General features: G+C 41.2%; 3 protein-coding genes across 3 annotated transcripts; 2 read left to right on the top strand and 1 right to left on the bottom strand.

Annotated features, from left to right (window-relative positions):
* The first annotated feature begins 38,294 nt into the window (after positions 1 to 38,294).
* Positions 38,295 to 42,932, top strand: LOC121971172 (rho GTPase-activating protein 5-like). The gene is made up of 5 exons (XM_042522317.1): positions 38,295 to 38,779; positions 41,126 to 41,246; positions 41,320 to 41,439; positions 41,840 to 42,070; positions 42,151 to 42,932. The coding sequence occupies exons 1-5, from the start codon at positions 38,358 to 38,360 to the stop codon at positions 42,709 to 42,711; spliced, it is 1,455 nt and encodes a 484-aa protein (XP_042378251.1). The 5' UTR covers positions 38,295 to 38,357; the 3' UTR covers positions 42,712 to 42,932.
* A 206-nt stretch (positions 42,933 to 43,138) lies between these two features.
* On the top strand, positions 43,139 to 49,031 carry LOC121971171 (probable protein S-acyltransferase 12). The gene is made up of 7 exons (XM_042522316.1): positions 43,139 to 43,536; positions 46,975 to 47,227; positions 47,385 to 47,476; positions 48,180 to 48,306; positions 48,406 to 48,491; positions 48,611 to 48,676; positions 48,743 to 49,031. Exons 1-7 carry the CDS (start codon positions 43,333 to 43,335, stop codon positions 48,857 to 48,859), a joined length of 945 nt encoding a protein of 314 aa, XP_042378250.1. The 5' UTR covers positions 43,139 to 43,332; the 3' UTR covers positions 48,860 to 49,031.
* Positions 49,032 to 67,307: 18,276 nt separating this feature from the next.
* Positions 67,308 to 68,836, bottom strand: LOC121973674 (probable polygalacturonase). Its single transcript, XM_042525062.1, has 5 exons — positions 68,638 to 68,836; positions 68,426 to 68,546; positions 68,165 to 68,339; positions 68,014 to 68,084; positions 67,308 to 67,922 (listed from the first exon to the last, which is right to left on the bottom strand). The coding sequence occupies exons 1-5, from the start codon at positions 68,737 to 68,739 to the stop codon at positions 67,315 to 67,317; spliced, it is 1,077 nt and encodes a 358-aa protein (XP_042380996.1). The 5' UTR covers positions 68,740 to 68,836; the 3' UTR covers positions 67,308 to 67,314.
* Positions 68,837 to 72,089: the final 3,253 nt, after the last annotated feature.

Raw genomic sequence — 72,089 nt, 5'->3', positions numbered from 1 at the left:
TAATTTCAAAATCATTTGAAAAACCTTTTAAAAATTATTTTAAAATCTTTTAAAAAAAACTTAATTTCAAAATCATTTGAAAAACCTTTGAAAAATTATTTTTAAATCTTAAAAAAAAACTTAATTTCAAAATCATTTGAAAAACCTTTCAAAAATTATTTTAAAATCTTTTAGAAACTTAATTTCAAAATCATTTTAAAATCTTTTCAAAACTTATTTTCAAAATCATTTCAAAACTTAATTTCAAAATCATTTTAAAACTAAATTTCAAAAATCATGTTAAAATCTTTTAAAAGTTCATTTCAAAATTATTTGAAATTCAAAACTTATGTTTGATATCAACTGTAAAGACAACTCCATCTCACGTTCACTCAAATGCTAAACATGCTTGTTAATCTAGATTGAGTGAGATGAAAAATTAGGAAAATAATTTTTTAACCTCTCATGCTTGAACTCCTGAACTCAAAAATTTATTAAGGCATTAATTAAGGAGGAGTGATTTTGAGTCGGTTTTAAAATTAGTTTTTCTTTAAAAATTTTGACTTGACCTCAAAATTAAAAACTATTTTTGGCATATCTTCAAAAATTCAAGCTATTTTTAACTTAGCTTTAAAATTAAAATCATGTATGACCTGACTTTTAAATTATAACTCCTCTATAAGCTAAATGTTTTCAAAGCTAAGTACTTAATTAAGTTTTCTCTAACTAAACTTAGTTAAATTATTTTCTAAACTTAGCTACTTGGCAAGATATTTTCTCAACGCAATCATTTTTAAGCTGAAAAAATAGCTAAGTATTTTCAAATTTAGCTAAATATTTTTTTAAAAAACATTTAGCTAAGTACTTTTTAAAGTGTTTAAAAAAAAATAGCTAAGTGTCTCTCAAAGAAATTGTTTTCAAATGCTAAGTGCTGCTGAAAATACTAAATATTTTCCAAAGCATTCTCAAAATTTTATCAAAACAGTTTTTTTTGAAAAACTAAATCTTTTTGAAATCACAAAAATTTGCTAAGTTACTGTTTAAAAATAAAATAACTTTATCTCAGCTAAAAGTATCTCTCAAACTAAAGGAAGAATTTTGCTTTCAAAATTATGATTTCACCTAGCTAAAAGTCTTACAAGAAAAACTAAGTGTTTATCAAAAGTATGCTTAACCCTCTATTTTTCTCTTTAAAAGATATGATTGAAAATTTTCTTTGAAAGTTAAGCTAAGGTCTAGATTTTCTTCACTCTCTTGGGTATTTTTGATATATGGCAAAGGGGGAGAGTAGGAAGAAATTCAAAGAAAATTAAAACGAAAGAAAATTAAAACGAAAATTTTGTTGTGAATGTGTCTATGCTTTATTTATGCCTGTGCTTATTTATGCGTATCTTTATTGCATTTTTACTTAACTTTGAATTTCGGTTGCCATAATCAAAAAGGGGGAGATTGTTGGTGCAGTAAGCATCCGACGATCGAATCTCAGTTTTGATAATGACAAAGGGATTCAAAGTTAAGATTCCTTGTTATCTAACGTGGTTAAATAAGGTTACAGGAAAGTCCTAACTGCGGTTAGGCAGGGGAAAATCCTAAGGGGGGATAACCTTAGGTCCTAGGGGGTGGTAACCCTAGGTGAAGGAAAATCCTAAGGGGGAGTAACCTTAGGTCCTAGGGGGCGGTAACCCTAGGTGGAGGAAAACCCTAAGGGGCGGCAACCTTAGGTCCTAGGGGGCGGTAAACCTAGGTGGAGGAAAACCCTAAGGGGCGGCAACCTTAGGTCCTAGGGGGTGGTAACCCTAGGTGGAGAAAAACCCTAGGGGGCGGTAACCCTAGGTCCTAGGGGGTGATAACCCTAGGCGAAAAGTCCAGTCGGTCTGGAGGACCGGACTGGCATCAGGTAAATCTCCTGAGTGGAGTAGGTGAGGACGCGTTCCCCGTAGAGGGAACAGTAGGCGTCGGGTCGACCTAGGGTTTCCGGTTGGAAATCCGAAGTCAGACCCGGACAGTCCGGAGACTGTCATTACTTCATATTCATACTATTATTTTGTATTAACTTTGTGGTGCAGGTATTTTTGGATTAACATACTTGCAGGTACCAAAAATACAAAGAAGAACTCGGATGAACAGTGTCCGAGGCGCCTCCATGGGGCTTGGAGGCGCCTCGGGTGCAAAACCTAAGCTGGCGCGAGAAGCAGGCTTAAGGCGCCTTGGTAAACAATAGAAGGCGCCTTGGACGCTTGGATGAAGGTGCCTTGGACAGCTTGGAGGCGCCTTGAAGGGTTTGAAGGCGCCTTCAGGTCGCGGCAATCAAAGGGTTATCGCAGCGAGCAGATCGGGATAGAATTCAAGCTTCAAGGCGCCTTGGAGCTTGTTTAAGGCGCCTTGAACACTGTTTAAAAGCAGTGGTCGACCAGCAGCTCAAGATAACACCTTCTCAAGCAATCTTCTGCAACGTGCTGTGAATTCGACCATCCCTAAGTGCTGCAAGAACACCCCGACGACCCGAAGCTTCAGATTTAGTCTTTTGTTGTCGGTATATTCTTATTACTGCTTTAAATTATACTTAGTTTGTAATAGTCTTTACGAACTATAGTTGTTGCCCACCGAAAGCGGTCAGCGACCGCGGGCCTTCGAGTAGGAGCCAAGATAGACTCCGAACGAAGTAAATAGCTTGTCTTTCTGTGTGTTTGTTTACTTTCCGCTGCGTTACTTCTCCAATAGTTTTTACGATTCCGATAATCGAACGAAATAGCCGCGAGTGCTATTCACCCCCCCTCTAGCGCATCTCGATCCAACAGGTGTTTCCTGTAGAGTTTGAAATAGAATTCGATCGGGTATGACTCTAGGATGAAGGAAATAGCGGCGAAGGCTAATGAAGCTCGACTTGGTGGATGAAGTGCAGGATAAAGCGGTCATTCGGCTAATGGCATACCGGCAGTGGATGAGGCAGAACTACATTAGGAAGGTGATCCCGAGGTTCTTCCAACTTGGTGATCTGGTCTGGAAGAAAATCAAGCCAGTACGTGATGTCACCAAACTCGAGACACCATGGGTGGGACCTTACAAGGTCGTACAGAAACTCTCCTCAGGGGCCTATTAATTGGAAGATGAAAATGAGAAACGACTCGAGCGGTCGTGGAGCGCGAATCATCTTCGAACCTACAGTCCTGAGTAAGAGGTGCGTGAGCAAATATAAATATACTCGTGTATCTGCCTTCTGAATGCAGGGCCAACATGAATAAAAACCAAAGTTCTCCAAACTCTTGGGCCGATCAAGCCAAGTTAAAATTCAAGCTGCGATTATAAACCCCTGTCTACGTCAGCGGTCGAGCGACGACCTTAATCCCTAGTCTTCACCGACGGTCGAGTGGCAACCTTAATCCCCTATCTACATCAACGGTCGAGCTGCGACCTTAAACCCTAGTCTTTACCGACAGTCGAGCAGCGACCTTAAATCCCTGTCTACGTTAGCGGTCGAGCGGCAACCTTAAATCTTAGTCTTCACTGACGGTCGAGCGACGACCTTAAACCCCTGTCTATGTTAGCGATCGAGCGATGACCTTAAAACCTAGTCTTCACCGATGGTTGAATGACAACCTTAAGCCCTAGTCTTCACAGACGGTCGAGTGGTGACTTTAAACCCCTGTCTACATCAGCAGTCGAGCGGCAACCTTAAACCCTAGCCTTCATAGACGGTCGAGTGACGACCTTAAACCCTTGTCTACGTTAGCGGTCGAGCAACGATCTTAAACCCTAGTCTTCATCGACGGTCGAGCGGCGACCTTAAACCCTTGTCTTCGTCAATGGTCGAGCAGTGACCTTAAACCCCTATCTACGTCAGTGGTCGAGTGGCGACCTTAAATCCTATTCTTCACCGATGGTCGAGTGGCGACCTTAAACCCTTATCTACGTCAGCGGTCGAGCGACGACATTAAACCCTAGTCTTCACCGACTGTCAAGCGGCGACCTTAAACCCTTGCCTCCATCAACGGTCGAGCGGTGACCTTAAACCTTTGTCTACATCAACGGTCGAGCGGCGACCTTAAACACATGTCTACGCTACAATGTTCAACCAATGACCTTGCAAACAAAAAGGATTAATCGGCTAAGTAGATAAGCCATTGCTAATCGAAAGAAACACGAGGCCACAATTTACGCAGCGCTTGAAAAACGAGTTGAAAAAAGATACTAGAAAGAATATAAAAGGACTACTGGGCGGACAAACATTTATTGAAACTTAAAAATTTTATAGAGGCCGAACGCTCAGTAAGCACACTCCAAATAATCTAAGACATCATCAGGCAACGACTCCGTTAGCTTATCCCGACTGATGACCTTGCTTGACAGAGCAGCGGGGAGATAACCGCCTTCCCTAAGTTGGTCGAACGCCCCTTCGATCGCCAAGTTAAATAGACAAAGTGCCCGATCAGTGACCTTATCATTAAAAACATCCGAGCGGATATAGGTTTGCTTCATGATATTAAACCTACTTGACTCGGCTTCTTGATAAGTCTTTAGGGCCGCTCGGGAGGCCTTAGTTCTTCCTTCAACCGGGCCAACTCTTCATCCTTGGCGTCAAGCTGGGTCTTCATTGTAGCCTGCTCGACCAGCCATCCATCCTTCTCGGCATTCTGCACGGCTTTCGCCTCCTTCAAGTTTTGGGCCAACACCCGAAACTCTTTATTCTTGATCTCCAGATCTTCAATGACTCAGAGTTTCCTGGTGTTGGCCGAATAGATTTTGAATTTAAAAGTGTTGGCCTGCTTATTAAGCCGAGTTATTTGTATGGTCTGCTCAGCATTTTTTCCTTGCTCCACCTCCAGCTGCTCGGTGCTCGTAGCCAGATCGACTCTTAGTTGAGCTAGCTCGGCGTTCATCTGCTCCAGTTAGGCTTGTGAAGCAGATGACTGGCTGCTTGAGGCGTGAAGCTGTTGGACTTCGCGCTCTAGGTAAGTGAGCCTATGACACATGGCCAGGCTTTCCACCCAATACTACAAAATTTTTAGCGTTAGCAGTATACGAACCGAGCGGACGAAGGAGAAGGAGACAAATTTACATACCTTAGTAGACATCTGGGTGTGGCTATTCACCAATTCCCCCGGAGATATGACTGTTGCATGGGCTCATGCGTCAGCCCATATCTGTGCGACCAATCCTTGTATTCTTATTTGATGTTCGAGGGTGAGGGACGCTGGGTCGTCCGCACAACGATACTCGTCAGTCGACAAATGGAGAATTCCCATTATAGATCTCTGGCTGCTCGGGCCAGAAGGTACAGAAGATGTCCGACCGGCGGGTTGGGAGGAGGCTGGTCGGATGCGAGACACCTACGCCACCAGTGGACGCATGTGTTAGGATGTATACTAAAAGCCTAGCTTTTGGTATAAACATTTATCTAGAAATAAGAATCACATTGGTCAAATGTCTACATTTATGATAAATGTAGTTGCTTAATTAATTTATATTGTAGATAACATGGTGTGTGGTGTCACACACAGAAGATCACGTTATCGGTTCCTTATAAATTATAAACAGTAGCTCACGACCAAGATGGAAAGGAATAAATCATTGGAAGGTCGTAGTGTAATTAGGTATTAGTTTATCTTAACTATATAATTACACTAGTACACTTAGAGTGTATTGAGTAGGACCATTTGAGGTCGTTCTTTTTATACTGACTTTATGAAGGAACAAATACCTCAGTTATTATGGAAGTGTGTGCTCTTAATCCTAATATAATAACAAGCACATATATTTGATATTTATTTCTTTAATTTATCAATGGGTGAGATTTAGTTCGATGAATCAATAAGCCTGATAAATTGGGAAATGATATCACTTATAGTGTGTGTTGTTGATTATAGAAGGAAACTGTGTCCTAGTGATCTAGGTTGAGAATGTCCCCAAGAGGAGCTCATAAGGATTGTCATGTTAAACCCTGTAGGTGGACTTAGTCCGACATGACGATGAAGTTGAGTGGTACTACTCTTGGAGCTGGATATTAATTAAGTGATTTGTCAGTAACTTACTTAATTAGTGGACATTCGACATCTTAAACACAGGGAGACTAACACACTTATAATAAGAAGGAGCCCAAAATGTAATTTGGGATTGGTGTGGTAGTTCAATAATAGTTCTCTAGTGGAATGAATTATTATTGATAAAATTAAGTTGTGTGTTCGGGACGAACACGGGATGCTTAATTTTATCGGGAGACCAAAATCAATTCCTCCTCTCGGTCCCTATCGTAGCCTCTTAATTATAGAGTACTATACCCACCTATACCCATCTTCTTACCCATCCCATAGGAGCCGGCCAAGCTAGCTTGGAGACCAAGCTAGGGCCGGCCAAAGTATGGTTTATGGGTGCTTCAAGGTGGCCGACCCTAGCTTGGGTTCACGCTTGGTGTGGCCGACCCAAATTAAAATTAAAGGATTTTTATTTTTTAAAAATTTTCTTATGTGGATAACATGTTTTAAAAGAGAGTTTAAAAATTTAAATCTTTCCTTTTATAAGATTCTACAAAAGATTAAGAGAAGAGCTAAATCTCTTTCCTTATTTGTAGATTAAAAGGTTGATTTTCATTTTGGTAAAAACTTTCCTTTTTAACCATGTTCATGATTTAAAAGAAAGTTTAAAAAATTAATAATTCTCTTTTATTAGTTTCTACAAAAGATTAAGAAAAGATTTGATATCTTTCCTTATTTGTAGATTAAAAGAGATTTTAATTTTTAGAGATAATTTTCTTTTTATCCACATGTTTAAAAGAAAGATTTTAATTTATTAAATTTCCTTTTTATAAACCAATCATGAAGGGATTAAATTATTGGAGAAATTTTTATAAATTTCCAGAAACAAATTAGGAAGGTTTTAATTCTTGATTGAATTAAATTTCCTTTGATTGGAGATTTGTTGTGTGGCCGACCATGTTGATTAAGAAGAGGAATTTGATTTTAATTAATTAAAATTTTCTTTTTCATGACAAAGGAATTAAGGAAGTTTTTTATTAAAGTTTCCTTATTTGCCAAAACCAAGAATTATAAAAGAGGAGGTAGAGGAGTCTTCATGTGAACAACCTCTATTCTTTTCCTTCCTCTCCTCTTTGGTTTTGGTGGCCGACCCTATTTCTCTCCTCTCCTCTTGTTGGCCGAAACTCATCTCTTGGTGGAGCTTTTGTTTGTGGCCGGATCAAGGAAGGAGAAGAAGGAGAGAAAGCAAGCTTCGTCTCTAGCATCCCTTGGAGCATTGATGGTGGCCGAAATTCTTCATCCTTGGAGGAGTTTATTGTGGCCGAAATCTAGAAGAAAGAAGGAAGGTGGAAAGGTGGCTCTCATCTCGGAAGATCGTTGCCCACACAACGTCCAAGGTTAGAAGAGGAATACGGTAGAAGATCAAGAGATCTTTCTAAAAGGTATAACTAGTAATTTTTCTTTCCGCATCATACTAGTTATTTTTGGAAATAATACTAAATACAAGAGGCATACGATTCTAGTGTTTCAAATTTGTTTTCGATATAGTGTTCTTTTGTTTTTCTTTTCCTTGTGATTTGATTGTTCTTTTCGGTTGACCTAAAGTTATTTTAGGAAATTAAATATTAGCTTTCCTTAAAAGGTTTTGTCTAGTCGGTGGTGGTTGCTCCCATATCCAAGAAGGCCATGTGTCTCACCACGTCAGTACTGGGAACCAATTTTGAAAATTAATATTTAATAGAATTAATAACTTAGGTGATTTGGATCAAACGTGTTAAGTTCCGCAGGAGATCCAAGTCAAAACCTAAAAGAACAAATAGATTAAGTTTTGGATCAAACGTGTTAAGTTCCGCAGGCGATCCAAAATTTAATTTAAAAGAACACATGGTAGCTAGGAAAAGGTTCAGAGCTTTGTACAAAATTTTTGTACAGTGGAACCTCTAGGTCTTCCGAGTAGCAACCAACAGCATGAAGGCGACAGGCAGTGCGCAATTCATCCCTTGAGATAGCCCAGACAACGATGGCATTCGATCGAAAGATATCGACGCCGGGAGTTCCCCCAGGCCCTGCTCAAGAGACGGAAGAGAGGTCTCAACCCACGTGGATAGGAGTGGCAAAGTTTCACCCCGACTCAAATGGAGGATGCAAGCTGATCGCAAGGGAGGTTTGTAGGGCCGAAGTAGCAGTGTGAGAAGACCCCTCCGCTCGATGCCTTTTTTGATGTTGAAGGGACTGGTCGGAGGTAGCCGGTTCTGAAGTAACTGCTATCGGAACCATAGACGGTCGTTCGGGCAGAAGATCTGCTGTGGCAGCCGCCGTATCACTTGCAGCCGCCCTGCTTTCCCTAGCGCTGCTTCCTATCACTTGAGTTCCTTCCTCCTCACTGAGCGGATCCTTATGGGAACCGACCAACTGCAGCCCATGACTCTCCAATTCGGTCATAGCCGCGACATTAATCTCAACGTCTGCAAGTTTGGCTTTTTCGGCCAGACGTGCACGCAACATGACTTCGGTTGCAAAAAAGGAAGAAATCAGTTAGATTCGAAAGTTAGAACAAGAAAGAGGGTACCTAGGCTGGATGGAAGTCTTGTGTGGATGAGGCTCAGGCCAAACACATATAGGACACCTTCCAACAGTAACTTATGTATATGATATTTCTGACCGGCCAAGCAGGAAGCTACATGAAGATAGTCTGAGCGGCTCTTATACTTCTTGAGCTCTGGAGGGTTCGGCGCCTCCACCTGCCATCTGGTCAGGAAGTTCGGTCGCTCGAGAAATTGAACAAAAAAGTAATATTCTTTCCAATGTTTATTGGAGGAAGGCCTCTTATCAAAGAACACAAGGCCCTCTCGGGCTTGAAAAAGAAAAGTCTCCGGCTCGGACAATTTAGGATAATAGAAATAATGGAAGAGCTGAGGAGTAAGAGGTATGTCGTGTAGACGGAATAGAATGACGACCCCACACAGAAGTCGAAAGGAGTTCAACAGTAGTTGGTGTAAAGAGATGCAAAAATATTTACAAATGACTGAAAAGAATGGGTGGATTAGGAACCGCAGACCGGCGGTAAATTGGTCCCTAAAGAAGCAAACGAAACCTGGAGGTGGCTCGTTCGGGCGGTCAAACGCCGAGGGAAGGCCAATTTGGTAATTAGAAGGAATTTCAAAAGCATCTCTCAAACTTTTAGCATCGCCTCCGTCGAACCGGAACTCAATGGATGTGTATCAGAGCCCAGGGGCGGAGGTAGGAGGCTATGAAAAATGGCCATCGAAACTAAAACTCAAAAAACAATGAAGAAATGTGACTCAGAAAAGGGGACACTACGAATAATGACCAACTTCGATTGAAGGAAGATGATGGCTTACTAGTGAGATCGCAGAGATCGCTGGAGAAAGATTGGCGAAGAAGCAAAGCGCGGTGTCATCGAGATGCTCGCAGACGAAGACGACGACGCAAAGTGAAGAAGATGAAGCAGGTGATGTTTATAAACTTCACATCTGATCGACTTCAGCCGTCCAATTTAAGGCCACGAAAACCTAGACGTGGATCCTACCGTTGATTTTGAAAAGGCACACATCTCGTCACACACGAATGTCTGCCTGTCATCGAGCATGCGACGACAGTGGGGGACATGTGTCTTGCGGTCACCGGGTATCATTTAATGATTTTAATTAAAAGCGTATGGACGCGTGCTTGCCCATAATCAGTGAGGATTTACACAATCTTCAAGAAATTTGGCTGACGTTAGTCTTGGCCGGACTCGGACTCGCCCTAGGAAACGTATAACGGAAGCCAATTTGTGAAGTGTTGTTGCTCATCTTCCCGATTGGCACAAGTAACGAGGTCGATCATCACAAGGGGTGCGTCACTGGACTAAACCAGACAACGGCAAAATGTGGCTGAGCGGCGTCGGCTTGTGGGTCACCTGGCATAGTCCGATCAGATATTATAACATTTGGGCAGATCATGCTTCAGAGATAGAGGCACCTAAGACAGCTTGTCGAGTCAGTCGGACTTGCAGCCTCCTTCAACTAGACTTGAGAGGAAGACTTGTGATGAGACGATAAAGGGAGGGCCCACCTGTCACAGGTCAGTTAACACAGTGTCGGTCAAAGTCAAGGCTGTCAAACACCGGAATCATTGGTTGTCTGGTTATCCCGGTTGGTGAAGGATTAGGCCAAGCGGATCACCTATCCGGTCAGACGAATGAACAAAACTTGTAGCTGGTCATTACGGTCGGCGGAAAAGTGAGCTGCTCGGAACGCCCGGCGCAAGGAATGTCGTCACAGGAAGGGATGGGAAAACAAAAGAGAACTTCATCTATCATTAAATATGAAGAAGCCAAGACAAAGAAGAACACTTCATGAATCATTAATGCACAAAAGTCAAGACAAAGAAGCCTTCCTTTGACAATGAATGCCATTAAATAAGGGCAGATGAACAATTACTAGGAAAGGTATAGAAGGGGACGCCAGGTATGAGGAAAGGTAAGATTTTCTATTTTCTTGATTACTTCATTCTCTCTTTCTGATTTTGACTTAAGCATCGGAGGGCTAACACCAGAGACCCCTTCCCTGATTTTGATTTTGTTTGCAGGATCGAAATCTTCAATCCGTTAGCAGTCATCCCATTCTTAACTTTTCAACTTCCTTCATTCGAGTCAGTATGATCATCATAGAAACAAAAGCTTCTAACGCTCAAGATGATTGTGTCACCTCAATCGATTCCTCAAGGCCTCAGTTGTGCCACCTCAATCTCCTCAAAGTACCACAGTTAGTAAACACTTCCATAGTGATCCTATAAATGTTTCTTCTAGTAACTATCAAATTGATTCGCATTGCTCAACTAGGAAATGTAACTTCTTGCCGTTCCTAAATTCCAAGAAAACCAATTTGGAGTCTGTTGATGTGGTTCCAGTTTGGCCTATTTCAAGTTTGACCAGCTCTTTAGAAACTAGTAAAGAGACTGCTGATGTTATTGTTGATGGCCTCTTGTCTGAAAAAAAGGGTCTATTTTTTCATTGTGCGAAGTTATCATCCTGGGAAGCTGACCAAAGCAAACCAGAAAAGAGAAAAATATTGTTAAGTTAGTCTTTGAATTCACTCTGACCACAATATTGCTACATCTCATCTTAATTCAGAGGACAATTGAAGTGCAATATTATTTTGCTTTTTATTAATCATAAATTTCTAATGGAATGAATATTAAATTCATAAATTTATCATTAACTGGTAATCAAATTATAACAAAAATTATCAACTCAAATCCAAAATATTTCACAAGCGAGCATAAATTAGAAGTTCATTGTTTCAAATTGCAAACACAAGCAAACACAATAATAGCGAACATGAATTCATGAAGATTTCACAAATTCCCAGATAACAATTTTACCTAAATTCCAAATCTCTCAATGACCGAAAAGGTTTCGAAAGAACAGAACTAGTTCACTTTACATAATAAAATAAGTTACATCATTTAGAGTTTCATCAAAATGTCAAGTTATATCACAAAATAAGTTACATCAACTGCATTCCCATCATCACAATCTAGGTACATACAACTAGAACGATAGCAACTCTAAATTTTCTATTCAATGAACATATTGGATCACTAAGCTACATAGTTACATGATTGTTATTCTCATCATCCAAAACATCATTGTATTCAATTGTACCCTCGTACCTAGTACAATTCTTCAATTAATTAATATGCAATTTTAATTTTTTGTTATTACTCTTCAACTCATTAATAATTATCTTACTTCTCTCTAATGGTTCTGTGTCATGTCATAAAAAGAAGTCACATCCCCTTTCCTGAATTTCAAATCATTTTCCTAGATTGGATTCCGTCCATGATGTCTGGAGAATAGCTTGTAACTGACAATAACATAATATGTGGGGAGCTTTACATTGCTCGTCGCTCATACATCATCGAGTGAAAGATGATGCTGATGAAGAACCGACTATCATATTTTTTCTTTCTTTTTACCGGAATAATACCAATTTATGCCTCGACCAACAATCTTGTGAGAGAGGGGTATCTTAAATAAAGATGAAAGGAATAAAACAATAAATTAAGGTCTTTTCTATATTTTTTTTAAACGATACTTTGACAAACAGAAAACTGTGGTAAAAATAATAAAAACAGAAATATTAAAATTATGTTTATGTACCAAGTAGATATATAATAAACTAAATTTAGACTGGGAGCCTTTTGACTAATTAAATTACTTTCATTTGAATCATCCTCTACTAAGAAAAATAATTGGATAAGTTTGAAATGAAATCATCTTCAAAAGTCAAAATATTTGTTTGATTGTCAATGAAGAAATAGAGCAATGAATAGAGGTTTTTCAAAAGGTTTGGCAAATTAGAGGATCCTGTGAAAAAGCATTAGACAAAGACTTCAATGTCACATTTAATAGCAAATCTAAATTATACAAATTTTTTAACTCAGTTAGCAACTTACAAATGAAACAAATTTGACAAAAACATAATTTTCAAAAGATATTAGGAATATACCCACTGGAAATGAGCAAGTCTGTTGTTGTATATTCCTACATGGAAAAGTTCCCACAATTGCCACTAATTTATTAAAATACCCTTCTTAACATCAGATTTCTAAATTAAAATATTAAATTAAATTAGCAAAAAATTATTATTTTTATCTATACGGTAAAAACTAAACAGTACGCTCTTTTTTAACCCATTAAATTTTATATCCAATTTTTTTTTTCTCCACGGTAGACTTCTCTATGACTTTATACAAGTAACACTATAACACTACAACAGTGTGACTCACCTTTGAACTTTTATAAATATTAAATAAAAAAAAATGATTTAGTTTGGATGGGTGTGGGTAGGTTCGAGTTGATGGGTGACCTGATTTTTAATTCAGGTCAACCCAGGTTGACCTAAACCCAACCTAACAAAAAAAAAAAAAAATCGGGTCAAATTTCGGGTCCAACCCGATCTGACCCTAATCCTTAAATTCCCAACCCTAACTCAATATTTTTCGTGTCGACTCGGGTCGAATTATCAGGTCGAGTTCATTTTTGACACCCTAGGAAAACCATAAAGACTCCATGAATAGGAAATTTTTATATAAAATTTTGAACCTGATAGCTACTTGACATTCTACTGTGAACCTTTAACTAGTTTGTTAAAAAATTTATCATAGGAAAATGTTGTTGAACAAGGAAGTGGAGAAGAAGAGGAGGCTTAATTGGATGGGGAATTCGTTAAGGTAGATAAAAAATCATTAGATGAAAAAGAATGCTCAAACTTGCTCACATTAACAGATGAATTAACAAAGAGTTAGAACTTCAATATGAAACTATAGACTCACAAATCAAAGGATGAGATTAGGGTAAAATAGAATCTGAAAATCAGCCCTAATAATGACAGAGCTTGGGTCGTCGAGGGTCAAGGGTAGGGCGGTGCCTCGAAGGAGTTGGAGAACTGGGTCGTCACCGGAGGATCACGATAGTGGATTTTGCTTAGGGAGGTCGCAGGAAGAGCACGAGAGGTTAGGGAGTCCTAGTTTTTCGTCGCCGATAGGTCGTGGCGGTGGGTTTTGCTTAGGGAGGTCGTAGGAGGATCGTGAGAGGCTAGGGAGTCCGCAGAGAGTTGGTTTTCCATCGTCGGCGGAACACAGTGGGTTTTGCTCAGGGAGTCCGCAGATCGAGAGAGGCTAGGGTTCGGCACCTTCTTTGTGTTTCTAATCTGAAGTGGTGTGATCCACCTTTTATACGGGTTTGTAATCCATGGGGGAGCAAGAAAAATGGGTCCAAAGGATCCATTCACTAATGTGAAAAAAACCGATATCATAAATTCACTAATGACATATTTATATTTCCTTTCAATTTTTTATCAGTAGTTAGCAAATAATAAAACAATATTTTACTATAATATTTTATAGGTAATAAGTAACACATCGTAGCACTAGGTCAAATTTAATACAGTAATGCTAAAATTTAAAAATGATATAAAAACAAATAATTATTGTTTTTTACATTTTGAAGAAAAAATAACGGAGGGCACAATTTTAATTTTTAGCAAGATTAATAAAGTTTTACCCCTCAACAATTTAGATTGTCTTTATTAATGAAAATTGGTAATTCATTGTTTGCCATGTTAAAGCTAAAAATCATCATGATTAAACTCAGGGTGTGTTTGATTCAAGTTATCATGTATAATCTTGATTATGTAATTATCTGGTAATCACATAACCAAGGTTATGAAAATAAAACATAACCAAATGTTGTTTGGTTCAATTTAGATAATGCAACAAAAACTTATTTGTTTGAAGGTTTTAACAAATAACCTAGTTTAATATTTTACTATATTACCTTTAGTTACAAAACCAACTATACATAATAATAATAATAATAATAATAATAATAATAATAATAATAATAATATATTATTATTATTATTATTATTATTATTATTATTATTTAAACTCTACATTTATTTTTTACTTTTTCTTTATTTCTATATTTTTTTATTTTGTTTATTTTTTATTTTTTAAGTTTTTTTACTTTTTTTTTATTATTATTATTTTTTATTTTAATTATTTTTTAATATTTTTTACGGTTTTTTTAAAAAAAATTTAATGTTTTTTTTACATTTTTTCAATGTTTTTTAACGTTTTTTTATTATTTTTTAGATTTTTTTAAGTTTTTTCTATTTTTTATTTTTTTCCATTTTTAAAATTTTTTTTATGTTTTTTAAATTTTTTAAAAGTTTTTTACAATTTTTTATTTTTTTAAAAATGTTATGTTTTATTTAATTTTTTATTTTTTTCTTTATGTTTTTCTTTTTTGTCACATTTTTCTCTTATCCGAGGGTATTTTGGGTAAAAAAAATCGTTAACCCCGGAATCAAGAAAAACCTCAGTTTTCGAGATTTTCCGATTCCTGATTGCATCCCCCTTTTGCTGACGTGTCGAGCATGGAACATTACTCGGGAATCATCGATTACCTAAACCAAACAGGATTTTTGTTGATAACCTTGGATGGATAACCAAGGTTATCAAGAATAACCCCCAATTAAACGCACCCTTAAGGATTTAGAGAACACCATAGTAAATATGCTAAAAGGTTTAATGATTATGTTGCACAAAGAAGGGGGCAACATCTCTCAACCTCGTGGTTTAGAAGAAGAGGAAGAGAGAAAGAGATCGCGTGGAGTAATATGACCTTACAAAAGGAGAGCAAGCATGAGGAAGGAGAAGAAGAGAAAGAAGAAGAGTTAACTTGGTTCGACGACGTGCCTACTCCACAAAAACAACCGAAGCTTTATTAGAATTCTCTTTACATAAGAGAATCACATCCAATGATTCTTGTTATTGTTGTTGTACAATAGATTTATAATGATCTCTATAAATAGTGCATAAACCCCAGACCCGGTAAAAATCACAACAAAATTTTGTTATGAAAAATTACAATAGAATTATGTTATGAAAAACCGTAATAGAATTCTGTTATATAAAATCGCAACAGAATTTTATTATGAAAAATCTTAACAATTTTTTCTTCCATGACATCCATCACACTGGTCTTCATTCAAATATGAGCTACCCGTCAACAATCTCCACCTTGGAGAATATTTACTCATTCGAAGAACATGAGTATCTGAATAAAACTCTACCTGGATCTCTGGGTCTGAGTGTCCTTCCTCTAGCATCTAGAGATATGGATCAAGTTCAAGCAATACTTGAACTTCTCTGTAGTTACTGCTTTGTCAGCATGTCTGCAGCATTATTTACAGTGTGAACATTCTCAAATTGAATTTTCCCAAAAGCAATCAACTCTTTGATCTTGTGAAATCTCACATCAATGTGTTTGGTTCTCGCATGATACACCTAATTCTTCGCCAAATAGATAGCACTCTGACTCTTACATAATAACTTGACTCCATTTTGCTAAACGCCCAGTTCTCTGACCAACCCTATAAGCCATAAAGTTTCTTTCGCTGCTTTAGCTGCTGCCATATACTCCGACTCCGTAGTAGATAATGCAATAATAGATTGTATCATAGATTCCCAACAGATAGGTCCTCCTGTCATAGTGAACATATATCCTATAGTAGACCTCCTGTCATCTAAATCTCCTGCATAGTCTACATCTATGTACCAAACAATTAAAGAATCTTCCAATTGTCTACTGAACATGATGCCACAATCAGTTGTATTTCTCAAGTATCTAAAAATCCACTTGCACCCTATAGCTTTCTCTTTTTCAGGAAGTTCCACTAGATCCCACGTTTGGTTTTTATGCAATGACTCCATCTCCTCTGCCATAGCACTTGTCCATTTATCCTTCTCAGAGCTGTGTATCACCTCCTGAAAAGATGTAGGATTTCCGCTACTAATGATAAGCGCATAAGATATCAAGTCTTCGAATTCATATATAGTGGGTGATTTTATGGCTCATCTCGTTCTGCCACCAGTTATAGTGTGATGTTTTGTGTGCTCTGAGTTAGAATCATTGGAGTCATAAGTCTCTAGCTCCACTTGCACAACATCGTTCTCCATGTTGCTCGTAGTGTTTTCTTTCCTTCTTCTTGAGTACATTGTAGCATAGCTATTTCATCAAACACCACATCTTTGTTGATCACCATCTTGTTTACCTTAGAATCCTAAAGCTTGAAGCCTTTAACTCCTTTATGATATCCCAGAAAAATGCACTGCTTTGACTTTGTATCCAATTTTAATCTTTCCTCACTAGATATGTGCATATAGGCTGGATATCCAAAAACTCGAAGATGAGAGTAATCTACTAGATTTCCTGTCCATATTTCCTCTAATACTTTACCTTCTAGTGCTATCCTTGATGATCTATTAATGAGATAACATGTCATGTTTACTGCTTTCGCTCAGAAATTCTTTGCTAGCCTTGTATTCAGCCTGAGACATTTTACCTTCTCAATGATTATCCTGTTCAACCTTTCCACTACCTCGTTCTGTTGAGGTGTCCCGCGAACTGAGAAATACCTTATTATCCCATGTTGCTTACAAAATTCCTGAAACTTTGAATTTGTATACTCAGTCTCATTGTCTGACCTAAGACATTTGATCTTTCTTTCGATTTGGTTTAGTTTTCTAAATTTAAACTTTGTAAAAGTTTCTGATTTGTGATGCATAAAGTATACCTACCTTTCTTGAGTAATCATCAGTAAAACTAACAAAATACAAGTGCCCTCCTCGTGATGCTACACTGCTGGTCCCTAAAGATTCATATGTATGTAATCCAGAATCCCCTCCGTCTTGTTTGTTGTCATCTTAAATTACACTTTGCTCTGTTTCCCAAGAACACAGAATTTGCAGAATTCAAGCTTGCACGTCTTGATATCCTTCAATAAATCTCTCTTGTAAATTCTAGCATCCCACGTTCACCCATATGCCCTAGTCATATATGCCACAAGATTGTACTGTCTGATTCAGACTCCACCGAGGTGACTCGGCCTACAACTGTAGTCCCTATCAACTTATAGATATTTTTTACTAACTTTTATCCTTTCATTACCGTCAGAGATCCCTTGCTAACCTTCATCACCCACTCACTGATTTGTAATTGCAACCATTACCATCTAGTGTGCATAGCGAGATCAAGTTCTTCCGTAGCTCTGGTATCTGACATCACATAGGGTTTTGATTACACTATCAAACATCTTGATTTCGATGTTCCCTATGCCAATAACTTTGCATGATGCATCATTTTCCATCAACACTAAACCAGAATCCATTGCCCTATAGGTGTCAAACCAATCCTTGTTGGAGTCATGTAATATGAACATGCAGAGTCTAAAATCATGCATCCGTCAGCTGCTCCAAACTCGACATAATTGATAGAATATCTCCATCATCGCTCTCTCAATTTTCCTCTTCAACTATGTTTGCAGACTTTGTCGAATTATCTTTGTTCTCTGTAACATATTTCTTTATTTCTGAACAATCTCTCTTGATATGACCTTTGTCTCTATATTTATAGCACGTGATCACCTTCTTCCTTCTCAACTTAGAACGAGACTTGTTGTTGTTACCAGATCCATATTTAGATTTGCTCCTACCATGCTCTTGGTTGCTATCTACCGCAAGTCCTTCTCTCTGAGAAACTTCATCGCTTGTGTTTCTTCTTTTGGTGAAAACTTAGCAACGCACTTGTGATTTCCTCCAATTTGAGAGTTTCTTGACCCTACATCAAAGTAGTAACCAAATTTTCGTATGTAGGAGATAAAGATAGAGAATTCAACAACATCAGCGCATTGTCTTCGTCTTTAATCTTCACATCAACTAGCTTCAAATCACTCAAAAACTAGTTGAATATGTTGATGTGATGGTTCAGATCGGTTCATTTTGTTATCTTCAGGCCGAAAAATTTTGCTTAAGATACACCTTGTTTGTCAATGACTTTGACATATACAGGTTTTCTAGCTTTTTCCAAACTGCCACTGATGACTGCTCATCCATGACATGATACATCACATCATCCATAAGACAAAGCCTTATTATTGCCACTATCTTCACATGAAGTTCTTCCCAATTTGGTTTCTCTATGCTTTCTAGTTTCCTTTCTCTTAGCATTTTCACTATGCATGTCTTGTTGCACCAACAAGTCCTTAATTCTTCTTTGTCATAATCTGAAGTTTTTAGTTTCGTTAAACTTCACCATATCAAACTTCGTAGAAGTTGTCCCCAACGTGTTGAAGAAATCTGCTAAAACTTGTAGCTCTGATACAAATTGTTACGCAAAGAAGGGGTAATACCTCTTAACCTCATGGTTCGGAAGAAGAGGAAGAGAGAAAGAGATCGCATGGAGTAACAAGACAAAGACACACAAAAGGAGAGCAAATACGAGGAAGGAGAAGAAGAAGAGTTATCGTGGTTCGACGATGTGCCTACTACACAAAAATGATCAAAACTTTATTAGAATTCTTTGTACACAATAGAATCACATCTAATAATTCTTGTAATTGTTATTGTACAATAGGTTTACAATGATCCCTATACATAATGCATAAACCCTAGATCCGGTAAAATCATAACAGAATTTTATTATAAAAAATCGTAATAGAATTCTGCTATGAAAAATTGTAATAGAATTCTGTTATATAAAATCGTAACAAAATTTTATTACGAAAAATCTTAATAGATTTTTCTTGCATGACATTTATCACATTGATTTTCATCCAAATATGAGTCACTCGCCAATAGATTATTACCTTCATAGTCGTCCTAGTAACAATAATAGCTTAATCGTACAATTATTTCATCACTCTATAATAATATTCATCAATGGAAGACTACAAATAAGCCTGGGAGTCGAGTCGGTAATCATGTGACAAGATTTGCAGTATAAGATAAAAGATCAAATTTTGTTATGGAAAATGACCATCCATATAAGGGTATGTTCAATATCTAGTTTGTTTATTTGTATTTAGTCGCGAGATTGACAATACTAAATACTAAATCACTGGGATGAGTGATATCTGAAAATAAAATTTTAGCCTCCTCAAAAACATTGCAACTGTAAAAGACACATGTCACAACGATTAATCCATGAGGATTCAGTTTTCTTGCAAGATCTTGTTGGATCCGGAATCTCCTGGAGTGCGCAAACTGATACTGATCGTCGAGGCTAGTGTTCAACACTATCTCCGTAAACGATATTGCTCCGCTACGGGTCGAAATCGTAGCACTTCGAATTCCGAGACCAGCGAACCTTCTCGTAGGCTTTTTGGGCTCTTAAATGCACAAGATGAGATGAATGCTCAAGAGAGAGTAGAATAGATGAATTCGATGATTCGATTTTCTTTCCAGCATCTGGAGGGTTCTATTTATACCAAATGAAGAGGTTGAATGCCTTTTTGGGTGAGAGGATGTGTTCTTTGGGCTGGATCGATCTGGATCGTCCATTCTGAAGAGTTATAACCCTTCACATATCCCACTTTAATCTCATCCATCAGATCTGAAGAGTTGTGACCCTCAGATCTCGCCTATTGTCATCAGCCATCGGATCTGGATCTACTGATCCATTCGATCTGACGCTTCAGATCAAGTCTCATCCCAAGCTATCAAGTCGTGACTCTTCCTGATCCAACGCTCTAGATCGCATCACAAGCGATCCATCATACCTCTTTGATCAACGGTTGCCATCTGTTTGCCCAATCAACAGTCCAATCATCTCTTCTTGCCCACGTGGATGCCACATAGGCATTGCCATGTCAGATACGAGCCTGATACGTCACCCGAGTGCCATGTAGGTACTGCAATGTCCTCTGGAGCATAAATTTAAGCTCCTCAATGCTCCTTGCGACGATGCAAAGTGCAAAGTGCAAAGTGCGCCTACAAAGAGTCCATTGCGCAGGTGGCGGGTGGCGGGCTCACAGGTGCGAGCACTTGCTCGCCCCTGAGAAGAGAGCACTTGGTCTTTTCCTGAGTTAACTCCATTAACACAGCATCATTAATAAGCAAAGAATGCACATCGAAAATTTCCGATGTGGGACTATTCTCCCATGCATTTCCTTATATATCATTAATGAATAATTAATGTTTATTTGGGCCGACTTTAAACAATTAATTTCTCATTCACCTTTAATCGGTTTTGAGCAAATTAATAGTCTAAATTTATCTACTCGAAACGTAGATTTCAATTTTGAAGTCAATTACGACTTTTATCTATTGATGGCATTCTAATTTTTCCACAAACCCGTATTGGTCCATTAAAGCCCCAATATCCAACAATCCCTCACATGAATGGAAATTAATGCAATGCGTGTATGCATGCTGACACTTTACAAGAGTCTAATCGATAAGTCACTGCATCGGGAGAGGTAGCTTGTGGCTTTGAACCTTCCATAGTGGAATGCTATCGAGTATACTAGGCTGCGCAGTGAACGTGATGTCTTGAACTGCTTAGCTGTTGGTGTATACTTAGACAATAACACCCACACAGAGACCTATCTCACCTACTTTAGGTTCTCATGGTTCGTTCCGTTTCGGCCATGGACACCATCTTGGATTCATGAGTGTTTTATTGAAGCGGCCTGTCTTGACACTCATATAGGTGACACTTCTATCAGGAGTATCCTACCATACTCCACCTTATAAGGTATAGAAGTCACTAAAAGCATAAGCTTAACCTCTCTACATGAGGTAGGACAACACAAATTCATCCTAGGATTGGGATAGAGATAAAATATCTCATGTGCTGTAACACAACTTCTGTAACTTCGTTGTCCAATTGAACCAAGATCTTGAGATCTCTAGTCAACAAGGTTGGGTTACTGCTACAGCCGTTTTTTAGTTGTAGATTTTTAATCCCATTCCTCTTGACGAGCAGTATACTTGATCTCGACTCAACCCTTTCGTAAGAGGATCTGCCAAATTATCTTTGGACTTAACATAGTCAATTGCAATCACTCCATTCGAGATCAACTACCTAATGGTATTATGTCTACGATGTATATGTCGTGACTTCCCATTGTATATATTACTCTGTGCCCTTCCAATTGCTGATTGACTATCACAGTAGATCAGTACGGCAGTCATAGGTTTCGTCCATCTCGGAATATCTTCCAAGAAATTCCGCAGCCATTCAGCTTCCTCAGCTACTTTGTCTAGTGCTATAAACTCGGATTCCATAGTTGACCGAGCAATGCACGTCTGCTTAGTAGATTTCCAAGATACTACTCCCCCACCGATCGTGAAAACATATCCACTAGTGGATTTGGAGTCGTTTGTATCTGATATCCAATTAACATCACAATATCCCTCCAGCACAGCGGGATATTTTCCATAATGTAATCCATAGTTCATAGTATATTTCAAATATCTAAGAACTCGCATTAATGCTTTCCAATGGGTGTCGTTTGGATTACTCGTAAAAACTCAGCTTGTTGATCGCATAGGCAATATCCGGACGTGTGTAGTTTGTGAGATACATCAAACTGTCTATTATCCGAGAATATTCCAACTACGATAAGGTCTCACCATGGTTTTACGCTAAGTGTTGACTTAGATCCATAGGTGTTTTTACTGTAGAGAGATCGTACGCATTGGATCTTTTCAATACTGGCTCTACATAATGGGATTGTGTCAGAACTATCCCTTCTGATGTCCTGAGAATTTTAATTCCCAATATAACATCTGCTTGACCCATATCTTTCATATCGAAATTTTTTGTCAACATTTTCTTTGTAGTCATGATTATATCATGATTACTGCTCATTATTAGCATGTCGTCTACGTATAGACAGACGATTACATAACCTTTAGGTGTGTCTTTGACATAAATGCATTTGTCACATTCATTTATTCTGAATTTGTTTGATAGCATTACTTTGTCAAATTTTTCGTGCCATTGTTTAGGCGCTTGCTTAAGTCTGTATAATGACTTAACAAGTCGACACACCTTTTTCTCATATCCTGGAGCCACGAACCCCTCGGGTTGCTCCATATAAATTTCTTCTTCCAACTCACCATTTAAGAACGCAGTCTTAACATCCATTTGATGTATTTCAAGGTCATACAGTGTTGCAATGGCTATTAGCACTCGTATGGACGTAATCCTTGTCACCGGTGAGTAGGTATCGAAGTAATCAAGGCTTTCCTCTTGCTTGTACCCCTTGGCTACAAGTCTGGCCTTATACTTGTCAATTGATCCATCAGCTATATACTTGCGTTTTAGTATCCACTTACAACCTAATGGTTTATTACCAGAAGGAAGGTCTACTAATTCCCAAGTATGATTATTCATGATGGATTTGATTTCACTGTTGACAGCTTCTTTCCACATTGGAGCATCGGGATTAGAGAGAGTTTCACTTAATGTTCTTGAGTCCATTTCCGACATGAAAATCATGAAATCTGGCCCGAGCGATTTCTCAGCTCTAGACCGTTTGCTACGACGTGGCCCTTTACTTTGATCGTCAATAGTCCTTTTATAACAGCTAAGTTCAGCAATGTCATTTTCGTTTGAACTTCCGTTGTTATTATTTTCAACGTTTTCCTTCTTATTTGGGAATTCGTTTTCAAAGAATATCGCATTCCGAGATTCTATGGTTGTTCCCACATGAATATCAGGAATGTCTGATTTGTGAACTAGGAAACGATATGCACTACTATTATGGGCATATTCGACAAATACCGCATCGAACGTTTTAGGTCTGATCTTTACTTGCTTTGGTTTAGGTACTTCGACCTTTGCCAAGCACCCCCACACTTTCAGGTATTTGTACGATGGCTTGCGACCTTTCCATAATTCGTATGGAGTTTTATCACTTTCCTTATGAGAGATTTTGTTGAGAATGTGATTTGCCGATAATATTGCTTCCCCCCACAAGTTTTGAGGTAAGACTGAATTTATTAACACGACATTCATCATCTCTTTTTGTGTCCGATTTTTACGTTCAGCAATACCATTAGATTGAGGTGAGTAAGGCACCGTTGTTTGATGGATAATGCCAGGATCTGAACAAAATTCATCAAACGGTGCACCATATTCTCCACCTCTATCGCTAAGAATTATTTAATTCGTTTGTCAAGTTGATTTTCAACTTCTGTTTTATAGGTTCTGAACGCCTCTAAGGCTTCATCTTTACTTTTTAAAAGAAAGACATAACAGAACCTCGTGCAGTCATCGATAAAATTAATGAAATACTTTTTACCTCCTCTAGTTTGTACAAATTTCAAGTCACATAGATCACTATGTATTAACTCTAGAGGAGTCGTTGACCTTTCCACCGAATGAAAAGGTAGTTTCGTCATTTTAGCTTCCACACACACTTCACATTTGTGTGTTTCGTCAACATTGACGTTCGGTAATAAATTTAGTTTGACGAGACGTTTCAGAGTATTATTATGCACATGTCCGAGTCGATCATGCCACAAATTGAAACACTCAACCACATAGCTGGAAGCAATTATTTTATTACCATCAAATTTTCGGAGTACAGTCATTACAACCATTTTGAATAGACTTTGTTCTAAGTACCCCTTTCCTACGAAGACACCATTCTTCGTAAGGACAAAGTTGTTGGATTGGAACACTAGTCTAAACCCGGCCTTAACAAGTGCCGATCCAGAAACTAGGTTCTTTCTGATGTCGGGAACATGGAGCACATCAATCAGAGTTAGCTCCTTTCCAGACGTCATCTTCAGAACAACTTTTCCGAGTCCGATGATCGGAGATGTCGTGGAATTGCCCATATAGAGCTTCCTTCCATTTATCGGAGTATACTTGGAGAACATCGCCTTATCTGAACAGATATGACGGGTTGCTCCAGTATCGATCCACCACTGCTTCGGGTTATCCTCCACTGTATTGGATTCAAACACGACCGCAGTGAGATCCAAGTCCTCAAGAGAGGTTGCGACGTTGTTTGCAGCATCTTTTGGCCCCTTGGTTGGCTTCTTCGGGTGTCTGCAGTCCTTTGACATGTGTCCTGACTTTCCACAGTTGTAGCAAGAGCCTTTGAACTTCTTTGCTTGAGCCTTCTTCTTGAACTGCTTCGGCTTTTTGGCATTTGGCTTGACCAGGTTGGACATTTCGTCAATAGTCCGCTTGATTCCTCTAGAGTCGGATAATTATCGATTATCCTCCTCTATTCGTAGCCTCAGGATCAGGTCTTCCAGTCCCATCTCCTTTTGCTTGTGCTTGAGGTAATTCTTGAAGTCCTTCCATGACGGAGGGAGCTTCTCAATTACCGCAGCTACTGAGAATGACTCGTTCAACTTCATGTCTTCGGCGTCCAGATCATGCAGTATTAATTGCATATCTTGGACTTGAGTTGAGATGCTCTTAGAGTCCACCATCTTGAAATCCAGAAACCGACCGACGATGAATTTCTTCAATCCGGCATTTTTGGTCTTGTATTTCTTCTCAAGTGATTCCCACAAAGATTTCACCGTCTCCAATGAACAATGCACGTTATACAGCGTGTTGTCCAAGGCGTTGAGAATATAGTTGCGGCACAGGAAATCTCCGTGTGACCACGCATCGCAAGCAGCCTTACTATCTTCCGTAGCGGCTGGCGGGTCTTCCTGCAAAAATCGTACAAGGTTTAGCGTCGTTAAATAAAATAGCATTTTCTGTTGCCATCTTTTGAAGTCGGCTCCGCTGAATTTCTCCAGCTTTTCTCCGTGCGAAATTGATGTTGGCGGAATGGCGGTCGGAACGTCGTTGGAAGTAGCCATATCAGTTTGTAAAATATCGTTTACGACTGTTGGATCCGGTATCTCTCGGAGTGCGCAAACTGATACTGATCGTCGAGGCTAGTGTTCAACACTATCTCTGTAAACGATATTGTTCCGCTACGGTGCTAACGGATAGCAGCAATTCGTTTCCAAGATACAACGACGAACGTCTCGGAATCGTAGCACTTCGAATTCCGAGACCAGCGAACCTTCTCGTTAGCTTTTTGGACTCTTAAATACACAAGATGAGATGAATGCTCAAGAGAGAGTAGAATAGATGAATTCGATTATTCGATTTTCTTTACAGCATCTGGAGGGTTCTATTTATACCAAATGAAGAGGTTGAGTGCCTTTTTGGGTGAGAGGATGTGTTCTTTGGGCTGGATCGATCTGGATCGTCCATTCTGAAGAGTTATAACCCTTCACATATCCCACTTTATCTCATTCAATAGATCTGAAGAGTTGTGACCCTCAGATCTCGCCTATTGTCATCAGCCATCGGATCTAGATCTACTGATCCATTCGATCTGACGCTTGAGATCAAGTCTCATCCCAAGCGGTCAGATCGTGACTCTTCACGATCCAACGCTCTAGATCGCATCACAAGCGATCCATCGCACCTCTTTGATCAACGGTTGCCATCCGTTTGGCCAATCAACAGTCCAGTCATCTCTTCTTGCCCACGTGGATGCCACATAGGCATTACCATGTCAGATACAAGCCTGATACATCACCCGAGTGCCACGTAGGACGATGCGTACGTGCGAAGTGCAAAGTGCACCTACAAAGCGCCCATTGCGCACGTGGCGGGTGGCGGGCTCACAAAACGAAAATTTCCGATGAGAAGAGAGCACCTGGTCTTTTCCTGAGTTAACTCCATTAACACAACATCATTAATAAGTAAAGAATTCACGTCGAAAATTTTCGATGTGGACTATTCTCCCATGCATTTCCTTATATATAATTAATGAATAATTAATGTTTATTTGTGCCGACTTTAAATAATTAATTTTTCATTCATTTTTAATCGGGTTTGAGCAAATTAATAGTCTAAATTTATCTACTCGAAACGTAGATTTTAATTTTAAAGTCAATTATGACTTTTATCTATTGATGACATTCTGATTTTTTCATAAAATATATTGGTCCATTAAAACTCGTTAGATCTATCGTACGTTTATGGTACTTGATCCGGCGGTGAGAATGGGGGACCCACTTTCTGAAGGGTCCCAGCCTGAGGACAGATGGAGGGCTGACTAAGCGGGTAAGGGCCGCATCGAGCAGTTGAGCAGGTCCGAGCGGAGCCAGATATAACCCAGCCATAGGCTTGGGTTTCCGACGCCAAGGCGGGTGTCTGCCCGGCCGGAACCGAAGGGCCGAGCGGGTGTCTGCCCGGCTGGAACCGAAGGGCCGAGCGGGTGGTCCGTTCGGCCAGGATAAGGGCGAGGATACAAAGGTTAGCCGAACGGCCTATTCGTTCGGCTCGGGATATGGGATGTCAGCAAAGGCATGCCTAATGATTATGCCGTACACAAGATTTCACGATAGAGGATCTAACCGTCACATCATGGAGAGGTTGATACAGTAGCGGTATGGCCTTATGGATGCCCTTCTGATAGACCCATACCTGGGCATGGTCGAAAGCAGGTGATTGCTTTGATTGGCGTGCCCAGGCTCCTTCGAGAGGTCTATATAAGGTCTCCATTTCTTCACCGGAGGTACACGAGTCTTCTGTTTCTGAGCCACCTCTTTGTTATTCCTCGCCTGACTTGAGCGTCGGAGGGCCGTCGCCGGGACACCTCTCCCGGCTCGGTTTTGTTGCAGGTTCGCCGGAGCACTCGAGGATCTAGCAGGGAGCGCCACATCCCCAGCGTTCGTTGACCCCTGGTTCGGACAGGATCAATTTGGCGCCGTCTGTGGGAACGCTCCTGCATCCGAACGGGAACGATGGACGAGGCTGGACGACAACACACGGTGACGCTTTCAACAGAAGAACTCGACGCTCTGGTCGAGATGAGGGCCGCCAAACTTGTGGAGCAAAAACAAAAGGCATCAGCCGAGCGGCCGGAGCAACAAGCAACATCTGCGTCGGGTGGCCGAGCGGAAGCACCTCAAGCCACCGTCGCATTCCATCGGGCCTTATTCCGCACCCCTGAAGCCGTACCAGCTCGGAGAGATAGAGGATCTTCTTCAGACGAGATGCCTAGGCGAGATGACAGAAAAGGGAAAGCTCCCCGAGCGGACTCATCTCCCGAGCGGATCAATCGCCAATTTTCGGAGGCTATTCTGCGAGACCCTCTGCCCAAGCACTACGTGCCTCCGACGATCGGCGAGTACAATGGAACAACTGACCCGGATGATCATCTGGGTAAGTTTGATAACACAGCCACGCTCCATCAATACACCGATGGAGTAAAGTGCCGAGTCTTTCTTACCACTCTCTCGGGATCGGCTCAACGGTGGTTTCGGAGGCTGCCGGACGGATCCATCACCAGCTTCAAGGACTTCCGAACGGCCTTCCTCCACCACTTCGCCAGCAGTCGGCGTTATCAAAAAACAAGCGTAAGTCTGTTCGCCATCAAGCAAGAGGCCCGGGAACCGCTTCGAGCTTACATCCAGCGATTCAACCAAGTGGCGATGGACATTCCAACGGCCACTTCGGAAACCATGATGAATGCCTTCACGCAAGGCCTAGTGGATGGAGATTTCTTCCGATCGCTCATCTGAAAGCCGCCCCGGGATTATGATCACATGCTACATCGGGCCAACGAGTACATTAACGTGGAAGAAGCGCAAGCCGCCCGGAAAAAGGAAACCCTAATCGAGCGGGCACCTATTCAGGCCGAACGGAAACAGCACGCTGCTCATCAACCGCCGAGGGGACCAAGGGCCGAAGCAATCCGCTCCCCTCGTGTAAGGTCCCAAGTACAAGAAGTAGCTGCCGCCCGAAGCAAGCCAAAGAAGAAATGGACCCCTATGTTCTGCTCCATCCACCGGACGGATACGCACAACACAAGGGATTGTCGAAGTCTTCCCTTCGTGGCTAATCCCGTTCCCAGGAAGGCCGAACGACGGTCCCCTTCCATCGACAGGAGGCTAAGGACCCATGAAGCCGACCGGACCCGCACTGAGAGGCGACATCAACAGACGCCCGACCGGCATCGATCTCCAAGACAGGAGAATCGCCGAGCGTCAAGGGAACGATCCCGGCCGTCCGCTCGGGAAGAGGAAAATAGAAGCAATACTTCCCGAGGCGAGATCAATGTTATTGCTGGTGGGCCGACCGGAGGAGACTCCAACCGAGCCAGAAAGGCGGGCTCATGAGGTTGGCTTCAGCCAGGAGCGGGCACAGGGACCGAAAATCACTTTTGGCCCGAGACATTTAGAAGGAGTAGAAGTCTCCTACGACGACGCTTTCATAATAAAGGGTAATATTGCAAATTACACTATTGCTCGTACATTTGTTGACACAGGGAGCTCGGTAACATTATATTCAAGAAAGCGTTCGATCAGCTACAAATTGATTCGAGTGAGCTTCATCCCATGACAACGCCTCTCTACGGGTTCACGGGTAACAAAGCACATCCTGTTGGCTAGATCTGGTTGGCTACCTCACTGGGAGAAGAGCCGCTCAGGAGGACCAGGACAATAAACTTCGTGGTGGTCGACTCTCCTTCGTCCTACAACGTCATTTTGGGACGACCGGCGCTCAGCGAATTTCGAGCAGTCGTCTCAACCTTCCATCAGAAGATCAAGTTCCCCGTGGAGGACAAAGTAGGAGAAGTACGTGGAGATCAGCTAGCAGCTCGGCGATGCTATATAGAGATGATCCGAGCAGAAGCCTGTTCCGCTCGGAAGGCGCCCTGGATCGAAGTACACGCCATAACCGAGAAACCTCCTGCTTTAATTTATGATGAAAAGGAGGAGGTTCAGATCCATCCGACCCGATCGGAGGCCACGACTTTTATCGCCTCTGATCTGGAGGAGGAGCAGAAGGAGGAGCTGATCCAATGCCTCCAACAAAATCATGATGTCTTTGTCTGGTCGACACATGAGTTGCCCAGAATTTCGCCGAGCATAGCGCAGCATGAGTTGCATGTCCGACCGGACGCTCGGCCAGTGAAGCAGAGAAAAAGAGATTTCAGTGTCGAGCAAAATGCCATCATCCGGGCGGAAGTAGAGAAATTTCTGGAAGCCGGCCACATACGCGAGGTGCAGTTCCCGAGCTGGCTGGCTAACGTAGTATTAGTCTCTAAGCCGGGCGGCAAGTGGAGAGTCTACATCGACTTTCGGGACTTAAACAAAGCATGCCCCAAAGATTTTTATCCCCTGCCCCGGATAGATCAGCTGGTGGACTCTACGGCCGGCTGCGAGTTAATATGTATGCTCGACGCCTACCAAGGCTATCATCAAGTGCCGCTCGCCCATGAAGATCAAGGAAAAGTTAGCTTCGTGACTGCCGACGGCACATATTGCTACAATGTGATGCCGTTCGGATTGAAGAATGCCGGGGCCACCTATCAACGCTTGATGAACAAAGTGTTCAGGGAGCAGATTGGGCGGAATCTGGAAGTCTATGTGGACGAGATTCTTATCAAATCAGTCCGAGCGGCCGATCTCTTCAAGGACATGGAAGAAACCTTCCGAACGCTATGCAAATATGGAGTCAGGCTAAATCCCCAGAAGTGTCTGTTCGGAGCAAAAGGAGGGCGTTTCTTGGGGTACATAGTGACCGAACGGGGTATTGAAGCAAATCCCAGCAAAGTGAAAGCTCTACAAGACATGCCGCCTCCCAGAAATACAAGGGAAGTACAGCGGTTGACCGGTCGGATAACTGCTTTGTCCAGATTCATCTCCAAAACCGCCGACCGGAGCCTACCATTCTTCAAGATCCTGCGCAAGGCTACTAAGTTCCAGTGGGATGAAGAATGTGACCGAGCGTTCGGAGAATTGAAAACATATCTCAATTCTCTGCCTGTACTTGCCAAGCCGATCGGGGGTGAGTCACTTTATATTTATATGTCGTCAACTGAGCATGCTCTAGGCTCAGCAGTGAGGAGCAGCCGGTGTATTTTCTGAGCCACATTTTAAAAGATGCTGAATCTCGTTACACCGGGCTCGAGAAGTTGGCCTTTGCTTTAGTTCTAGCCGCTCGGCGCCTTCGACCATATTTCTTGGCTCACACCATCATTGTTCGGACGAACAACCCACTAGGAAGAGTGCTGTTGAATCCAGAAGCGTCTGGACGGCTCATCAAATGGACGACAGAACTAAGTGAATTTGACATCCAATACCAGCCCCGCTCGGCGATCAAAGCGCAATCCTTGGCTGATTTTGTGACCGAAGTGCAAAAGCCAGAGCCGGAAGCTCTGTGGAGAATATATGTGGATGGGTCTTCCACTCGGCTCGGAAGTGGGATTGGAATATTGCTGCTCTCGCCTCAAGAAGAAAAGATGCACTTATTCGTCCGGCTGGATTACAAAACTACCAACAATGAAGCAGAGTATGAGGCCCTCATAGCCGGATTGCAGGCAGCACGGCATGTGGGAGCCGGTCGGGTGACACTTTATTCAGATTCACAGTTGGCCGCTCAGCAACTGTCTGGCACCTTTGAAATCAACAGCGCTCGGCTTAAACTCTACGCTGAGGCATTTGAAAAACTCAAAGCTAATTTCCGCGAGGTTCTTATTCAGAAGAACCAGGCAGCCGATGAGTTGGCCAAACTAGCAAGTTCTATAACGCCAGTCATTATCCCGAAGCCAATTGAACAAGTATCTTTGATGGCACATGTTGACCGGATGGAAGGCCTCATGTTTCCGGACAACTGGAGGACATCCATCATGGAGTTTTTGCGCTCGGGCACCATTCCTGCCGATCGGGATGAAACCCAGCTGCTCAGGAGGAGGGCCGGTCGGTTCACACTCATCGGCGATCAGCTCTACAAGAAGGCTTTCTCTCGCCCGCTGTTGAAGTGTGTGAGCTCGGAAGACTCGGCTTACATCCTCCAAGAGGTACATCAAGGATCGTGCGGAGGACATCCGGGCGGACGATCACTAGCCAAGAAGATTTTACTAGCTGGATACTTTTGGCCGACCTTACAAATGGACGCCGCTCGGACAGTATCTGCGTGCCTTTCATGCCAGAAGTATCACAACTTCTCGCGCCGACAGGCAGAGGAGATGAAGACATCAGTCGTTTCATGTCCTTTCGATCAATGGGGAATGGATATTGTGGGTCCATTTCCGATGGCGACCGGGCAGAGGAAATTTTTGCTGGTGGCGGTCGATTATTTTTCCAAGTGGGTGGAGGCCGAGCCACTAGCCAGGATCACCGAGCAAATGGTCAAAAAATTCATCTGGCAACACATCATCTGTAGGTTCGGTATCCCTCGCAGATTGGTTTCCGACAATGGGCGGCAATTCACAGGGAAGGTGCTAGAAGATTGGTGCAAAAGCTACGGCATCGAGCAACACTTCACCTCCGTGGCTTACTCCCAGAGCAACGGTCAAGCTGAAGTAGCCAATCGGGAAATTCTCTGTATTCTGCGCGCTCGGCTCGACCACTTGGGAGGAAGTTGGCCAGATGAAGTGCCGGGCATTTTATGGGCCATCCGAACAACTCCTAAGGAAGCAACGGGCGTCACGCCTTTTCATCTGGTGTACGGCGGCGAAGCAGTCATTCCGGTTGAAGTCGGCGTCGAGTCCGTCCGGGTCCAATGTTACGATGGAAGCAACGCCGAGCGGAGGAACATGGAGCTGGATTTGGTTGATGAGGAGCGGGCCAAGGCATCCGTTCGGTTGATGGCATATCGTCAACGAATGAAGCAAAACTACAACCGCCGCGTCATTCCCCGATCATTCCAGGTCGGCGACCTTGTCTGGAAGAAAGTCAAACCGGTCGGCGACGTCAGCAAGCTTGAAGCTCCGTGGGCAGGTCCCTTCAAAATCATCGAAAAGCTCCGCTCGGGTGCGTATTATTTGGAGGATGAGGACGGTCGGCAGTTAGATAGGCCGTGGAGCGCGAACCACCTCCAGCCTTACCGGGCGGGATGAAAGGTGTACCACTGTAAATCATCCTGTGTACTTTTTTCGACTGAATACTGGAAATGCAGAAATGAAGAATCAAGAGGACAATTATAAGGCATTGTCAACAATCGAAGGCCCCGTACCGTTCGGACGGAGGTAAATTATCCGAGCTAAAATGCTCAATGCTGAAGACCCCGTGCCGTCCGGCCGGGCGTACGATACCCAAGCATCGACACAAAAACCGAAGGCCACGTGCGGGAAGCAAAGTGGTGTAATATGGCGCTAATTCTGTATATGTTAAGCTGCGCCGAACGGGAGCGTTAAAATTAGCCTTAACGGCTGTCTAGCCCAGACGTTAAACCGTAGAGCTGCGCCGACCGGCTATAAATAACCACGCCGTCGAGCACCGACGTTAAAGATCGAGAGACGAGCCGGCGTCTATAAACGTCCGAGCGGAAGACCGACGAGCCCCGTCGTTAAAAATCAAGAGCCGCGCCGACCGGCTATAAATAACCGCGCCGTCGAGCACCGACGTTAAATATCGAGAGACGAGCCGGCGTCTATAAACGTCCGAGCGGAAGACCAACGAGCCCCGTCATTAAAAATCAAGAGCCCCGCCGACCGGCTATAAATAACCGCGCTGTCGAGCACCGACGTTAAAGATCGAGAGACGAGCCGACGTTTATAAACGTCCGAGCGGAAGACCGACGAGCCCCGTCGTTAAAAATCGAGAGCCGCGCCGACCGGCTATAAATAACCGCGCCATCGAGATCCGACGTTAAAGATCGAGAGACGAGCCGGCGTCTATAAACGTCCGAGCGGAAGACCGACGAGCCCCGTCGTTAAAAATCAAGAGCCGCGCCGACCGGCTATAAATAACCGCGCCGTCGAGCACCGACGTTAAAGATCGAGAGACGAGCCGGCGTCTATAAACGTCCGAGCGGAAGACCGACGAGCCCCGTCGTTAAAAATCGAGAGCCGCGCCGACCGGCTATAAATAACCGCGCCGTCGAGCACCGACGTTAAAGATCGAGAGACGAGCCGGCGTCTATAAACGTCCGAGCGGAAGACCGACGAGCCCCGTCGTTAAAAATCGAGAGCCGCGCCGACCGGCTATAAATAACCGCGCCGTCGAGCACCGACGTTAGAGATCGAGAGTCAAACTCGCGATTGTGAGCTTACTGGACGAAACTAAGGACGCCAAATAACGAGCGTTCGCAAGTACTAAATTGATTAAGTCCGATCGGCCATCAATTTGCCAATACTTCGCATTCACTGAATGCAAACAGCATAGCCAAGCGCTAAACGATTTCGAGGAAAACAAGTCAACTGATTAACCCGATCGGTCGTCTAGTGTGGAACACGTGGAGCTTAACTGATTCTACGATTACGCACCAAACAGACAAAAAACGACAATGAAGGGCAAGCAAAAATAAACAAAAGAAGACAATTACGCCAATCGGCACATGCAAAAATTTTACATCAGCAGATAAAATACAGAAAGTACTGGGAAGAACTCGCTTCACTCCGGGTCCTCAAAATTAAAAAAGGCGTCCGGGATATCGTCAATCATAGCCGCCAGATCTGAAGAGGGAATGCTCAGGTCAGCAGGAAGGTGCCCTCCCTTCTTCAAATACGCCATGGTGACCTTGACCGCCTCGGCGAAAGTTGAGGAGACGTTGCCACCGAACTTTTCGCCGAACCGCTCCGAGCGGAGGTATTCTTGGCGGGTTGCTGCTAGGCGACTCGGCTCCCCTTCCTTGTACTTTCTGAAAGCCGCTCGGGAGGCAATTAGCGAGTCCTGGAGAACTTTCTGGTCCACCTCCGCTTTAGTGCGTTCAGCGGAGTGCCCATCCCGTTCGGCAGCTAGCTGGGCTTCCAGATTCTTAGATTGCTGATCTAGGGCTCGGACTTCAACTTTCATCTTGTCCAGATCAGCAATCGCCCGCTTCTTCCGGCTACTGGCGCGCTTCACGTCTGTGTCGCGTTTCTTCACCAGGCCTTCAAGTCGAGCCACCTCTGTAGCCAGGTCGGCGGCCTTCTTCTGTTCGGCCTCACGGGCTTGTTTCTCCCGCTCGGCCGATGGACCCCCCGAGACTTGGAGTTTTTCCATGAGATCCTCCAGCTCGGCCACCCGATGGCTAGTGGCGATTTGCTCGGCCCAATGCTGTAAGGGAAACAATAAAATCAGAAACCAAACAGTAGCAGGACACAAGAAGAAAAATGAACCTACCTGAGTGGCCTGCTGCATGTGGTTATCACCAAGCTGCTTGGGCGTCATGAGGGCCACCCTAATCTGAGCGTCCTCAAAAAGCTTGGCGAGCGGACCCCTCAAGGTTATCTCATGAACGGGGCTTGAAGGCCGATCGGCAGACAATAAATATTCCTCCGATGGGAATCGAAGGGTAGTCTTGACGGTCGGGTGGCCGGCCGGCACTTCCTCAGCCGCAGTCGCCTGGCCCGAGGACTCCCCTATGGTTGATGTTTCGCCCAACCGTCGTAAGCGACGACGAGTCCGAGGAGGAGAGCCAGAGGGCTGTGCGGTGGGCGAGGCCACTGAGGTCCCGATCTGCGACGGCGTGCGATCTGGCGAAGCGACCTCGATCGGCGCCTGTGGTTCGCCCTCTTGGGTCGGCGGAAGGCTGGGGTCTCTTCGACGTTTCCGCCGAACTTCCAGTGGTGAATCCCCGGCCTGGGGGACTCCCAGCTCGGCTGGGGCAGAGGAAACAGGATCCGCCTCAACCTCCGTTGAAGCGGATTGGGTAACTTCTGTTTCAGGGGCGGACTGCGTCCCCCCCTCTCCTGTAGCTGCCGGGCGGCTGGGGATTAGACCCCGCTCGGCGAGTTCTTTTTTGGTAGCCGCCTCAATTTCCACGGCTTTCAACTTCAGATGATCAGTAGCCTTGGAGCGCCACATGACTTCAGCTGCAGTAGAAAAAATTAAAATCAGTTAGACAAAAAAAGGCGAAGTGAGTAAAGAGTCCTTACTCATGCGGTAGGGAAGATTGGCCCGAACGGGAGATAATCCAAAAATGTACAACACCCCCTTGAGAAGCAACTGGTCGATTTTGTACCGCTGACCGGACAACCAGTTTGCCGCATGAAGGTAGGCTGGATTGCTTCTGAATTTGCCGAGCTCCGGCTGGGTCGGCCATTTAGTTCGGAATGCTGGCCGCTTGGGAAGTCGCATATAGAAGAAAAACTCCTTCCAGTGCTTGTTGGAGGTCGGCATATTATCAAAAAATTTGAAGCCTATTCTACATTGGAAAATAAAGGTGCCCAACTCGGATTGTTTGGGGTAGAAGAAGAAGTGGAATATTTTGGGGTCAAGTGGAATACTATGCAGCCTAAAGAGGACGACCACCCCACTCAGCAGCCTAAAGGAATTCGGCACAAGTTGGCCGAGCGGGATGCAGAAATAATTACAAACTTCCAAAATAAATGGATGGGTAGGAAATCTAAGGCCGCCCTGGAATTGGTCTAGAAAAAAGCAAATGGTACCGATCGGCGGGTTATGGGGCCGATCGGTCGGGTCGGCTATAACTATTTCATGGTCGTCCAGGATCCCGTACGTCCGAACAAGACGCCGAGCGCCCTCTTCATCAAATTTACTTTCCATACTCATATACCAGGGACCGTGAACATGGGTAGCGGGTTCGGAAGAGCTCGCCATCTCGAAGAGACAAAAGGATAGCAACGAAAGAGAGGTGAAACGATTAGGAAAGACCTGGTAAGCGAGGAAAGAAGGCTCACTAAGAAGGAGATGGGCGGAGAAGAGCGCCGGTGAGATGATAGCCGCCGAAAAACGGGAACTGGATCGCCGGAGGCCGCAGCAACAGAGGAGTCAGAAGGACAAAGCACGAGCAAAGATGCGGCAAAGGAGGAGGACTAAGGCTTTATACGGCCGAAGTCGATTGGCCTCCATCGTCCGATCCAGGTCACGAGAAACAAGGACGTCATCAGGTCGTCCATTTCAAAACAATCGGCGTCCCATCGTACGGATCATCACCGCCACGCGAGAAGAGCCACGTGGCGCTCTGTCACCAGGCGCAATTAATGCGCCCATACCGCGCGTGCTTCGACTTAATGAAAAGGATTTGCGTGATTTTCGAGAAGATTTAGACAAGCAAACATCTACGTGGAGCGCCAAGACATTCAAAACGAAGAGCCGAGCGGCTGAATTTGGCATAAGGGCCGAACGGCTCAAGGGATATTATAAGCGACGGTAAGGCGACGACCGCCCGCTCGGACACATAGTCCAGTCAGTCGGACTCACTGCCTCCTTCGACTAGACTTGAAGGGGAGGCAAGTGATCCGGCGGTGAGAATGGGGGACCCACTTCCTGAAGGGTCCCAGCCTGAGGACAGATGGAGGGCTGACTAAGCGGGTAAGGGCCGCGTCGAGCAGTTGAGCAGGTCCGAGCGGAGCCAGATATAACCCAGCCATAGGCTTGGGTTTCCGACGCCAAGGCGGGTGTCTGCCCGGCTGGAACCGAAGGGCCGAGCGGGTGGTCCGTTCGGCCAGGATAAGGGCGAGGATACAAAGGTTAGCCGAACGACCTATTCGTTCGGCTCGGGATATGGGATGTCAGCAAAGGCATGCCTAATGATTATGCCGTACACAAGATTTCACGATAGAGGATCTAGCCGTCACATCATGGAGAGGTTGATACAGTAGCGGTATGGCCTTATGGATGCCCTTCTGACAGACCCATACCTGGGCATGGTCGAAAGCAGGTGATTGCTTTGATTGGCGTGCCCAGGCTCCTTCGAGAGGTCTATATAAGGTCTCCATTTCTTCACCGGAGGTACACGAGTCTTCTGTTTCTGAGCCACCTCTTTGTTATTCCTCGCCTGACTTGAGCGTCGGAGGGCCGTCGCCGGGACACCCCTCCCGGTTCGGTTTTGTTACAGGTTCATCGGAACACTCGAGGATCTAGCAGGGAGTGCCACATCCCCAGCGTTCGTTGACCCCTAATTCAGACAGGAACAGTACTCTAATTACTGATGCTGCTGGGTGAGGAGTCGATCGTGTTTCTGATTTACTCGGAGTAAAACAGGAAAAGATTATTCATCAAAGAACTGGATTATTGGATACCCTCGTAAATTCCTCCGACGGATAGCTATGCATCCGCTTTGAATGTCACCATTATGAGCACGTGCATGACATGCTCATATTCAAAACCTTCACGTGACTCCACGGATAGTCTATAAATAAGTGGCCTGAACCGTGGGGCCGAGCCAATGCTGGACCACCTGAACATCCAATAAGATTTCAGATAAAACATGATTAAAAAGAAAATTCCATACATAAAAATGTCTCCTAAAATTTAAAATTTATTAGGACTAAGATGCTTTAAATTTAAAAGTTCGGGCACGGGGAAGCTTTGAATCTGTAAAGTGTTTTTAAAATCCTCATTTTATTTGTACTTCGGGTCAGCTGATGATGGCGAGAAGATGCCAATTGTTTAAGAAAACAACACAATTAATTAGGACTTAACGAAACTAAAGAAGTGGTGGCCCACGGCATCTCATTCGATTCGATCCACGTCAAAATCGCATCAACTCAGAACCTCTTATCCACCAACTCATTGTTTTCTTTCTTTTTTTTTTTTTTTTTTTCAAAATAAAACCGATTGTCTCAATTTAAACTAAAGTGATAAACAAAGTTTCAACTCGAACCGGTTTGGTTTAATCGGTTTATTTATTTTGGATCACAGTCACAGAAGTGAAGTGGTTTGTGTGTGAGCGGTTCAGCTAAATCGTTAAAGATCAGATTGTACTGGTTGAAGTTCGGTTCTTAGACTGTTAGACAGGGCCTTGACGAAACGCAGTGGCAGGGCCCCACTGCCAAATTCAGTTGTCGTTTTTCCTTCACGAGACAATGCCACTCCCCATTTATCTCTCTTTCTTATTATTTCAAATAAATAAAGGAAATATTCCCTTGGACAACATAAACTTCGTCTCTCTTCTTAAAATATCTACATAATTTATAAATTTATTTTTTCCACCCTTCATAAAGTTATAGATGAAGCATTTTGATAAAAATAGGTGATTTTGGGGGGATTGAATTGAAATTGTCTGCTTAATAAATAAATCAATAACATCTCACCACCTCTGCTCCACTCGGCCAACTCTCACATCACACCACCATTTCTTGTTCCTTTTCACTTCCCTCCATTGAGGCCATGGCTCGTTTCTCCCTCGTCTACCATGGCGACTTGGCTCCGTCGCATACCTCCCGTTCCCTCTGCGAAGAAGAAGAGGACGACGAGGAGGAAGAGGAGGAATTCCCGATCTCTTCGCCCCTAATCCTGCCGGGATCGGACCGGGAGAAGGGGGAAACCCAACACCAACACCATCACCATTCCTCGGCTACGGCCGCGCTGGTGGCAGCGCTGAGGAAGTCCTTGGTGATCTGCAGCGTCGGCGCCGACGAGGGCGGCGGCGGTGTCGCGGGACGTCGCACGGCAGCCTCTTCCGCCGTGGAGATCGGGTGGCCCACCGACGTGCGACACGTAGCGCACGTGACCTTCGACCGCTTCGGCGGATATCTCGGCCTGCCCATCGAGCTGGAACCGGAGGTCCCTCCAACGGCTCCCAGCGCCAGGTCTGTCATCTCTGCTGCAATTTGTCTTGCTTATTGTTTATGCTTTGCCTCTAATTGTTCTTGTTTAGGTATTAAAATGTATTTTGGAGTGGTAAATTTTCAAGATTAGGCGGTGGCATTACCTTGCATTTGATATTTGCTTGTTACATTACACAAATGTTACATTCATTTTGAAGGTCGAAGTGCGATTTTCTCCGGACCTGACGTTTTATGGTCATATAATTGTCAAAAACAAAAAAAAATCAATCATTTATTTCGTCAGTACATGAGGACGATTCTTGCAGGTTACATTAGGCTTATCTGTAAACGTCCCAAACAACTGTGGAAGTAACAGTAGATAGTTCAGGGGTTCAAATAAATCGTTCGTGTTTAAAGAGAGTATATGGTGAATGCATTGCTTCACTGTAAATGAAATTTCCAGTTTTAAGGGGGGTTATCCGTTATTGCCAAGTCGCCTTAGATATACTAGAATCTTCATTTCTTTCTAGGTACGTTTTGCATTTCTGGACTCTAATCCATGTCTCTCCCTTTTCTCTGACCTTGAAGGCTTTTAATGGTCCATATTCCTACTGCTGGCTGAATTGTCTGAATTCTTCGTTTCAAACAAAAAAATGCTGATTAAATATCCACCATGATCTCCTATATATTTCCTTGAGTAACTCCTAGAACTATACACAACATTTTTATGATCCCTAATTTTTATTTTTAAAGAAGGAGAAACTTGATTATTGTCAATAGAGTTTCCTTACCTTTTCAAACTTTGGCTTAACTCTGAGTTAGCAAACTCCACTTTACCCACTCAGAGTTTGCAAAAGCATTGTGTATTTGTGTTTCACTCTTGAGCATAACTTTGTCTGGTCTACCAAATGATTAATGAAATTGCAAACCATGTGCCATTCTCATGATGTCTATTTAACATTGTAACATTATACTAAATGAATTCTGGTTGATTGAAGTTATGAATGTCAGCAGTGAGCCCAACAGGTTTGTGCTTTGACACCCAACTTAATGGTCTCAAAGTGGTAGGAACAGTAGGGGGGTTGTGGTTGTTACCTTTGACAAAGTATCTCTGAACCTTAAATGTCCTTTGAATTGTTCCTTGCTTCTTTTAACCTTGGTCAATCTCATTCACATCTAAATAAGATAGAGAATCAAATTGACTCAATATACTCATCTAGGAGACTAGAATGCCTTGGCCTTATTTGTGTGTGATAATTGTGGCAAAATATCTCTGAACCTTAAATGTCCTTTGAATTGTTCCTTGCTTCTTTTAACTTAGTCAATCTCATTCGCATCTAGATAAGATAAAGAATCAAGTTGACTCAATATACTCATCTAGGAGACTAGAATGCCTTGGCTTTATTTGTGAGTGATAAATGTGGCAAAATTCACAAATCAAATACATGACTTATGCATAGTATCCCACTAGTCTGTAAAAAATATTGGACTTGAATGTTGTCTTAGGTTTCAAGTGACATCTAAAGATGTTGGATTTGAGCCAACTCTCATGGACAAAGTTAGATTTGGATTATTGGTTGCTCATCTCAGCCACTGATGGTTATCTTTGGATATACCTCTCTTATGTGACGTTTGGTTAAATGATGGGAATGACTATGAGTATGAGTTTGATAGTAAGGTGGAATGGGAATGAGAATGAAACCCACCTAATTATATGAGTTTGGTTGATTCCTATAAATCTAGAAATCATTCCCAAATTGTCATTCCTAAACCCACAATCCAAATACTATCTTTTACTATCATTCCATTCTACTTTGTCACCACTATCAATCTAGACTGATGAACCCATTTGCCACTTGATGATCTTGGAGATCAACATAATAGCTTGATCGATGTTCCTCTCAATGTGTCTTTCCCTTATTCTTGTACATCTGGTGTGCCAGTTCTCAAATTGAGGGTTGGTCAATGATTATTATAGTCATTATTGTTCTGTCAAAGATGGCCAGATCTAATTTTCTTGTGCAGTGTTGGACATGGATTAGCGAACCTTGTAAATCTTTGCTTGTCAATATTAATTTGAAAACTATTTAATCTTCAAAAATAAATAATTGGAAAGTAGGTGTAATGGACCATTTAAATTGGCTTAACAACAGTGATATTTGTGTTTACTGGAAGAAATGGATGAGACAGTTCAATGACTGTTGATGTTTATATCATCTATTGAGAGAATTCCTTTTATTCAATTAATACATGGTTTTTAGCATCGGAAAGTAGAAGTTTAATTGATTCTTGTCTTTTCCGTATTGAACAATCATCATTTATATTTGGTTTTAGCCATAAAGACTGCAACCCGACAAAATAATCTCAAGAGGTTTCTTTTTCCCATAGTGTTAGCGTATTTGGGGTTTCTGTTGAATCCATGCAATGCTGTTACGATGATAGAGGGAATAGCATGCCAACAATTCTCCTCTTGATGCAAAGACACTTGTACTCTGAAGGAGGTCTACAGGTTTTTCCTTGTAGTATATCAACTATGATATATTTTCATGTGTTTATGATTAGTATTTCTTATTTTCTCGAAGGTTGAAGGTATTTTTCGAATCAATGCTGAGAACGACCAAGAACTTCTTGTCAGAGAGCAACTGAATGGAGGTACCGTTCCACATGGGATTGATTTGCATTGCCTAGCAGGGTTGATAAAGGTATCACCGTCCAACCTCTTTTGAGTTGTTGATTAAGATATTTTCAATTTGATATCGATTGATTGATGAGATCATTTATCGATGTGGATACATTTGTACACATAAAAATGCAGCATCTTTGTTCTCTTGGAACAACCAAGCAGAAATTTCTCTTTTGAGAATTAAAATCAAGAACACATCTTCTGCATCTAGTCTGATAATTATATTTTAAACAGGCCTATCATTTTTTTCTTTTGGTCTTTACCACGAGGTGTCCCACACCAAATTAGATGGGGGAATATTCCTTGTTCAAGGCATGACTATCATTTATCTAAAGTAATAGAATACCAGAATCTCTTTTTGCTTTGGCGAACCAACATATTTAGTAATTATTAGTGGTTAATATCATATGTTGGTGCAGGCCTGGTTCAGAGAATTACCAAAAGGAGTGCTCGACGCTCTAACACCAGATCAGGTTATGCACTGTAATACTGAAGAAGCATGCACCGAACTCTTAAGGATGCTGCCACCAACCGAAGCAGCACTACTCGATTGGGTTATCAATTTGATGGCAGATGTTGTGGAGCATGAAGACTACAACAAGATGAATGCTCGAAACATCGCAATGGTTTTTGCACCAAACATGACGAAGGTTAGTTGTTGAATTTCTTGCTAAGTAATCTTTATGCAGAGTGAATCACAAATAAGCAAGGTTCCATTTCTTTTTTTCAGATGGCTGACCCCTTAACTGCACTGATACATGCAGTCCAAGTTATGAACTTCCTTCGAACACTGATCCTGAAGATATTGCGCAATAGAAAAGAGGCATTGTTCATAGCCAGGGAACACAATTTATGCTCTGAATCTCCAAGTGATAAGGATGAAGCAAAATCTTATACTACTTCAGAAACACCTACATTGAGCACCTGCGAGATAACCATGGACGGCTATGATATCGATAGAGTGGGCATCGGGAAATTCTTGTTAGATGCTAGTCAATCACTGGGTACAAGTGAAGATAGTTTTGGCAGCTCTGACAAAAAGAATGAAAATGCTGAACAGTTTGAGTTCGTCTCTGCAAAAATCTCACATGCTGACCCCGAGTTCGATGGCACAAAAGAGGAGTGCAAGTGCAGATTTGTGTACGGGGATGTGGAACGAGTGATGGGCAGATTGAGGTTTAGGAAAGGAGTGAAGAAAATTCGCAGAAAACCTGTGTTTCAACTGGGCAAGTCCACTAAGAGATCCGCAGAGCTTGTAGATTATGAAGAAAAAAGAGAAAATTGGACATGATAACCTTGAAATTTTCTAAAATCACGTAGAGAATTTCTTCTTTTCCTCTCATTGTTTCGTTCGGTGACCATCACTCAGTAGGAGTCGTAGGAACTGCTATAACCGTAGTTGGGTTAAAGCAAGTAAATATGAAATGACTTAGGAGATGTGCTTGGTTCTGTGTTGATTTGGTTGACTACTTTGACAGATCCAATTCTGATGTGTGTGCGTGTTCTTTCCTCCGGATTGACTTTCTGATTCATTCTTTAGATAAATATAATAATTGTTGGTAGGAAATGTATGGTATTTTTTTTTTCATTAATTAGAAATTAATAAAAAAAAAAAGCATTGCGGTGTAATGCAATGAATTTAAAAAACGTGAAAATTTTGACAAATTTTAAGCTACTTTTAGTTATTTCAATTAATTAACGCTATTTTTATTTACTATTATTACCTTAACGACCTTCCTACCCTTTCTTGTCTCTCCTCCGCCGTCGCGTGGGCAGCCGTCAAGGCGGCGTGGGAGAGGAAGTAGCTAAGCTGGCTGCCGAGATCTGGAGGCGGCTCTTCCCTTTGCGAAGCAGCAAGAGGAGGCTCCTCTTCTACGCCTCGGGATCGGCGGCGAGCCGGCGATTCTCCCGCATGGACTGCGCCTGCGTCGTCATCAACCCTTTCCGCCTCTGCTCCGCCCTTCGGGTGCTTGGCTCCTTCATGGTCCTCCTATTTCTTGCCATCGTCGCCCTCTCCTACTACGCCGTCGTCGTCGTCGCCTGGGGCCCGCGCCTGTTCCACAGCTTCCCCCTCCCACTTCTCGCCTCCTCCATCATCGTCATCTTTCACCTGCTGGTACTCCGCTCTAGCTCTTCTGATCCTTTTGCCCGTGTCCTTCCATTTAGAATAAACATGCAGTAATCTCATTCTCCCGTGATCAAAATTGATGGATCTGGAATAGTAAGCTCTTGCTCAGTTGCCCTACCTAGTAGTAGGAGGTTGTTTTTTCAGATTGACAGCTGCCTAAAGGAAGAGCTGGACCTTTAGTATACAGCATTTTTCAGAGGTTTCTTTATTAGAAGGCCCGCTAAAGATCCGATTTTTGGAACCCTAGTGAGAAATGGATGCTATTCGTTAAATCTCTATACCTTACTTTCGCACGCGAGGGTGAAATTCGTAGTATTTATTCATGAAGGCTCATTACCTTATCTTACTCATCCCTCACACTGACACCTTTCCTCCGTTAATAAATAATCTGGCACAGCCCAAGAGGGAGTTCAATCCAATCCAAAATGTTAAATCACTTAGTTGGGATCTCTTGATATTAAGCATGCTCCATAAGTCTCGCTTAGCTGGATGTAATTAAGAGGTAGAGCTTCATTTTCTCCTCATTTCTTACTCCCTTCTACATGTCTACTTTGAACATGTCTACATTCGTAAAAGGGCAAAAGCTAACTTACAATCAAAGCATGCTACGCACGCGAGGGTGTAATTCGTAGTAATTATTCATGAAAGCTCATTAGCCTACCTTACTCCCTCTTACTGACACGTTTCCTCTACTGATCAATAACCAACCCAGTTCCTACTCTCCAAGGAAAATTTATACATATATTGGAACAGATTGATACTTCGCCTTGTGCTTTACTTGTCAAGGTGTCTTCTACCTCTTAACAGGGGTTAGGTATAGGAAGCAAGATTTATTTATTTTCTCCTAACCCTTTGATATTGAACTATAAGGTGTCGTGCAGGTCCCTAGAAAGTTGGAGACTGGAGTTGAGGAGTTCTAACCATCTAGTCAATGATCCACAAAGATATTAATTTGTAATAATATTTATATTATCAACGGATAAAATTGAAGTTCAAATAACTTGTCAAATTTTGATTATAAAAGATATTTAAATTTATTACAACTAACTGATGTTATGACTAAATATCTTTCATAGAAAAGACAAATATGAAATAGATTGTGAAATTATCCTAAGGACTATTTGTTGGAAGGGTATTGTGTAAGGATTCTATCTAGTGAATCAGAAAAAAGAAAGATGTTTTAATGTATTATGAATGAAGATATTTTTTATATCAAGTAAGCAAATGCTATAACATGAATAGCATGTTTCATTTTGTTAGTCGTTAATTCTGGTTAAATTCTGAATCATTATAGCAATTTTACATTGTTATTGAATTAGAGTCAATTGTATATTTCTTTGACTTGAACTTGTTCAGAAATAATTCAGTAGAACCTCAGATGAGCACAATAATCATTGTTATCACAATATTAAATGAGGATGGAGAAATGTAACAATTGTTTGTTGTAGAATTGTATCAAAACTAAACAGTATCCTATAAATATCATGATTTTAGCTAATCACAATAATTAAATCTAGTTAAATTATTTCTACTTAGTAATTGATACTCGCTACATTGCAAGACTCTAGAGTCCACATCTATCTATTTCAATATCTTCTAGTAAATAACTTTGTAAAACAATTAGAAAAACCATAGTGGGAGGTTGGTGGCATATGTTGACTGGACAATGTGGATAAGAGTTATGAGTATGACGGTCTAGTTTTTGTTGTTCTCTTATTCACCTTTTTACATGTATTTTTCTTGGTTGAACTTCACTTTTTCAGCAAATAGGAATTCAAACCTTAAGCTTGGAAGGCTATTAAGTTTATGTCTGTACACCTCAATAACAATTTGTTGCTATCGTCATTATGCTCATGGATTTTCAATGTGTGAGTCTTACACCAGCCTAGATAAAATGAGAGTGAAATGCGGAGAGCTAGAGAAAATAATGTAGGAAAGTTATTTAAGATGTAAAAACCTTGCGGATATACTTTCAAAAATTAATTCTGTCCGAAATTAATTAGAAGAATGCAAAGGGATAAAATATAACAAAGGTAATAATATATCAAGTCATATAATACCCATTAAGTTAATATTAGACCTTTGTAAGTGTGCATGGCAGCAATCTACTGGATATTGGCATATTACATTAATTAACATGTTGATATCAATTGGCTTCACCAAATGTTTCAACTACCTGTCCTTATAAGTGTTCACATCCTTCCAAAAATGCATATGAATTGTTTATATCATAGATTGACATATAATTTATGTTATGGAATTACACATTGCATATATTGACAAAAGTGGATGGTTCAGGGCAGAATGCTGAGAAGAGGAGAAAGTTTGCAAGGGGGAGAGACTAAAAAAAAAAAAAAGGCAGTTCGGTGCACGAAGCTCCCGCCATGCGGGATCCCGGGGAAGGATCCATTGTACGCAATCTTATCTGACTTTTTGCAAGAGGCTGTTTCCAGGATTCGAACCCGTGATCTTTTGGTCACATGACAACAACTTTACCGTTGCAAGGGAGAGAGATTGCGGGGGAAAAAGAAGATTGAGAGATATGGCACTTGAGATAATAACCCTTTTTCTTACTGAACTGGTTCTAGTTTGGTTCAGCCAGAAAACTGTCTATTTGGCCCCCATGTGCCCAAATTGAATCCAGCTTGAGTCCAAAACAATTCATGCCTAACCCTACATATTTAGAATCCATGTCCTTTGTTTAAAGTCAAATTAAGTCCAATTAACGAAAAATCAGTAGAAGAACTTGGTTTAATATTAATTTGACTATATAACCAAAAATTAACTCTTACATAGGTGATTGTGAAATATTATTATGTAATGCCCACATATCCATGACTATGATTTGGACCCTCTTATGCTAAATCGTGTGTCTCCATTTTGAAATCACATTTCCAATATTTGGATCTATTCCCCCGTTGGATGGTACTATCCAAGTCTGAGTAACATGGGCCACAATTATTTACTATTTGACTTCATATATTGGAAATTATGTGTGTTAATCTTATTCTCCTTGTTCACCATTAGGGTGTAAACAAAGAGAACATAGGGGGAATCATTAGTATGAAAATGTGCTTTCCTCTCCACAAGCCTCATGTGGTTGCATCATAAGTGCAGTTACCCACATTGTGGCTCTTGTGACGAGTCTCTAATATATGTTTTGCAACTAAAAAATCATTCGAGGGTTAACATTTTCCTTATGTTATGCCTTGAGTATCATTCTATAAAGCAGTTTTTTTTACCTCTAACACTACCAAGATTAATTATTTTTGTTAACTACTGTTTTAGTATAATTTAAATTAGCTCAATGTATTTGGCTTTTATTGAACCCTATTTACTTCAAGTTACTGATTTTCATCTAAAGTAAAAGTAAGAGATAGTTCAGATATCTTTACAAATACTTCAAGACTATGTTTTCTTCTGCAGCTTGCATTGTTAATATGGAGTTATTTTATGGTAGTTTTTCGTGATCCTGGTGCTGTCCCTGCTAATTGGAGGCCTTTTCTCGATGAAGAGTCTCCTGAAAGAACTGCTTCTGCAATGCTTGCAGATTTTGTTGCTCCTGAAACCAGGGCTTCTGCATCTTCCTCTTTAGAAGGACTTGAAAGAAGACCTAATATCAACTATTGTGCTCGTTGTCAAAATGGCAAACCTCCTCGTTGTCATCACTGTTCTGTTTGTATGTTAGTCCTTTCTTATTGTCATTATATATATGTTTTTTTTTGCTTATAGGCTAAATGTTGGTTTATCTTAGTATTATTTTTCTTTGAGAAATCTTAATTGACCTGTAAAGTGACTTCAATTATCATTTCTTTATTTGTCATCTGCTCTTGTAGGTCAAAGGTGCGTGCTTAAGATGGATCATCATTGTGTATGGGTTGTTAATTGCGTAGGGGCTCACAATTACAAATTCTTTCTTCTGTTCTTGGTATGCCTTGTTTTTTTAAATATATCGAGGTTTTGTTACTCTTTGGGATATTTTGTATGGTTAAGTTACTCTAAATGCATGATTTTTTGTTATCCACCAATTATAAATACTATCCGTGGGACCGGCTCTAGGGGGGCTGCTGATGTGGCGGTTCCATATTTTTTTTTAAAATAATATTGTACAAGTGCAAAAGGAACACATCCTGTTCATTTACGCCGTTGGCAATTAGTGCTTTTTTGAAATCAACTGACAAATGCAAGCTAAAAAGAAATGAATTTAACTGTGAAAAATTTTCTTCAGCTGTAGCTGTTTGGCAAGCACAATAATACTCCTGGATGTTACCAACTTGCTGTGCATGCATCTATTGCACTTCACTTGATTAGTTAATCAATTTTTCATCTCAAATAATTTGGGTGGCTGATCCCAATCATGATTCAAATGGTCTATTAGTTTGCTAACTGTTTCTCATGAACTTTATATGAAACCTTTCCTTGACCAACGAACTGTTGTAGATCATAACACCAAGCACTAGCTTTAGCGTGTTTTTTTTTTATGGTTCATAAAAATTCTCTAAATTTGGCAAAATCTGTTGCTAATGTTTACTCATTTTTGCCTGTGCTATAAATTATTTCCAGTGTCATGCCCTTGAAATAGACTCTAAATTTATGATTTCCTTTGAGTTTTTTTTCCCTTTTTATCTCAGCTTTATACATTCCTTGAGACGGTATTAGACACCTTTGTCTTGCTTCCAAGTTTTATTAATTTTTTCGGCGATGCAAGGAGACATTCTAGTTCACCTGGAAATCTTGCTGTTACGTTTCTTGCATTTGGTAACATCTAACTACTCTATACAGAGTGAAGTTCTGGTTATTCATTGTTTCGATGTAAAATTTTCAACTGATGTGTCAATATTTGTTGGGCTATTTCAGTCCTTAATCTAGCTTTTGCACTGAGCCTTCTCTGTTTTGTCGTCATGCACACATCTCTTGTTTTGAGCAACACCACAACGATAGAGGTATTTTTTTCCTCTGCTTTCGAGACTCCATTTTAGTTTCTTGAACCCATAAAGTTGTTAACGATAGCAATTGCATTCATGCAAACATGTCTAGTTCTCAAGTGTGCTCCATATTTTAGGTATATGAGAAGAAGAAAGCAGTCGCATGGAAGTATGATATCGGAAAGAGGAAGAACTTTGAACAGGTGAGATCATAAAACATAGCACATCTATTCCTTCTACGTTATCTCATTGTTTACTCTCTAAATTAGGTTTTTGGGGCGAAGAAGTTGTTCTGGTTTCTCCCATTATTCTCTGCAGAAGATCTTGAAAAGATTCCGGCACTTCAAGGTCTGGATTTTCCAACTCGCTCAGATGTCGAACCGTGAAGTATTTAGATTTGTTCATTCCCCTCGTCTGAGTTGAAACTGTTATGAAGCATATCATGTATATCTTCTTGACTGTGTTTTATTCTTGTACATCTAAACAAACAAACAAAAAAAACTCTTTGAATGCTGGACACCATTTCTATCAATTGTTAATGTGTTTGATTGCATAAAAGTTTTAACGGCAATTATCGAAAGGGCGTTTAAAATTGTGAAATTCTTAAAAGACAATCTAATTTTCAGATTTCTGCATCTGTTTCGTATTTCTGCATCTAATTTTACATTATGGTATTAATTTTTGAAATATAACATGATTGGTGGGAGAGTTAAAATGAAATATCATATTAAATGATTGGCGGGAGTGGGTAAAATGAAAAATAAGTGGTTTAGAGATTTAAAAATTAGGTACTTTTGAATTTCGTAACTTCAAAGGTGCTCCATTTACTCAGATTAAATCTCGAATCTCTTATATTTCTAAAATTGGTCAAAAAGTGAGACAATTGTGAAGTAGAACGATCATGCTCATTTCTTTGACAAGAGAAAGTCAGGTATACGTTCAGTATACAATATTAACTCGCATTTGACTATAAAATGTATCATCTAATCAATGTGTCGCAGAATAACAATCTTTTAGCCAGGTTTTATTCAGATTTCTAAAATCGATACCGATCCATCACTTATTTTCTGATTTGAATATAAGTATCATGTTGACAAGTTAGATCGGGAATTGTACTTTTCGAATATATCCTGCCTTGAGCAGTTTTCTACCTCTGCTCGGATGATCTGATTTTACTTCGAATTGAAGTCCCATTTCTTTTATTTTACTGGTCGAGCGACCGGTCGAACGTGCAACTCATGTTGTATTATTACTGGAGAGACGCTTGGGAGCTCGTGGGTTGCCCATGTAAATACATCGTGATTCTACTATAAGCAAGCAACTAACTTGGCTTTCTTCTCGGGGCTCAAACCAGCCGCGATGAAGGTGGTGGCCTGTGGTCAACTGGGGTGGACTTGGACATCCTTTCTTCATATACTAAAATGGGAGGCACCTCTTGAATCGCATTGACCTTCCGTCGTTGAGCCTTCCAAGTGGCTTGAGATTTGGCTCTTACAATCTCCATATAGCATTTGCATATTACGAGTTGATTGCCTTTAACCTCGCTGACTTAGTTGTCTACCGAAAACTTGATCTTCTGGCAGAACGTCGAGATGACGGATCAGAACTCATTCAACATTGGTCGGCTGAGTATCACGTTGTAGGCCGAAGGTGCGTCTACTATGATGAAATTCGTGCGGTGAGTCCTCATGAGCGGTTCCTCTCCAAGAGATATTGTTGGTCCCTTGGTGGCCGGTAAGAGGGGAGGAGTGAATTGCCCTACAAAAACAAACTCAACCCTTTCTCGACTTTATAGCTTAATTAAGAACACTTGAAATAAAAAAAAGAGACTAATTAAAAGGGCAGAGATACAAGGAGAATTACTTGGTTTGCAATCAGGAGATTGTTAATCCAAAAAAAATGAAGCGCACTTTTTTGAAGATCTCCTTTGGGCGGAGTAGCCTCTTACAACGTTAATAGCTCGCACACAATAGTAGAACGGAAAGAAAAGAATTACAAATTATTATCTGAACTACTGAAATCAGAGCTATATTTATAGCACTGTTCCGAGCGTCTGGAAGGATTCCGGGTGCCTGGAGTGGGATAAAATTCTATCACCGATGCGTCGGTCAATAGACACGTCGAATCTGATAAGATTGAGGTTCCGGGTGCCCAGACCCATAAAAGTCAACATAGTTAACTTTTTTGATCTGGGTCCTCTGCTCCGGTTCTGCTCGCTTCAGTCCGGGTCTTCCACTCCGGTTCCGCTTACTTGGGTGATCTCGGCCATCCGGAATAGGGCTCACTTAAACTCAATTTCCGGCCTTCCAAGCAGCCTTCCTCCCCAGCTTCTCGTCCCTCGAACGTCACATACGTTCTTCTCGTCCACCGGTGTACTCTTCTGTGGCACCTCATCCCTCGGACGCACCGAGCCCGTTGGCTCTCTCCCGTGCCGTCCTTCTCGCTAGCCGCGTCTTTCGCTCGACTTCCTGTGCTCCTAAGCTCCTGTACACTTAGACACAGGGGTTAAACCAAACAAGGCCTAACTTAACTTGTTTGATCACATCAAAATAATATTAGGATTCCAACAATCTCCCCTTATGTGAGCAAACCAAGTTAAGGTAGGGTAAACAAATAAAGTTAAAGCAAAAATAAATTTTGCAATAAAGCACAAAAAAATAGGAAAATTTAATTAAGTTACCTCCCCCTAGACTTAATCTTTTTCTTCTTCCCCTTTAATCACATAAAAAATGGGGCACAATAAAAATCTAAGGGTAGCTTTTATAAAACTCTGAATTTTTAAAAAGATTTTCTCAAGTAAGAAAAAAAAATTCTAAGTGAACTTTGATTTTGGAAATATTGAAAATAATTTTGATATCGCTAACAATGTAATAATTTCAGAAATATTTTCTAAGTAAAAAATAATTCCTAAAAAAAATTTCAAGAATTAATTTTTGTAGAAATTTTGGTAAAGTAAATCTGAAAAAAAATTTAATTTTTTTTAGGTTTAATAACTTAAAAAAAAGTAAGTTAAACACAAATTTTTTTTTTAACAAAAACAATTTAAATGAGTTGTGCAATTTAAAGACAGATTTCTAAGTGAAATTTGAAAAAGTTTTTAAGTGAAGTTTGTAATTTTAAAATTTTTAACAAATATTAAACCTCTGACAAATATTGAAAGCATTTAATTTAATTAACTATTTCATGCTTATCAATTTGTCAATTAAATATTCAATTCAGAAATTAACTTCCAGGCTGTGGCGAGACGAGGCACTAGGTCTTCTTGATTATTGGATCATCAACCATTTCTAGATAAAACCTTTTAATGAATTCAAATATTTAATTTTATACCTGAAAGCCCTAAGTCTAATTTCATTTTTTAATTTAAATAAGTTTTTGGAACCCAATATAGGTTTCTTCCTACAGGGTTAATCAGATATTTTCTAGGGATATACGATTTTGTTACTTTTATGATTTGATCTTTGTGAAATCTATAGTACCAGTTTAATCCTCTATAGTTTCTAAAAATAGAAATATTTGAACATGTAGAATTTTTCAAGTTTTCTATTTCTTCTTTTAATTTAACATTTTTAAGTTTTACTTTTTCAAAATCTTCTATCAGACATGATTTTGCTAAACTTCTTTTTATTTCTAAGTTTTCATTTTTTTAATTTATCAATTTTTTTAACTTGTACATAGATTTTGCCATAGACTTAATACCAAAATAGAGTTAATCAGGAGGTAAGAGGCATACCTCACTTACCATATCAAACTTGAAGCCTGACTCTCCCCCTGCTTCACTGTATTCATCTGAAGTCGCTCTCCCTTCATCGATGCTGACTTCTAAGGTGCTTTGCTCTTCATGGCTTGCTATTAGTGCTAGTCCAGCATATTCTTTTATTTCTGATTTTGATGATGAGGTGTCGTCCCAAGTAGTAGTTAGAGTCTTGTGCTGGGTTTGCTTAGGCATCTTGCCTTTTTACTTTTTGAGTTATGGGCAGTTCTCTTTTAAGTCTCCTTCCTTTTGACACTGGTAGCATCGAACCCTTCTTCATTTCTTTGATTTTTCCTGTTCTGTATTTCTTTAAATTTGTTAGATCTAAAGAATTTTTTGAAATTCCTTACCATGTAAGCTTCTTGATCTTCTTCTGAGTCTGACTTGGGTTCATCCTTCTTGGTTGCTTTTAGTGTCATAATCTGGCTTGTTTCTTTTGTTGTACCTGCACATCTGGTTTCATGTAATTCTAGAGTAGAAAAGAGTTCCTCTAGGGTACTTACCTCCAGGTCCTTTGAGATATAATAGGCGTCGATTATCGAGGACCATACTAGAGTCCTGGGAAAGACATTGAGTACATAGCGTATCTAGTCCCGATTGGTTATCGTTTCACCGAGGTTTTCGAGTTCGGTGATTAGTTCTTTGACCTTCGCGTGTAGATCGACTACCTTCTCACCTTTTTACAGATGGATATTTGTCAGTTTGTTTCGAAGTATGTCTTGTCCTGTGAGCTTGGCTTCAGATGTGCCTTCGTGGAGTTCCAGGAATTTTTCCTAGAATTCTTTGGTCGACGAGTAGCTCCCGATGCGGTTGACTTCTTGAGGCGACAACACGCTTAGCAAGTGATATTTTGCTCGGTTATTTGCTACGGAATCATTTTGTTCTTTCTTCGTCCAAAGACTCTCTTCCTTCTTCTCTCCGTTTTGATTCGTAGGAGTTACAAAGTCATATTTGATTATTAAACGAATCTCAAAGTCAGTTTTTAGAAATACCTCCATTCGACGTTTCTAGTGTGCGAAGTCTCCCTCGAATTTTGGTGGAACGATGCTTGGTTCGACCATTGGTTCCTTTACTTCGGTCGACAGTTAGTCCTTCTGAAGCGTCATTGCTTTGATATCATTTGTTGGTCCCTTAGGGGCCGGCAAGAGGGGAGGGGTGAATTGCCCTGCAAAAACAAACTCAACCATTTTTCGACTTTATAACTTAATTAAGAACACTTGTAATAAAAAAAAAGAGAATAATTAAAAGGATAGAGACACAAGGAGAATTACTTGATTTGCAATCAGGAGATTGCTAATTCAAGGAAAATGAAGCACACTTTTTTGAAGATCTCCTTCGAGCGGAGTAGCCTCTTACAACGTTAATAGCTCGCACACAATAATAGAATGGGGAGAAAAAAAATTACAAGTTGTTATCTAAACTACTGAAATCAGAGCTATATTTATAGCACCGTTCCGGGCGCTGGGAAGGGTTTCGGGCGCTTGGAGTGGGAAAGAATTCTATCCCCGACGTGTCGGTCAATGAACATGTCAAATCTGATAAGATTGAGGTTTCGGGCGCCCGGACTCGGGGCGCTCGGAATGGCTCCGGGCGCCCGGACTCGGGGAGCTCGGAATGGCTCCTGGCGCCTAGATCCATAAAAGTCAACATGATCAACTTTTTCGGTCCGGACCCTCTGCTCCTGTTCTGCTCGCCTCGGTTCGGGTCTTCCACTCCGGTTCCACTCACTTGGGTGATCTCGGCCATCCGGAATAGGGCTCACCCGAACCCAATTTCTGGCATTCTCCTCGAGCAACCTTCCTCCCCGGCTTCTCATCCCTCGAACGTTGCATACGTTCTTCTTGTCCATCGGTATACTCTTCCGCTGCACCTCGCCCCTCGGACGCAGCGAGCCCGTCGGCTCTCTCCCGTGCCGTCCTTCTCGCTAGCCGCATCTTTCGTTCGACTTCCTGTGCTCCTAAGCTCCTGTACATTTAGACATAGGGGTTAAACCAAACAGAACCTAACCTAACTTGTTTGATCACATTAAAACAACCTTGGGATTCCAACAGATATGACAACCGAACTTGGCCGATCTGTATAATCTCATTGCCGGTGAAACCATATAATGGACTTGTAATGGGCTAGAGCTCACTTTTTTTTATTTGCAGCAGGTCGAACGTCTTCTTGAATATGATGTTGATCGAGCTGCGTGTGTCAACAAAAGTCCGGTGAATATTATAGTTAGCAATTACTGCTTTAATGATTAAGGCGTCATCATGAGGGATTTCAACTCCCTCCAAATCTCGAGGATCGAAATTGATTTCTGGTCCTTGCGCCTTTTCCACGCTGCACCCAATTGCATGGATCTCCAATCTCCGTGCATATGATTTCCTAGCGCGGTTGGAGTTACCGCCAGTTGGGCCACCTGCAATCATGTTAATGTCGCCTTGGGCTGCGTTACCATGATTTTCTGCTTCCTGATCTAATCGGCGTACTGGCCGCTCGGTCGATGCCTGGGTGGACCTTAAGTTGTCTCTTTGCCAGGGATGTTGTTGGTTTTGCTTTGTTGGTGTGTTGTCTTGACCTTGGGCTCTTGGTCGATGGTGATGTTGAAGGGTTGGAGAGGGAGATCGTCGACGATATCCTTGAGGAGTAGGTCGGCGAGGCCTCAGATTAAAGTGGTAGCAGTTCTTGATGTTGTGAGTCGCTGAATGGTGGTAGGAGCAGATTATTGGGGTCCACGATCGGGGCTCGATAGATTTCCCCGTCCAACTTTCACATGTTGGACTGCATGCGGTCGAGTCTCCTAATGTTGCTGGTTTGGGCCCACTCAGGGCTCTTTTGGGGGGCACATTGCGGTTGGTCGATCGGAGCTCATGAACAACAACAAGCTTGAGGATAACTTCTTTCTTTTGAGTTGATTGAGCTTCATCCATGTTGATGTAATTTTTATCTCATCCAAGAAGGTGATCGAAGTTCCTCGAGGCTATCTGATGAGGGATCGAAAGAAGTCATTATTTGCAAGTCTTTGTGAAAAGGTATCTATCAAAATTTCCTGAGTGGCTGATGGGACGTCCATGACCACTTGGTTGAATTTTTTGATGAAGGCTCGTAGTGTCTCCTTAGGTCCTTGCTTAATCGGGAACAAATTGACAGTCGTCTTCTAATAGCGGCGATTGCTGGCGAAGTGTTGGAGGAATGCTGCTAAAAAATCCTTGAAGCTACGGATGGATCCGATCGACAATCTTTTGAACAATCTCGGCACCGAACCGGACAACATAGTGAGAAACACTCGGCATTTAACTCCATTGATGTAATGGTGGAGTGTGGTGATGTTGTCGAACTTGAGTAGGTGATCTTCAAGATTAGTTTATCCTCCATACTCTCCAATTGACAAGGGTCAAAAGTGAGCGAGTGGGCAACTAATCGTCTAGGATTTCTTGGGAAAGTTATATATTTACCCGCTCGGGAGAGTCATCGGTTCAGGGTGCTTTGCCCTTATGAGTATCTCGGGTGGGCGCATTCTCGGAGGACAATCCTTGTGTCTTCTCCGCTCGGCTATGCCCTTCTGAATGTGTTTTGAATAACGCTCTGTGGTATGAGATTGGTGCATTGGGCATTGACGGAAAGTCTGTCGGGGGGACAAGTGATTGATGGAAAGCGCCCATCTGCTGGTGATTCGGCTAACGCCCAGCATGCCCCTCCACTCGGGTTCCACAGTCAACGTGTTGGTCGGTAGTAGATACGACCGGGTCGTTCAGCGTTCGACACTCGACGTCTATCTGCTACTGTTGTTGCACCATCTTTGCAGCTCAAACATTTATCAACATCTTTAACTCTTCTGGGTTAGCATCACTGTGGTGAGTCGTCTAGCGTCCTCCATCTTCACGTCTCAGATGTAGGTGAGATTCCTATAGATGACACCAAATATGATCCTGTTCGAAATTAGTGAAGGCGATGAGCTGGGACATGGTTGTCCTGTTGACTCGATGAAGACTCCACGTTGTCCTGCAACACAAGGAGCGTTAGTGCCGGGCTAGGGAAGTGGTCATCGACGTTGTCCCTTCAATGCTCAAGTTAATGATCCAGTTGAGAGCATATAACATGTGACAATAAGAAACATCACCTACCTCCGCTTGTAGATGGAGATCCTTTTTATAATGTCACTATAGCATTATGCGCGCATCTCAAAGCATTACCACATTTTTCAAATCTTTCCTAAGAAAGGACGTTGCATAAAGTGGCCTAACACCTTTCCTTAAATGAGCCTGCAAATCATTGTGACTTGACAGGCTGAAAGCTTCTAAAGGACAATTTGCTGGCGAGATATTCTCTGTCCTTTTTGGTACAAATTTTCAAAAAGTATGATATGACAAGTATCTAGGTTCCGCTATAGGTTGACTGGCGGCCACTTGGCTAGGAGCTTTCCAACTCGACATTCCAGGATGCAACTACCAACTTATTATTCACTCGACCCTTCATGTTGTTAGAGAGGCGCACTAGATCTGATTGGCCCTGTGTCTGATCGGACCTTAGGTCCTATTGGCCAGGACAGTGAGCCGGGTAAATTAGCACTTTGCTCCAAATTTCATTTGCAAGTTGCAAAGGACTGCCGTTTGGGTGGTTTGGCTAACCCTTCACGTCCGACCGGTGTTGCGATGCTCACTCGGCCAACCTTGCCTAGTCAACAATTCTAGGTCCGTTCAATCCTATGACTTTGACCTCCATATCAACTAATTCTTCTAGCTTTGACCCATTTTTCGGAGACCGTCTTTATTACCGTATCAAAACCTTTCCTTGTGCAATGAACGATTGTTGATCATAACACCAAGCACTGGCTTTAGCGTGCTTATTTTTTTTATTGTTCTCCATAAAATTTCTCTAAATTTGGCAACCTCTGTCTCTGTTGCTAATGTTTACTCAATTTTGCCTGTGCTATAAATTATTTCCAGTGTCATACCCTTGAAATAGACTCCTAAATTTATGATTTCCTCTGAGTTTTTTTCCCCTTTTTATCTCAGCTTTATACATTCCTCGAGACGGTATTGGGGGGGCACCTTTGTCATGCTTCCAAGTTTTATTAATTTTTTCGGCGATGCAAGGAGACATTCTAGTTCACCTAGAAATCTTTTTGTTACGTTTCTTGCATTGGGCATGTTCTGGATACTTAGGTGTGAGAGTATACTCACCTATAATTTGGTTAGATTACGTGAATATTTGAATATTTGATGTGAGAGTAAACTTACTTATAATTCGGCCGAGTGACATGAAATTTTAGATACTTAGGCATGGGAGCATGCTCACTTATAATTTGACCAAGCGATGCGAAAGTCTAGATACTTGGTATAAAAGCAAGCTCGCTTATAACTCGGCCGAATGACATGAGAGTTTGGGACTTGGTGCGAGAGAAAGCTCACTTATAACTCGGTCGAACGACATGAGAGTTTGGGGCACTTAGGCGTGAGAGCATGCTCACTTATAATTCGGTCGAACAGCACGAGAGTCTAGGACACTTAGTCATCAGGGCATGCTCACTTATAATTTAGTCAAATGACGCGAGAGTGTGGAAACACTTAGGCGTGAGAGCATGCTCACTTATAACTCAGCTGAACGACGCGAGAGTCTGGGACACTTAGGCTGAGAGCATGCTCACTTATAACTAGGCTGAATGGCGCAAGAGTTTGAGACTTGGTGCGAGAGAGCTCGCTTAAAACTCAGTTGAACGATGCGAGAGTCTGGGACACTTAGGCATGAGAGCATGCTCACTTATAACTCGGTCGGATGACATGAGAGTCTGTGACTTAGCGCGAGACCAAACTTGCTTCTAACTCGGTCAAATGATGCGAGAATTTGAGACACTTAGGCGTGAGAGCATGCTCACTTATTGTAAGTACCCCATGGTAGTTTTGATATGATCAACCAAGTTAAGTTAGGTCCTGTTGTATTTTGATATTTTTGTGTCTAAGTGAGTAGGAACTTAGGAGCATAGGAAGTTGAGCAAAAGATGTAGCTAGCAAGAAGGATGGCATGGGAGAGATCGATGGGCTCGGTGCGGCCAGGGACGAGGCACTATGGAAGAGTATGCTGGCGGACGAGAAGAAAGCGTGCGGTGGTTCGGAGGGACAAGAAACCGGAGCGGAAGGTTGCTTAAGAAGGATGAAAAATGAGTTCGGGTGAGTCCTATTCTAGATAGTCACTTAAGCGAGCAGAACCAGAGTAGAAAACCTGGACAAAAAATCAACTAGGAGTTGACTCTAGTCTGGGTGCCTAGAGCTATTCTGGGCTGGGTGCCCGGATCACCCAGGACAGCCAGGGCACCCCAGGTGTGAGCCTTGGTCGAGGGCTGGTTCAGCCCGATCTGGGCGCCCGGACCTGGTCCAGACGCATGGACGACAAAACTTATTGTTTGCCACGCTGTTGCGATCTGTTGCACCATGGATAAAATTTTATCTACACTCAGACGCCCAAAACCTTTCCAGGCGCCTATATTAGGGTTATAAATACAGCTCTGATCTTAGTAGTTTAGAATGACACAAGTAAACAATTATTTTTTTTATTCTACTACTTTTTTTATGAGCTGTTAACGTTGTAAGAGACTACTCTTCCTAAAAGAGATTTTTAGTAAACTTTAATTACTTTGGATTATCAATCCTTTGATTACAAACCAAGTAAAAGATCTGCCTCTATTTTATTTTTAATTAGTTTCTTAATTCTTTTGTACAAGTATTTTAATCAAGCTATAAGATTCAGAAAGGTACTTATTTTTTTTTGTGCAAGGCAATTCATCCTCTTTTGTCGCTCGCAAGGGACCAACACAGTCTTCATGCTCTACTAGATGACTCCACCCGTTGTGGTCTCTCCTCACTTACATCACTGTCATCCCATAAAGTAAGCCACATGTAGTCCTCACGCTCTACTGCATGACTCCATCCGCTGTGGTGTCACCTCACTGCTCTCCTCATCTCACACTCAGATTGTGGTACCATATGTCAGCTTCATCCATGGCATCCGTGTGCTCCTATAGACAAGTGGCCACCATTTGAGCTGCCTCTGCTTGCAGGGTGAGCTAAAAATAACCAGCCAATAATATTTTTTGGGCAAGCGAACTGCCGCCCAAGTGATTGCAACAAGAACCTTGATGTACTTCCTACAAGAAGTATTATACGCCCTCCGTTCCAACGCATTTAAGCAATGACCTGGAAAATGCTCTCTTGTATAAATGATCCCCTATCAGTGTGAACTGACCGACTCTCTTTTTTATCAACCGAGATTGTTCTCAGTCTGCTGGTCTATTTCCCAAAAGGAGGAATTCTATCAAGGGTGTCCCCCAATTACTCTGCATTTCTACTTCAATCGTTCTTTCAATATGGGCTACCAACAATACCTACTCGACCGGCTTGTCTAACGCCAATGGACTCAAAGAACTAGCTAGCTTGGGCAGCTCGTCCACATATTGATTATCTGCTCGGGGGATCTTCCTCACTGTTACTTCTTGAAACTGTGACTTTAATTTATTGTATGCCTCGACATATAATTTCAACCTTATATTATTTATTTCAATGTTGCATTTGAGTTGTTGGACTGCCAATCATGAATCAGAATAGATAAAAACCTGAGTAGCTCCCATATGCTTAGCTACCTGCAGATCGATGATCAGAGCTTTATATTCTGCCTCATTGTTAGTGACACAATAGTTCAACTGGATAGATAGTTGCATCCTATCTTTGTATGGTGATATCAAGAGTATCCCCACTCTGCTGCCTTGCTGATTCGTCAATCCATCCATGTAGACTTTCCAATTTTCCTCTAGCTTAGGATTTTGTATTTCTATCTCAAAATTGGTTAAGGCTTGTGCTTTGATGACTACTCTAGGTTGGTATTGTATATCAAATTCACTTAATTCTATAGTCCACTTAATTAGTCGTCCGGATGCCTCAGGATTGAGGAGGACCTGAACTAGTGTGCTGTTAGTCAACACAATTATGGGATGTGAGAGGAAATAAGAGCATAACCTTCGAACGACTAAAATCAACCCATACACCAGCTTCTTAAGACTAGTGTAGCGACATTTAACATCTTTTAATAAATGACTTAAAAAGTATATCAGCTGCTATTGATTGTCGTCCTGTCGCACCAACGCCGATCCAACAACCCACTCAATAGAAGACAAGTAGATCTAGAGTGGCTTGCCGGCGATGGGCTTTGCAAGTACAGGTAAAGAAGATAAATAGATTTTGAGTTCCTCCAGTGTCTTGTCGCATTTGATATCTCACTAGAACTTGGTGGCTCGATGTAGGATCTTGAAGAACGGCAAGCTTCGATAGGATGACTTTGAGATGAACCTCAACAAAGCTGTAATTCACCCAGTCAGACATTGAGCCTCTTTCAAATTGTGTGGAGGGGACATGTCTTGGAGCGCTTTCACCTTACTGGGATTGACCTCTATTCCCTACTCGGTCATGATGTAGCTGAGGATGTTGGAATGTATACTGAAAGCCTAAGCTTTTGTAAACATTTATTTTGAATAAAGAATCACATTTGGTCAAATTGTCTACATTTAGTTGTAGTTGTTCAATTAATTTATATTGTAGATAACATAGAATGTGGTGCCACATACAGAAGAGGATGTTATCAGTACCTTATAAATTATAAACAGTTGCTCACGACTAAAATGAAAAGGAACAAACCATTGGAAGGTAGTAGTGTAATTAGGAATTAGTTTATCTTAACTATATAATTACACTAGTACACTTAGAGTGTATTGAGTATGACCATTTGAGGTTGTTTCTTTTATACTGACTTTATAAAGGAACAAATACCTCAGTTATTATGGAAGTGTGTGCTCTTAATCCTAATATAATAACAAGCACATATATTTGATATTTATTTCTTTAATTTATCAATGGGTGAGATTTAGTTCGATGAATCAATAAGCCTGATAAGTTGGGAAATGATATCACTTATAGTGTGTATTGTTGATTATAGAAAGAAACTGTGTCCTAATAATCTAGGTTGATAATGTCCCCAAGATGAGCTCATAAAGATTGTCATGTTAAACCCTGCAGGTGAACTTAGTCCGACATGATGATAAGGTTGAGTGGTACTATTCTTGGATTAAGATATTAATTAAAAGAGTTGTCAGTAACTCACTTAATTAGTGGACATTCGACATCTTCAACACAGGGAGACTAACACACTCATAATAAGAAGGAGCCCAAAAATATAATTTGGGATTGGTGCGGTAGTTCAATAATAGTTCTCTAGTGGAATGAATTATTATTGATAAAATTAAGTTGTGTGTTCGGGGCGAACACGGGATGCTTAATTTTATCGGGAGACCAAAACCAATTCCTCCTCTCGGTTCCTATCGTAGTCTCTTATTTATAGAGTACTATACCCACCTATACCCACCTTCATACCCATGAGAAGGGGGCCGACCAAGCTAACTTGTGGTTCAAGCTAGGACCGGCCAAGCCTTGGTTCATGGGTGGCCGGCCCTAGCTTGAACCCAAGCTTAGGTGGCCGGCCCCCATTAAATTAAAAAGAATTTTAATTTTTAATTTTTATTATGTGGAAGATATAATTTACTAAAGAGAATTAAAATTAAAATATCTCTCTTAAAAAAGATCTACAAAAGATTAAAGAAAGAGATTAGATCTCTTTCCTTATTTGTAGATTGGAAAGATATTTTATTTTTTCTCTTTGAAAATTATTCACATGTTGAAAAATTAAAATTATAGAAATTTCTTTTATCAACTATGAAGGGATTTTAAAGGGAAATTTTATTTTTTAAAATTTTCAAAGATAAATAAGGAAGTTTTAATTGTTGATTTAAAATTATCTTATTTGCTCTATATGAGCTGGCCGGCCACATACAATTAATTAGGAAATTTTATTTAATTTTTCTTAATTAATTGTTGTCAAGGAAAGTTAAGGAAATTTTATTATAAATAAATTTCCTTATTTGCCAAAGCCAAGGAATATAAAAGAAGGGGTTGGGGTGCCTTCATGGGTTACAATTTCTATTATTCTCTCACTCTTTTCCTTAGTGTTGTGGCCGACCATCTTCTCTCCCTCTCTTCCTCTTTGTGGTGGCCGAAACTCTTCTTTGTTTGGAGCTCTTGTGATGGCCGGATACTACTTGGAGAAGAAGAAGAAGAAGGAGAGAAAGCTTGCATCCCTTGGAGCTTGGTTGGTGTTTTTTCTTCATCCTTGGTGAAGCTTTTGTTTTGGCCGAACCTAGCTAGGAGGAGAAGAAGGTGCTTAGGTGGTTTCTCATCTTGGAAGATCGTTGCCCACACAACGTCCGAGGTTAGAAGAGGAATACAGTAGAAAATCAAGAGGTTTTTCTAAAAGGTATAACTAGTAATTTTTCCTTTCCGCATCATACTAGTTTTTTTTGGAAATAATACCAAATACAAGAGGCTTACGATTCTAGTATTTCGAATTTATTTTCGATGTTGTGTTCTTTGTTATTTTTCTTTTCCTTGTGATTTGATTGTTCCTTTTGGTTAACCTAAAGTTATTTTAGGAAATTAAATATTAGCTTTTCTTAAAAGGTTTTGTCTAGTCGGTGGTGGTTGCTCCCATATCCAAGAAGGTCATGTGCCTCGCCACGTCAGTACTGGGAACCAATTATGGAAATTAATATTTAATGGAATTAATAACTTAGGTGATTTGGATCGAACGTGTTAAGTTCCGCAGGAGATCCAAGTCTAAACCTAAAAGAACAAATAGATTAAGTTTTGGATCAAACGTGTTAAGTTCCGCAGACGATCCAAAATTTAATTTAAAAGAACACATGGTAGCTAGGAAAAGGTTCAGACCTTTGTACAAAATTTTTGTACAGTGGAACCTCTAGGTTTTCCGAGTAGCAACCAACAGAGGAAGCATCCACTCTTAGCCCCAAACAAGCATGTTGGGGTTAAGCTTAACTCCATTTTTTTGGTCTGGCACATTTCCTTGATATTTACACACAACTCGACAACTCAAAGGGATTTTATTAATATATCATTAATATATATCTCTATATTTCTGTTGATCTGCCACCGGAATACCATGTTCATAAGTCTTTGATATGCTGCCCCACCATTCTTTAAGCCAAACGACATGACAATGTAACAGTAGGTTCCATTTGCCGTGATGAAGCTGACTTTTTCTTAGTCCTCTTTAGTGACTGGGACTTGATGGTATTCTTGATATATGTCCAACATACATATCAACTCACATCTAGCCGTAGAATCCACCACTTGGTCGATGCATGACAAATGATAATAATCTTTTGGGTACGTCTTGTTTAGATCTCTGAAATCAATGCAGATCTACCACTTATTTTCCAGTTTGGATACTAAGACTACATTGACAAGCCAACTCGAGAACTGACACTTCTCAGATGTGTCCTACCTCGAGCAGCTTCTCAACCTCTGCTTAGATAATTTGCTTTTGCTCCGAGATGAAATCCCTTTTCTTTTGTTTCACCGGTCGAGCGTTCGGTTGGACGCGTAGCTCATGTTGCATTATTGTGGGGGAGATACCCGGGAGCTTATGGGTTGCTCATGCAAACACATCATGATTTTACTTTAAATAGGCAACCAGCTCTGCTTTCTTCTTAAGGCTCAGATCGGCTGCAATGAATGTGGTGGCCTCTAATCGATTTGGGTGAACTTGTACCTCCTCTTTTTCTTCATAAACTAAAGTGGGAGGTGCCTCCTGAATTGTATTGACATCCAGTCATTGATCCTTCCGAGTGTCTTGAGACTCGACTCTTATAACCTCCACGTAGCATCTACATGCCACAAGTTGATCATGTGGGATCGAGATGCACATGAGAAGGAGGTTGAATCATGTGGTTTTTAAAAGTTTGTCTTTTTCGTTTTAAAAACAAGAGTACGCAGTGGAAAAGGAAATAGACAGAAATGAGAAAAGACACAAACACAAGGATTTACTTGGTTCGGAACCTTCGACGAGTCCTACTCCAAGACCCAAGTCCCGCTGACTTATCAATGGATAATTCACTAAAACTACTTCTGGAACTACCAGAAGAGTAATCGAATAGAAAGAGAGTCGAAGAAGTGTAACAAGCTACACTTCTCATTTGTTGAATGTAAACACAATAAATTAAATTAGGTTACCAAACACTTTCATAGGCGGTCTGCTTTGAGCTCGGCGTTTGGACAGTTTCTCGATGGTAGTCGGGCATAGTAGAGTCATAGCAGGACAGCAGCAGCAAGCCTGAGTAGTCAAAAACTCGATTGGACGCGTAGAAACTTGTATGGAAGTTATTGAAGAAGCCTTGGGCGAACATTCTTTTATTGAGTCTGGAAGGCACCTTCCATAGTCTTGAATGTGCCTCCAATGTGAGGAATATGATCTTGAACCACCCGCTTATTATCTGTGATGAAATCTGAATTTTATCCTGCGGAAGACGCTTTCCATGACACTAAAGGCGCCTTCCATGAATAATGCGAAGGCGCCTTCCATGAATAATGCGAAGGCACCTTCCATACCATGGAAGACACCTCGAGTACTGTTAACTCGAGGCCTTTTGTGATTCTTTTACCCTACAAAAAGTGTTAGTCTAATAACCTACAAGACAATGTTAGCACAATAATAATAAGAAATAATAATTGGATCCTGTCTCTTCGAGATTAGGATCTAATTAGGGTCTCAATTTAGATTTTTAAAATGGACGTAAATTGGACCGACGCCTACTGTCCTTTCGAACGGGGATGCATCTTCACTTAGTCATTCTCCTCTAATGACTTACCTCTACTTAGAGTTACCTCCAAAATCACATATCTAGAATTCGGGAATCAAATATCTCAACTTACCGGAATCGTACATCCGATCTTCTCCAATCGAGAATTGCACATCCCGACCTATGGGAATAATACATCCGGTCTTCTCCAATCGGGAATCATACATCCCGACCCTTGCCAGAATCCCACATTTGGACTTCAACCTGTCCGGAATCGAACATCCCGACTTGCTAGAATCACACATTCAGTCTTCAACCAATCAGGAATCGAAAATCCTGACTGAGGTTAGTTAACCTTGCACACTTGATAACAAGGTTAGACTACGACAACACCTATCTTAACTCACTTATCATTTATCAAAACCTAAGTTAGATTGTTAATGCAAATTACACCAATAGATCACCCTTAACCTCGATGACTGAGTCATCCACAAGAAATTTGATCTTCTGGTAGAACATAGAGATGACGACTCAGAATTCATTCAGCGTCGGCTGGACGAGTATCATGTTGTAGGTAAAAGGTGCGTCCACCATAATGAAATTGGTATTGTGAGTCCTTATGAGCAACTCCTCTCCAAGAGATATGGCCAACCAAATATGGTTGATCGGCAGCACCTCGTTGCCAGTGAAACCATATAATAGAGTCATCATGGGTTGGAGCTCACTTTTTTCTATTTGAAGCTGATCGAATGCCTTCTTGAATATTATGTTGACCGAGCTTCCTGTGTCAACAAAAGTCCAATGAATATTGTAGTTAGCAATTACTGCCTTAATAATTAAGAATCGTCATGAGGGATTTCAACTCCCTCCAAATTGTTAGGGACGATTTGTAGCTAGAGGGGGGGGGGGGGGGGGGGGGGAATAGCTCGTTGCACTCGTCGTAGCTTGTTTCTTGATGATGATATGCAGCGGAATGTATAAGAAACAAAAATACAACGCTAACACAAGAATTTACTTGGTATCCATCTCAAGAAGACGTGACTAATCCAAGGATCCACATGCGATACACTCTCTCCTTTATGGTAACTACCGAAGGCGGAAAAGCCTTACAACACTCTTAGTACAAGAAGAAAGAAAGGGAAGCAAATACAATTGAAATCTTATAAGATTTACACCGGAAACCCTAACCCTAGCTTCTTCTTCTTATTGTAGATCGCCTCTTGACTTGGACGTGCACCAGCATTTGCCACCAAGAACCTTCAAGAACTGGCTGTGAGAGCTCGGAGAAATCACTGTGTAGATCGGAGAAGAATCGGGCGAATAAGTGCTGAAGAAGACGCTCGCAACGGCTTTATCCAGCTCCAACGGTCGGATCCCAATCGATTGAATGACTCTCAATCGATTAGGGAGGCTTTGGATCGATCGGTTGATCGATCCAGAGCGCTTCTGTGCTCTCTGGAAATCGCCTGAATCAATTACCTGATCGATTCAAAGCTTCTCGCGATTTTCCAGCCTCCCAAACCATCACCTAATCGATTGGAGGCTCCCGATCGATCGAGTGATCGATTGGGAGGGCTTCTGTGCAACGGCGTGACTCTCCCAATCGACCCTTCATTTTGTCAAGGAGACATAATATATCCAATCGATCCTTAGGTTTGATCGGATAGGACGATGGGCTGGATAGATTAGTATTTATCTTCAATTCTCACCTGCAAATTGGGAAGGGCGGCCGATCAGGATGTCTGATCGGCCCTTCCCGTTTGACCGGCGGTGCGAGGCGTGCTCGACTAATATAACTTGGTCGACAGTTCCATGTTTGTCCGGTTATATAACTTTTACCACTTGACTTTAATCTCTGTGTTAATTGGTCCTCCTACTTTGACTATTTTTGAGTCATTTTTATCACCGTATCAATGCATGTTTCCTTCACTGTGATTATTCTTGTACATCTAAACTAATTAACTAACAAACAAAAAAACTCTTTGAATGCTGGACACCATTTCTATCAATTGTTAATGTGTCTGATTGCGTAAAAGTTTTAGCGGCAATTGTCCAGAGGGCGTTTAAAATTGTGAAATTCTTAAAAGACAGATCTAATTTTCAGATTTCTGCATCTGTTTCGTATTTTACAAATAATGTGGATTTTTAAAAATCAACATTATAGTTTTTAATTTTTGAAATATAACATGATTGGCGGGAGAGGATAAAATGAAAAATAAGTGGGTCAGAGATTTAAAAATTAGGTACTTGAGAATTTCGTAACTTTAAAGTTGCTCAATTTATTCAGATTAAATCTCAAATTTTTATATTTCTTAAATAAGTGGGTCAGAGACAATTGTGAATTTGAACAATCATGCTCATCTCTTTGACAGCCTTATTTTGATTAATTAAGACCCAAGCATTTCTGACTAATGTTGCAACTCGGCGCATGGCGTGGGCGTCACATTGTACGATCTCCCCTCCACGAACGTGCAATTCCAAACCGGCTTCTTATTCACGAATATCTCCGCCGTCACGTCGGACACCAAGAGGTTCGTGAACGGCGACTGCGGCAGCCCCTCCAGCTTTCCGGCGATCGACACGTTCGTCGCCACGACATTACTGAAGCTGATCGTTTTCACCACCGGAATGGCGTTCGGGTCGAACTTATCGTCGGGGTGCTGCCCGTAGTTGGCCGTCATCCACAGCAAGTACTTCATGTTGGTCAGCCTCATCCCCTCCACAATCACGTCCCTCATGAAGCCGCCCCTCCCGATCCCCGTCTTGAGCCGCAAGGCCGACTCGGTGTCGACGGCGACGATGTTGGTCGCGTGGACGTCGGAGATCCCGCCGGACATCTCGCTGCCGAGCGCGATGGTGGCGCTGGTAGGGGAGACGCAGGAGAAGTTGGAAATGTAGATATGCTGGCTCGGCTTGTTGAATGCGATGCCGTACTGGTCCCACCCGCTCTTGATGGCGATGCAGTCGTCGCCGGAGACGACGTTCGAGTTCACGATCCAAACGTATTCGCTGGAATCTGCGCAATAACAACTAATTAATTTCTTTATCAATCAATCAATCAATTGATCGATTCAATAAATAAATAAACAACTAATTTAATTATATACCTGGATCGATTCCATCGGTGTTGGGAGATCTGATTGGTGCAAGAATTGTGATGCCTGCAACGGCGACATGGCTGCGGAGAATCAAAGCTCGCAGAATCAACAACGAGAGCAGAGACGAATTCTAACAGACAGATCAAAATCAATTACTTACTCGCAATAAACAGGATGAAGATTCCACGAGGGAGAGTCGATCAAAACGACATTGGAGACGACGACGTAGCTGCAGAACATGAACTCGACCAGGTAACCTCTCGTGTATTTGAGCTCTTCCCCGCGGAACTTATCCCACCATACTTGGCCTTGTCCGTTGATGCTTCCATTGTTCCCTAAACTCAAATTAAAACAGGCGAAGTTTTTAATTAAATCTCGACTGCAGAGTACTATTTTGATGAGATTAGATTAATATATATACCTGTAATGACGACATCAGTGAGATTATATCCCATGATGAAGTTGGTATATCTTGGTCCTGGTAAATCTCTTCCTCTGCCATAAGAAGGCAGTGGTGCAATGGTAGTCCACTCGTCCAAATTCTGCAGTAATTTTATTTATTAGAAATTAAAGTTTCTGAGATAAATAGTAAAGTACTGATGTATATATATGTATCGATGTTGGATTAGTTACCTGAGTGGCGAGGATGACGGCGTCGCGCTCGAGGAAGAGAGTGAAGGTGCTGGTGAGGTTGAAGGGTCCGGTGAGCCACCTCCCCGCCGGGACAACCAGCATCGCTCCGCCGTCGCCCGCCACCTGGCTGAGGTTGGCCACTGCCGCCGCGAAGGCCGCGGTGTTCGACGTCACGCCGTCGCCGACGCCGCCGAAGTCCGTCAACTTCGCCACGTGCTTGCGGTTGGGGTGCCACCATGCTTCGTCGCCTGCCGCCGTAGACGCTGCGATCGACAGCGTAAGCGCCGCCACCCACAAGAACAACTTCCCTTGCGCCTGCGCCATGATAGGAGCGAGTCGATCAGAATAAATAATAGAAAAAGAGGTGAAATTAATTAAATAATATAATTACATGAACTCTTTTCAACTCCATGGCGAAAAAAAGACAGAGAGAGAAGAGATAGAGATAGAGAGGGAGAGGGTGAAGAAATTAATGCGAATCGTAACACTTTTAAGGATGAAAATTGGCTACAAATAGAAGGTGATTATTTTAGTTTTCCTATAATTGACATGAAATTAACAAAAACTCGTTTAATTCCACCATATATGTGTAAATAATTTACACTTTTAGAAATTTAGGCAACTATACATTCCGACTTAAATTTTTTTCATAAATGTAATCTTTTCTAAAATTTTAATGCAATAACTCAGGATAAAATATTGGATGTTGAAAATAGAATAATATTTAACCGTATCATCACGGTATTGTGACTATCTACTTTATTTCTGCACTTCACTATTACTATATTTTTCTTTTACTATTTACTGTTTTACCAAGAACTATTACTGTTTTACTATTACGGTTTACTGTTTACTATTAATTAGTAATGTTTACTTTTGTTTACTGTTAATCTACTTCTGTTTACTATTACTGTTTATTAATCTACTCTCGTTAAAAATTTGGTATCAGGAGTAAACGAGATAAAGTATCAGCTAAAGAATTGTTAATTCCTTTTATATGTTCCCAGTGAATGCGTAAACCTTTATTAATAATAGTATTTGTGAATTTTAGCCATCTCTTAGTACTTAATCCTTTTCTTAATCCTTTAGTTTGTTGACTATACTTAACTATAGCTTCGCAGTCGGTTCGAATGGTGATTTCTTGCTTATTACAAATGAATAATCGGGAAGCTTCTAGACAATAAATAATTGCTAATATTTCAAAATCTAACGAGGTAAGATGTCCTTTTTCTTGAAATTTTCCAGAGACATATCTGCATAAGATTTCTGTAGTTTTAGGGTCATACTTGGATGTTTTTCTAAATAAAATTCCTCCCCATCCTGTTTCACATCCATCAGTTTCGATGACTAAGTAGTCAGCATCAAGTGGGAGTGTTAACATGGGAATTGTTTTTACTAACTCTTTAATATATTTTACAAGTGCTACATCTTGTTGATTAAAGTGTTTTTGTCATGTTAAGGAGGTTTTGTTGTATAAGGGGCCGCTAATTTTTCCTATATTTTTTAAATAAGGTCTAGCATAATTTAGGAGTCCTAAAAAGGCTCTTAGAGTTTTAGTGTCTTCCATTTTATCTGGAAAAGCAAGGATTTTAGCAGAGATATGAGGTTGAAGGGCTATTTGTCCCTGTCCTATCTCTGCTCCTAAGAAATTAATATGAGTAGTAGCTATTGTCATTTTCTTTTGAGAAATAATCAGACCATGTTTCTCAAATAAGTTAAATATAATATGAAGATGAGCATAATGTTCTTGTTTAGTCTTAGAGAAGACTCAAATATCATCTATATATACACAAGTGAAGAGAAAAATCTCAAAAAATGTCATCCATTTTCCTTTGGAATATTTGAGGAGCGACCTTGAGGCCGAAAGGCATAACAAGCCACTCAAAATGTCCCTAGGGACAAGAAAAGGCTGTCCATTCAATGGACTCAAGATACATTTTGACTTGCCAAAATCCTGATTTCATGTCAAATTTTGAGTACCATTTTGAGTTTTGGATTTTATTTAAGAGTTGGTCTTTGTCGGGGATTTTATAGTTGTCTTCTTGACAATTATCATTTAGTCTCTTGTAATTAAATACCATTCTAGATTGACCACGTTTTTGTTCTGATCCTTTATTAACTATAAAAGCTGGACTTCGGTGCCTGGATGTAGACCTTTGAATGGCTCATAAAGTTAAGAGTTGGCTAATATGCATTTTGCATTCTTCAGTTTCCCAATTTGTATATTTTAAGTCTTGGGCCTTAATTGTAAGGTCTGGATTAATGATTGATAGTTTGCAGTATACTTTGTCTCTGTCCTAATATTTAGTAGGATTTTCTCCAATTATTTCTAGTTTTTCTAATCTAGAAATGAGAGAGTCTAAATCAGGTTTATGTGTGTTTATTAATTGAAGTAACTGTTGTGGGAGTATGAGATTATGTGGGATCCAAGTGTCATCAGTTATAGGGCTTGACCAGCCAAGTGAGGCTAGTTTTCTGAGTCTTGGTAGTCAGAAAAGGCTAGGGCATAGGTCTGGTTATCCGATTGTGTCTTCTTACTGGGTTGTTTACAGGCATTTTTAGGAGAACATTGATAAGATGTGTTGTCTGGAGATAGGAGTTCTATGTGGGATTTTGTAGTTAAGGGATGGACAATAGAGGGATAGTCTGATACTATTGGGGATATTATGGGTGAGGAAAAGAAAAGAGCATAATCCTTAGTTAGAAGACAAGCTCTATCTGATGCTACCAGAAAATTTAAACCTAGGATTAAGTGAATATTAGGATGTAATAGTGGTTTAATCCATAGCTTAGGAAGTGAGAGTGGTGTGCCGTATTTACCACATTTGTCATAAAACCTTAGATGGGTGTTAGTAACAAATTGCGTGCAAGCTAACTGTTGGCCATCAAATTGTGTACTTAGTAATGGTTGTGATGCTGTTTTTATAAAAGTTTTTGGTAAGACAGAAAGAAGTGTATTTTCATCTATGGTGGAGTTGGTAGCTCCACTTTCTAAAAAGACATGTAGTGTGAATTCATGGCCATGGATATTTACCAGACATTTGACTCTAATGTCTAGAGTTTTTCCTGTATTACATATACTAGAGGCTTTTATAAAGACTAGATCTCGATCTATTATATCAGTTGGTGTAAATTGTAAACCTTTACCTTTATCAAGGGTAGCCTGAGAAGAAGAATGTGGGGGAAAGTTTTCTTTTATTTGTTTATCTAGGGTCTCAATTTCTGTTTCTAATTTATTAATACGTGTTTCTAATACAGAAACTCTTGTTTCTAATAAAAAATTTTGAGTGTCTCCTTTAGAGAGCTGGCTTATGAGTATCGTAATAGAGAACAGTTGTTGAAGGCAAAGATTACAAGCTTGTTTTTTACATATTTTGTAGGTTCCTCTTTTATCTAAAGATGGATAATAACTACAAAAGAAATAAGGAATGTTATCAGTTCTTGTTTTGAGT

Source organism: Zingiber officinale, chromosome 4A (genome assembly GCF_018446385.1).
Source record: "Zingiber officinale cultivar Zhangliang chromosome 4A, Zo_v1.1, whole genome shotgun sequence".
Lineage (NCBI taxonomy): Eukaryota > Viridiplantae > Streptophyta > Magnoliopsida > Zingiberales > Zingiberaceae > Zingiber > Zingiber officinale.
Note: the sequence above shows the minus strand (reverse complement) of the source record. Positions and strands in the feature narration are given on the sequence as shown.

What these genes read in the sequence shown, in the direction of transcription:
- LOC121971171 (XM_042522316.1), top strand. Translation starts at nt 43,333, where the DNA reads ATGGACTGCGCCTGCGTCGTCATCAACCCTTTCCGCCTCTGCTCCGCC. An exon ending in AATTCTTTCTTCTGTTCTTG is followed by an intron (nt 47,477 to 48,179) that starts GTATGCCTTGTT and finishes TTTTTATCTCAG; the next exon opens with CTTTATACATTCCTTGAGAC. An exon ending in TGTTACGTTTCTTGCATTTG is followed by an intron (nt 48,307 to 48,405) that starts GTAACATCTAAC and finishes GGGCTATTTCAG; the next exon opens with TCCTTAATCTAGCTTTTGCA.
- LOC121973674 (XM_042525062.1), bottom strand. Translation starts at nt 68,739, where the DNA reads ATGCTGGTTGTCCCGGCGGGGAGGTGGCTCACCGGACCCTTCAACCTC. An exon ending in CCGTCATCCTCGCCACTCAG is followed by an intron (nt 68,547 to 68,637) that starts GTAACTAATCCA and finishes AAATTACTGCAG; the next exon opens with AATTTGGACGAGTGGACTAC. An exon ending in CACCGATGGAATCGATCCAG is followed by an intron (nt 67,923 to 68,013) that starts GTATATAATTAA and finishes GTTATTGCGCAG; the next exon opens with ATTCCAGCGAATACGTTTGG.
- LOC121971172 (XM_042522317.1), top strand. Translation starts at nt 38,358, where the DNA reads ATGGCTCGTTTCTCCCTCGTCTACCATGGCGACTTGGCTCCGTCGCAT. An exon ending in CCAACGGCTCCCAGCGCCAG is followed by an intron (nt 38,780 to 41,125) that starts GTCTGTCATCTC and finishes TTTTTCCCATAG; the next exon opens with TGTTAGCGTATTTGGGGTTT. An exon ending in TTGCACCAAACATGACGAAG is followed by an intron (nt 42,071 to 42,150) that starts GTTAGTTGTTGA and finishes TCTTTTTTTCAG; the next exon opens with ATGGCTGACCCCTTAACTGC.